This window comes from Pipistrellus hanaki (genome assembly GCF_964339955.1).
Source record: "Pipistrellus hanaki genome assembly, chromosome: 1".
Classification (NCBI taxonomy): domain Eukaryota; kingdom Metazoa; phylum Chordata; class Mammalia; order Chiroptera; family Vespertilionidae; genus Pipistrellus; species Pipistrellus hanaki.
The window spans coordinates 4,276,704-4,348,792 of NC_140503.1; positions in this window are offsets into that span (position 1 = coordinate 4,276,704).

The following is a 72,089-nucleotide window of genomic DNA, read 5'->3' on the forward strand; positions in this document are numbered from 1 at the left end:
TAACTTTCTCTGTGTTCCCATGTCTGGCACACACTACGCTCAATAAACATTTATTGGTGACGAGAGAAGGGGAGGGAATTGCAAACAAAACAGACCGATTTAAACTCAAAATCACCTTAGAAGGGCCCCACGTGGCAGGATTTGCTGGCCTCGGCCCTCCCAGGAGCCCCTGAAACTTCCTTCCGTTCGGAGTAGACCTCTTTGCTCCCATTCAGCCAATAACGAGTGTGAGTGGAGGTGGAATCTTCCAGAAGGAAGAAGCCGCGGAGGTTGTATCCTGCCGTTTATAAGTCTGGTGACCCGCTGCCCTGCTGTGCGTCACGGAGCCAACGTAAACGATCTGCTGGAAAAAAAATTAACAATCACTCTGTCGGTAGAACCTCTTACTTCCCGCTATGCGTGTCAGCATATTATGACTGGAAGCCGTCAGCTCCCAACGACTCCAGCTTTCCTTCCTCAGGCTCTCCACGCTGCTTGCGAGAACTACAGGCTGGCGGTGATTCTGCAGCGAGGTTAATTTAACTCTTTCTCCCCTTGTTACATATATACACGCCAACGCCCGTGCTTCCATGAACTCCTCGCACACACGGACCTGCCTCCCTCAGTAAACGGGGGAAAATCCTCGGTGGTACGTACTTTCCCTCCCAAAGCCACTGTCCATTTCACGGGACGTAATGTGATTCGACAGCTGACAGATTGGATGCGAGATTATTTTCACTTGGCAGAGTGCATCAAGCAGAGATTACGTAAAGAACGTTGGCACCAGGTTTTAAGACAGCCAACTACATCGCGTACCCTTCCTGGGGTAAACAACCTCGCCGCCGAGTGGAACTTGTGGCATTGCCCTGGAAATGGGGATTTGGTGACATGTTATTCTATTCATAAGTGGGCATGAATAGAATAGCATGTTGCAGTCATCATGTGTGCTTGCCTGGGACCCTGCAGCACATAGGAGCTATCGATCCCGCAGGGACTACACGTGTTTCTGAGACACGGCGGGGCGGGCAGGGAGACCGAGTTCCCCTTGACATTGTGAGTAGATCAGTGGTGAAATGTATGCCGCCCGCGCCCTGCAAATCTCGAATAAAAGCTCCGGGGAGGCTGGGGCGTCCGCACGGAATGACTCACCCTTTCCCCGGTAAAAAGCCTTTCGCGGGAGACTGACCGGAGAATTTTAAATCTCTCATTAGCTGTGAGTCCTTGCTCAGTGTCCCTAAATGGGATTAAGCCCTCGCAGCTCAGGCTTCCTGAAAGGCCTGCCCCTTCCACCCGCTCCGTGAGGCGCTGAGACGGCGGCTCAGGCTGTGCTTTCAGGGGAAAAGGGTGGGTTTGCCCCAATCCCTGTCCCAGACGCTGGCGTCTCATCCCTAGGGGTCAGCTTCTATGCCATGATGACTTATTTCATCTCTGTGTGGGAAGATCTGGCTCGGGGACAAGCACATCTGAGTGGACCTGGTGGCCACGCTGGAACCTCCATGCCAGGAGCGGCCTCTGGTTCCGGAGGAGACTGGGCACAAGCCCCTGCCCTATTCCAGGGGCTACTTCCCATCCCTGGGGAAGCAGGGCTGGGGGGGTTTGGTGCTGGCACTCTGGGCCCGACTTCAGACACTCGGGGTGGTTAACACAATCATCCCGCCCATTCCCCTCCCTCTCTTCCTCACCTTCTTTGTTCTTTCTTTCTTTCCATTTACAAGCATTTATGGGGGTAAATATTTTAGGCGTCTTGAACATCTTCCCTGTGGAAGTTTAACTCTTCTTTCATTTAGCAAACTTGCTACTGGTTGCTGCAACCACCATTGGTGTATCCGACTGGGGTGCTGGGAGCGGCCCCGGTGTGTCCCCTTGCATCTCTCCAGCTTAACCCGGAGAAAACAATAGCTCTTCACAGCGTCAATGTTCTGCTCTCCATTCCCGGGCCAGTGGGTAGATCTAACTGAGTTGGCCATTTTCAGAAGGGTTTACTTTGAGTTGTTTATTTAAGCTGTGCCCATTTTGTGGGGGGAGATGTTTGTGTTTGGGGTTCATTGGTTCGGTTCTTTCTGTCTAAAGGCTATGTATATTGTTTCTGATATTGCTAGTGAACATTCCTTTGCCTTTTAATTTTGTTGGTGATGGTATTTGAGAGAGAAATTTTTTAAAGTTTTGCACAGTCAAGTGTTCTTAGAATTTTTGTGAAGGATTTTGCCATGACCTTTATGCTTAAGGAGTCTTTTTGCTCACCTAGAATTTTACTGTCTGTGTATGTTTTCTAGAAGGCCTTCTGTTTCATTGTTATTTTTAATTTGAATTTAAATGCAATCTACTTGGCATGAGTTAAAATTTTCTTTGTAAAGCCTGTCACTTTCTAACTTCACCTACTAGATCATTAATCGCTTTACAACTGGATTTTTAATACTGTGTTATTTTTATATGTGAATTCACACACATGTGCACTCACCTACACAAGCCATTTCACAATTAGCCATTCTGGCCAAATGCTTTCAATTGTTAGTATTATGGTTTTAGTAGGGGCCCAGTGCACGAATTTGTGCACCTCGAAAGGAACTGTGGGCTGTGAGGCTGTGGTGGGCACAGGGGTGGGTCTTAGCCTATCCTCTGCCCTTTCCTTGTTCCTGATCCAAAAAAAATGAGTACTTTGATTGAAATTGTATTTAATGTTTACATTAATTTGGAAATAATGGGCTGATTTCTCTTTTCTCTTTCAAAGCAGTGGGGGCTAGGATTTTGGAGCAAACTTTGGAGAGTGGTGAAGAATTTCAATGCAGGATTGGAGGCTGCAGCCATGTGAATAATGGACAACTGGGGCAAGAGATGCCTAAACAGAAGTTTTAAGAAGTTGTGTAATAATAAAACTGCTTTGGCATTTTTAAGGGACAGTAGTAAAGATGTTGATTCCTCCTACACCCCAGCACCCAATTCTCTCTAGGATGTTGTGTTTCACCTGAATGTGACTTCTGCTAAGATGGCTCCCACGGTAACCCAACTTTGTCCTGGGTTGTTTATCTGGCATCTGGTTAATTTATCCAACTGGATTAAAGCTATGGACCTTTTCTTTCAGTTAATTATGTAAGATATCCCAGCTACATTATCTGATGATTTATAAAATGGGTGATTATGAATGATGAATGAGCACATGTCTTCCTCTTTATGACTTGTATAACTTGTCTTTATTTTTCCCACCTCAAGATACTGCTGGAATATGCAGAACAATGCTATGCGTGACTGGTTGGAGCTGGTGTTCCTGCATTGCCCTCGATGTGAATGGGGAGAGTGGGGATGCAGGCATTGCATGTTATATTGGCTGCTGTTTAGGATATATAGTCTTTACAATATTAAGACAGTATCCCTCTAGTGTCTGAATGTTTCAACAGATTTTTTTTTCCCCCTTAAGAAATGGGTGTCGAATTTACAGAACTTATTTTGGCATCTGTAAAGTTCATATTATGCATATAATTTCTTCCAATGTTGGCATTTTTATTCATGGGCTACATTAGATTAATAGGCAGGGACACATGAAGCCTTCTTTATATCCTTAGCGAAACATCTAGAATTGCCTTACTGTGCACTTGGATTAATTGAGCCACTATTGGATATAGGTACTGCCTGTGGTCTCATAGTAATTTAGATGCCCAGTTTTTGTTTTTGTGCCATCCATTGTCAGCTTTTGTTGTGAGTGGGAAGCAACTTTATAATATGAATGAAGAATTTTTCCATTATTTTGTATGCTCTGGATAAAATTATATGTAACAATAATTATCTATTTCTTGATGTTATTAAGAACTAGCAAAATTACTTGGCCTAGAGGTCATTTGGGAAGATAATTATGTTAAAAATTCTTTTTCCATGTTTCCCCTAAAGCTATGGGTTTATTAAAGTTTTCAAATTCTTCCTGGATTAATTTTTGTTACTTCAATTTTTCAGAAAATCCTGTATCTCAGAATATTTTCAGTTGTCTTTTATTGGGGCTGTATATTCTATTTTTTAAAAATAATTTTTAAGACTCATCTGAGATAATATATAATTTATCATATCTAATTTTGCATATCCTAATATGCTAATTATTCTGGACAGTGGAAAGACCTTCTGGAATAGCCTTCTGGATGACCTTCTGGAATGACCAGTGGGTGGGGACATGAGGCCAAGCCTCTTGCAAAAATTTCATTCATTGGGCCTCTTGCTTGTTTAATAAATTTGATTTAATAATGGCCTATTTTATTTTTCTAAATCCAAGTTCTTATAATTATTTGTTAATTCTATTATGTCAATATATAATTAATTAAATTTTGATTTTACTCAATATATTTCTTAGCCTCTTTTACCCTTATATTTATTTTGTTTTTCTTAAAATAGCTTATTTTTAAGTTACATACTTTGTTCAAAACAACTTTTTAATTTTTTAATTCTAATTGTTTTTACTATACTTACTGAAAGGATTTGGGCTAAACTGCATGTGTTTAGTGTTCAGTGGTTATTATTCACACTCAAACACTCTTTGTCCTAAACCACAGTCTCTCTGTCCTTGAAGTATTTATTTTGATTAATTGCTCAGTCATTTCCAGTATATCTTCAGATCATATTTTCCAGGGGGAGTAGAGTGGTGGTCTTTCTTGCATGGCTGAATAGCTTTCTTTGTCCTTCACACATGATCACTTGGCTGGGTATAAAATTACTGAGTCACGTTATTGTCTTCTCAAAACTCATTGGAAACTCTCACTTGCCTCTTGCTATGAAATATTTTGAAGTCGGACAATAGCCACATTTCAATTTTCTTTTGTAAGTACCTTGTTCACTCTGCCATCAGCTCCTGCACCAAGTTTGTAGGAAAAATTTCTCTAGAGATTCAAAATTCCTTTTGTATATGATTCTTTAGAGAACAATTGGTTGGAATAACGTGAGTCTTTTTGAAAAGAAAAACTCAGATAGTTTCAACTCTGAAGTTTTCTGTAGATATTTTCTCAGCCTTTCAGCTCTGCGAATCCTGGCCATGTCCTTTGAAATGTCAGCTTTTCGAGTAATGGGTCTTTGCTCTCTCTATGCTCCATATCTTCATTTCCCCTCGCATGATTGGTGTCTCTTTGCCTTCCCTCTTTCTATGAGGGATCCACAAACTTTGCTGTGAAAGACTAAAAGGAAAGTATTTCAGTTATGCGGGCCATTTCCTCTCTGTAGCAACCGCTCAACTCTGCTTAGGAACCACAAACACTACCATATATTGATACATCGGGAGGGGCAGGGGGAGCAAATGAGCAGGGCTGTGCTCCTTCCAATAAAACAAGCTCCAAGCCGGACTTCACCGTGGCTGAGGTCTGCTGCCCTCCCCTCCAAATTCCTGGATGGACTCTTTAATCTGTTTTCTGTTTACTGATTCAATTTTCTGCCGTGTGGAACCTGATCTTTGGCTCCTTCCGTGAAGCATGGCCTCATGAATAAGTGTGCTGCATCAGGAGGGCTGACTTTCAATCTCAGCTCTTCCATTTTCTAGTTTTCCGAGTTGGGCAAGGTATGTAACGGCGGCGAGTGCCTACGTCCTCTAGTCTGTCAGCGGGCATGACAAAGAGTCCACGTGGAGAGTCCTCCGAAGCAGCGGCTGAGCTAATAGATGTCGTGCGCATAGAACCATGTCTGGGACATCGTAAACCTTGGGTAAGTATCAGCTCGTATTGATTTTTTCATCATCTTTTTTTCAGATCTCTTTTCAGATCTCAGGCTACATCTGAACTGCTCTGATAGAAAGCATGTACTGCTCGTGTTTAGTGCTTTCTGTATTGTACGGGACTTTAAAGAGAGCACACATCAGATGCGTTCTGAACTTCCCCGAGTTTCCTGTAATAAATGCTTTTCTCAGGTATGCCTTTCATCTCGTGTTCGTAGCCCTGGTTCCCATTGTTCGCACTTCATCTGGGCATAGCTTGCTTGGTTTCATGTTCGCTGTTACTTGAGTAAGGATTGAGCTTCCTCCCCCGATGGTTCCTGCTGTTTCTAGCATAATCCTTTTGGACCTTAACCCAAAGGCCCCACTGACATGCCAAGCCTGTTGCAAAATTTTGGGTAAAGAGCAGGCAAAGGATCTACCCAGCTTCTGTTGGCCCCATTTGGATTTGCCCTGCTCCCTCTTCCGGTCTTTCTGGCTAAGATGTTGTCCTGGGATGACCTGAGAAATCTAAGACTCGTCTTATATTGATGGAGGCAGAATTACCTTCGTTAAAGTCTGTCTTCCCCGAGTCTGTCCTGGATTCCCTGAGCTTCTGCTTTCTCCTGATCTCAGCATGCTCTCTCTTTGTCCCTTTGTCTCCTATGCCTGTGCATCATTGGTGGTGGTGGTGAGGGAAGTGGGGGGTTAGCTTTTCTAACGGATTCAGGTGAGGAAGATACAAAGGGTTGGAAATCAGAGTGATGGGGTGGTCCTGAGCTCCCAGAACGTGCTCACAAGCGTAGGCCATCCCAGGTCTTCTGTTCAATGGCGGGGCCTCCCACATGCTGAGCAAGGGCTCTTCAGATGGTTTCACTGGTGTGTTTTCCTGTCCTCTGCTGGCCACGGGGCATTGTTCAGAGGGGAGACCTGAGTCACTGACCAACTCTTCTCAGTCACCTTTACCCTAGGAGTGGGCAGTGTGTCTTGGAGCTAAGGCTGTTTGCAGGGATGCCATGAACCTGTAGTTCGTATTTGCTCTTATTTTTGTCTTTCTTTATGCATCTTTCCCTAGCAGGCAGGGCTGGGCTTCATTGGGCAGAGCTCCACGGACACCTGGAAATCGCTCGAACGTGCTTCTTGAGGAGACACGAAGGCGGATGGAAGGAGCATGCGCTGCAGGATTAAACAGAAGTAGGTGAGAACGTGGAGGCTCTGGTCTTGCTGTGTGACTTTGGGCAGGCTAAAAGATGGATTCTTTTCCAGGATAAAAGCTGGGATGACAGTTTTATGAAGATTTAATGAAACATTGCGTGGGAAGGGCCCACGCAGATGCTCGTTAAAAATGCCCAGGATTGAGGCCGCTTCTGCCGTTTGCGCCTTTCCACAGACGGAGGGGCACTGCGTTCATGTCGTTGCTTTTTAATCTACAGACAGACGTTGTGCTGTGGATGAGGGTCATTTATTATATGAAATCATCCTTCGTGCACATGTAAAGGTCATTTGTTTAGCTAAGAACATTCCCCAAAATATATTAGAAAATGCATTGAAACAACGGGGAACTGCTTCTCTTTGCTCTCTTGACCATTAACCATGTTCATGTCACGTGGTCCCAACTAACATAAGAGGCCGTATTTATTTGTGTGCTTCTGGTTTGCTTTATTAAGTGCATAACATAACCTCATTCACTTAATAATTTGGAGCACAAGACTATGCTGGACTTTTTGGACTTGATCAAGGGGATGAATTTAAATACCAGAGTTGCATAATTCCTCTAAAATGACGTCACAAACCTATTTCTGAAAGTTCGGGCCTGAATGGATGAAACACAATTCTCACTTGAACTTGGACTCCACCGCTTAGGTGGCCGAGGGACGCTGGATGACTCCTTGACATCACTGACTTCTCAGTCCTCATTAAGTTCCACCACTCAGCCCAACTCCGAGGGCTGAGGAGGTAACACGGTCCTAGGTTAGTGCCTTGTCTGTAGCGGAGACTCGGTAGATGGTGACGACTCGCTAGTGTCATAGATTCTGTTGTTATAAGGCCACGGGCTTTGCAGAGAAAGAGGACCAGGCTTTTAAGTGTCCTTAGATGCCACCCAGGAGGAGAGAAAACATTGGTGCCCAGCCCTGGGGAACCCGAGGGAAGGCCAGGCCCTTCTGGGACAGGGGAAGTCATGACATTATCAACTGTCTCCCCGCCCCTCCCCCGCCCCCCCCCTCCCAGGAGGGCGCTGAGTTCTGCGGTGGGAGTCGGCTCTTCAGGTGATTCCCCATGACCTGCCCCTCCCGGCTGTCACGTGCCTGTGCAAGCTCCTCCTGCTGAGTGTGGGCTGGACCGGTGACTCACTCCCAGCAAAGACCACAGGGCAAAGGGGCTGGCATGTCACTTCGGGGATTAGGTCATTGGAGACTGACTTCTGTGACACTTGGACGCTGCCTCTTTCATCCCTCACCTCTTACTTGTGGGAACCCAACTGCCATGCTGGGGGCTGCGTGGCCGATCTGACGTGCCCCAGATCCAGCAAGGAGGGAGATGGCCTCCACACAACAGCTAGGGAAGAGCTGCGGTCTTCGGTCAGCAACCTCCAAGGACCTGGGCCCCACCAACAACCAAGGGAGGGAGCTTCTAGTGAGCCTCAGGGGATGGCAGAGGCTGCTGCCGGCCTGGCTACCTCCTGGAGAGACCGGAAGCAGAGAGTCCAAATAAGATGGGTCTCTTCTTGCCGTTAGAGACTGAGATAATGAGGACCGCTCCACGCCACTATGCTTGGGGCGATCGTTATGCAGCTACGAATAAGGAATACAAAGCATCTGTGGAACCACAAGTGACCCTTTTGTGCCAACGATAAGATCTGGGTAAAGGTGGCTTTGAGACCTTCCTGTGGGCAGAGGTGGGTCGGGCAAATGGTTAATGATGGCCAAAAAGAGGGTCTTGCTGAATGGAAGTTCTAGGGCCTGATTTTGGAGGGTTGGGCATGCAAACAACAGCAGATCGGTGTTGACTGATGTGGGGACCCCAGAGCTTTGTAACCTATTTTCACCTACAACTCCTCCCCTCTGGGACACAGTCGGGAAATCACGGATCTGGAGGAGCGAGCAGAGGCAGAGACACTCACCTGGGAAATGCTGCCTCTGACGGCACAGTGCTCTCAGGGCTGCCAAGGCCTGTCTCCGTCTGAGTTTTCTGGTCTCTTAGTTGGTACCCACCCTGCCTCCCCCCTTTAAAAAAAAAAAAAAAAAGAAATATATATATATATATATATATATATATATATATATATATATATATATAATTTTATTGATTTCAAAAAATAAAGGAGGAGAGAGAGAGATAGGAAGATCAATGATAGAGAGTCATTGATCAGAATCAAAATCTTTTGACCTGCCCAAAGTCACATAGCAAGATGAGAGCCTCCGTGTTCTCACCTACTTCTGTTTAATTCTGTAGTTCATGCTCTGTCCATCTGCCTTCGTGTCTCCTCAAGAAGCATATTCCAGTGATTTCCAGGAGCCCATGGAGCTCTGCCCGATGAAGCCCAGCCCTACCTGCCATCAGAGAGAGAATCCCGCATGCCTCCCACTGGGGAATCTGGCCTGTCCCCCGGGCACGTGCCTTGAACAGGAATCAAATCGTGACCTCTTGGTTCATAGATGCTCAACCACTGAGCCACACGAGCAGGGCTCCGTTGGTACTTTGAATGACAGACTGTCCCGGTGTTCTCTGCCCCCCAGGTCTACCCTTCCTCCTTTTTATTCTATGTCACGTGCTAAACTTGCTTCTCAGCTGGAAAGTAGCCTCAGGGGCCACATGGCGTAGTGGACAGAGAGGACCTTGGAGACTGACCAGCCTGGGATCGGGCCCTGGCCCTGGGGCTCATGGACTACAGTCTTGGGGAAATGGCTTAAACCTCAGAGCCCCAGAGCCCTCAGCGGGGCAGGGGCTGGCGATGAGTGCTTCCGGGTGGCTCTGAAAATTAAACATCACATGTGTGCAACTAGAGCCTGGGAGGTGCCCATTGCTCACTGCCATCAGCAGTGGGTGCCCCCCGTGCCCGATGATGTTGATCTGGTGTCTGAGGCCCGAAGCAGGTGCAGGGGGTCACTGCAGTGCCACTCTGGCTGATGAATGCAGATTCACCGGGGAAGTCAGCTAGGCAGACACAGGGAGGCCTCGCTGTGTGACAGCCAGAGGCAGGGTCCGGCTGCCCCAGGGCAGAGGGAGAGGCTGGACTGGAAGCAGGAGGGGCGGCCTCCTCCCACTGGGCCCTGGGAGCTTGGGGCGCAGCCCGCCTGCAGGGGAGGGGGCTCTACACACCCCGTGACTGTCAAGGGGCCTGGTCAGCCCGGGCTGCATATCTGCCCAGAACTAATAAGGGGACCTACACATGCCGCCTCCCCGTACTCTTCTGAGGGCACGCGGCACCTTCAGGAAGGGTAGGCAGGGGAAGAGAAGGAAAAACACCCTAAAGGAAAAGGGAGGGTTTATTTGGAAATGGCCCAGCATTTGGTTAAGACATGAATGGCAGCGGTGGGTCTTCACCGGCTTCTGCGGGGCGCTGTGTCCCCGGGCGGTGAGCCCCAGCCCCGAGCAGGGTGAGGAGCAGACTCGCGCTGGCACAGGGACAGTGACGGTGGCTAGCAGGCCTGGAAGCCAGCGTGGAGGAGGCAGTGTGCCAGCCAAGGGCAGCTGGTGCCTTTGACCGCCACGATCCAGGGAAAATAGGTCTTTACGGGAAAGGAGCATGTGCCCTCTCCTTGCGGGCAGGTTCCTGGGTCGTTGGGATGATGTGGAGGTCGCCGCTGCAGTGACAGGGCCAGGGATTCCTGTCGCTCCCGTGGCAGACAGTCACAGCCAGGAGCCGGGCACTGGCACGGAGAACGGTGTGTGATCGCCTGGAGCACCGTGTTCCGCTCCACCGGCCGCCTAACGAGACGGCGTGAGCGTGAGCACAGCATCCGTGTTCCAGGCCGCTCCGCAGGAGAGGCGGCCCCGAGCTGGCTGGCAAACATCACGCGGCATTAGGACGCATTAAGGAGATTAAAGACCTGCAGCTACCTGCTTCTCTCTCTGCCCCGTTTCCCCAAGGAGTTGTTCTCAAGGCACGGGGCAAATGGCAAAGAGGGAAGGGCACCATGGCACCAGGGCAAGCCACTCCCGCCAGCCTCCCTCCCCCACGCAGTCTGACTCCATACCCGCCAGGTGTAATGGGGGAAAGGGGGCGTTGAAAGATCCCCCCAGGGTGGGTGTGCACACACGTCCATCCGGAGTGTCCCAGCGAGGCTTCTTCGAAAGCGGGAACATGCGTGGAGCGCCGCCCCGGGCCCTGGAACCTGGGCGGATGGCAATGCCCCTTCTGGCCGGCGCAGTGACAAAGCCCACGGAGGGTGTCAGAGGCGCGTGCTCTGGTGTTTGGGATTTAAGCGAAATCTGTAATTTCCCCCCTGCATCTCCTCAGAGAAATTAGCTATTCTATTCGCTGCATAAATTTTCAGGTTTTGCTAGCACGACACTCAGGGTGTTGAATTTTTTATGACAAAAATGCTGTAATAATTGTCGAACAGATGTACGTGCTGGAGACCGGGCTCTGGCAGACCTCACGGAACCTCGATTAGCAATTTAACCCTGTGGGCCCCGTCCGTGGGGCAGGAGCGGTTTGGGCCGCTGGTTCCTGCCCTGTGGGCAGAGGCAGGTGCATGTTCTGGGCGGAGCGGGGTTCTGATGAGCTCCGTGCCTGCCAGCAAGGAGGGCCCAGGGCATTCTGGTCCCCCCATTGCCAGCCACTGACTTGTCCGGGAGGAGGAGGGGGGATGAATACACTAATTGACATGAAGGACACTTGTCATGGGTGCAGTGGCTTGAGCCTCAGAGAAGACCACCAACATGGCATCCCCCGGCGCACGGAGGTGACAGCCTCCTGCTCTGGGCTCGCCTGGCACAGGCCAGGCCAGGCCCATTTACACCTTAAAGCACAGTCGTGTGGGGATCTCCCTCCACAGGAGACAGCCAAGGGGCCTTGCCAGGACTTGGTCCAGCCCGTGATGAAAGCCTGTAGAATGCCTCTGAATCAAAAGGCAACTCAAAAGAAGATGGCTGGCCGCGAGAGAAGGCACGGGATAGTCGTCATCGGCAGGGCCACCATGTGGCTGCCAGGAGGCTGCCACCGAGACCGTCACCCCCAAGCACGGAGCACTGCCCTTGCTGTGGGCGGGGTCGGAGGAGTAGGAGGGGTACTGCCTATATCGCTTAGCAGAATAATCTATACTTAATAGCCTTGGGCCGTCACTACCCAACAGACGACCAGATACCTGGGTCCGGGTGGCGGTGGTGGCAGTGGGAGTCAGGCCTGGGTCCATCACCAGTTAGAAGGCACCTCAGGGTGAGGACCATCTCCTCAGCCAGAACTCAAGATGGACGCCTGGCCTGGCCGGGCCCCTCCTCAGAGCAGCCCCTTTCCTCCATGTACACTGCAGAGGACAGACAGGTGCCTAAGAGCCTGGGGCCATGGTGCCCCGTCCCTGCCCTGCTCCCCTGGCCTCCTTCACCTGTGACCCCACAAGAGGGTGTGCACGAGAGCCCTTCCCCTGCCACCTCTCACCCCTATTCCCGCCATCCCTCAGCACACAGGCATATCGGCTTTCACATGTGCCCTGCTCACTTTCTCTCACCCCTTCCAGGGCCCCTGCTCTGGACGGGGCCTTTGGAAGCCAGGGCTCTGGGGTTTTACAGCAGAGCTGGGGTGGGAAAGGGTGAACAGCACTGAAGAGGGCTGATACGGCCCCACCCAGGCCACCGCCAGGACCCAGGTGTTCCGTTATCTGTGGGGTCGTGACGGCCCTAATATATGATTAGCATATATTATTCTGCTGAGTGATATAGGCGGTACCCCTTCCTGCTCAGCGGGCCCCGCCCACAGACAGGCAGAGGCAGGTGGAGGCTGGGGTGTCTCCGACGGCTGCTCTGTGTCTGCCCATGACGCCACCTTCAGCCCAGGGCCCCGCAGGCCCCAGGGCATTCAGCCCCCAAGCCCTGACAGTAACCTGGGGCCCCTGTCCACATGCATTTCAAACTTAAATGAACATGCGACCAGAACAGCGGGAGTGTCCCAGATACCAACTCTGATGTGTTTTCCTAAATACCACCTCCGGCCAGAAGTCGATTCTGCCTTCTGAGAGGTGTCTCCCGCTGGCCTGTGCCCTGAGCCCGGGCCCGGTCTGCGTGGTGGGAACCCGATCCTATCTCGCGGGTGAAAAATAAACGTTGAGGTCTAGGACGGCATTACCTGTCATCGAGGAGGTGACTACACAGAGGCTCTTTGCCAGAAGTGTGTCATTTGGCTAAAAAATACAACAGGTGGGTTGGATCATAGACACTCACTTTTTGTAAAAATCTCAAAAACAAAAACCAACCAGCAAGCATTTGAGCATGAGGCAGTCCATGTAACAAGCTGCCAACACGCAGTGTTTGAACTGCCTCTTCCCCCTGATCTGTGGAACACTCTCTGAGGTGTGACTGTGTCATGAGTCCTTCAGAGTAGAGAGGACAGGGATGTGGCCCCGCCTGGTGGGACACAAGCAGGATGCCCTCGGGTGAGAATCCGTCCAGGGGCTGTGTGGGCCTCAGCACCCCCAGGCGTGGGGCTTCTGCACCTCTCACAGCTCCGTGGCTGCCCCCGCCACGGCAGCTCGGCCAGCATAAAATGTGGGGCTTCTGCACCTCTGCACAGCTCCGTGGGCTGCGCGCTAAGTGCCTCATAAGCACGGGTTGTGCCGAGCGCCACAAAACAATTAGGTGGCTGCTGTTTAGAATTTATTGCATACTTAATTTCAGGGTAATCGTATGCCTCCCCTCATAAATTACATGCAGTGGGACTCTGACTCGCACTCCTGACATTCTCTCACTAGAGTTTGCTCTCTAACGGAATTCTCTCTGGTCGGGTCCAGGCCAGCTCTCCCTCCCGTGTCTACCCGCAGCCTGCTGGTTCCCTGTACGGACCTTGGGTTTTGCTTTTTTCTATGAGGTGCATCCGTCCGTGCCTGCATAACCATTTCTTCTCTTGCATCAAGGCACGCATGACTCAGAGCAGATATCCTCCATCTACAGTTATTCAGTTCAGAGTTTAAAGACTTTCCTCTCCAAATACATGTGACGGAGATGGCTTCCTTCCAAGGCTCTCTGTCCTGACTCATGACCCCCAGTCCTCGCTGGCCCTTATTTCATTGAATGCATTTCTATCACGAACCACCTCACGTTCTTGGTTGACCACGATGGGGCCCGAGTTAATAAAAATGCATCTATCTGTCTCTACCATTCATGCCACGGGCCAGGAAGTGTTGGGCACTAACTACATCTCTGTTTGATGCGTGGAGTGTCTTTGAGGTAGATGCCCTTACTTTTCTCTCTATTGTCCTGTCCCCCACCTTTATTCCTGCCCATGGGACCCTACTTCACAATGGCACCGGAGTACGTGGTTTCAGACTCAGTTTCCTGGGCTGCCAAACACCAGGGCGGTGGCTCACCCAGTTTGTCTACTTCTGTCAGAACACAGTAGGTGCTTCATTCAGCCTCTCTGTTGGCTGTTCTCAGGTCAAGCGGCCACTCTGGCTCAAGCCATTGATGGATCTCACTAGTATGGTCTTAATACTCGGACCCTGTGATGGCAACCAGTTCTCATTCTTGATCTTGTTGAGATTTGATTCTGTACCAGGGCTTTATGTCGATTAGCTGACATGGCCAAGATTTCCAAGTGATAGCATCATTTCCTTGTCATCGCTGAAGAGAGAGGGCCGCAGGGATTAAGTATCTAATCCAGATGGACCAGGCTGCTAGGGAGCAGTGATGCCAGGCAGCTGGGTGGCTCTCCATTGGGTCTTCCTGAATCCTGATTCTGTGTTTTTTCTTCTTGTCACCATTGTCTTTTTAAATTTTATTTATTGTTTAATGTATTACACATAGTAGTACATATGTCTCCCTTTCCCCGCATTGACCTCCCCTCGACACATGCTCCTCCCACCCCCGGACCCCGCCAGTGTCTGTGTCCATTAGTTATCCTTACATGGATGCATACAAGTCCTTCGGTTAATCTCTTAACCCCCCCCCCCCCCTGCCTTCCCACTGTCGTTTGACAGTCTGTTCGATGCTTCTTTGTCTCTGTATCAATTTCTGTTCATCACTTTAAGATGTTCAATATATTCCATAAATGAGTGAGATCATGTGATAGTTATCTTTTTCCGACTGGCTTATTTCGCTTAGCATAATGCTCTCCAGTTCCATCCATGCTGTTGCAAATGGTACCGTTTCTAGGCATATATCCCAAGAAAGCAGAAACACCAATCAGAAAGGGTCTATGTCACCATTGTCTTGATAGCATCCCTTGGGCTGGACCTGATTGGACGAGCAGGAAGTGTCTATGCAAATAAGATAGAGGATGGGAGAACAAACCAGGTTAGCCAGTCCACCCGAGACAAAGGCCCGGGGGTGGAGGAGGAAAGAGAGGGTGCAGAGTGGGTTGGGCCACATTGTCCAGAGCTTAGGAGTCTGGCCCACAACCCTGCGAATGGATTCTCAATCCTGAGGACCGAGCGAGCAAGGGGCAGCTTCTCCTGGACCCTTCAGTCCACACCCACGATCCCTTTGCCACTGGTAGACCCAGGCAGGAGGAGGGAGCATGGCCATCGGCAGGCTCTGCGGGACGAGAGCGTGTGCCCTTGGTCACAGATGAGCACTGAGCTCGCAGCTCCCCACGGGGGCTGCACGGCCTTTACACGCCCGGCGAAAGAGCTCTCGCAAGAGGCTTTCTGCGCCGCACCTGACACTCGAAGAGTTGCTGATGCAACAATTATTTGCACTATTTATATTCAAATGCTCCTTTAAAAAATGCAGCATCCCCATGTACCGATAGTAACGGTGTGCAAATCAGGAAACTTATCTCCTTTTTATAGGCCCAAATCAAATCACGCTTTACATTTTTCTCACTTGCAGAATATTTGATGGCGGTCTCTAAGTGACTTGTGTTTATGAAAAAGGTGAATTTTAAGAACAAATTTTAAAACCGCATAAGCAGGTTAATGGGTGTTTTTAGAAGCGGCCGGGACCCGCCGGTAGGCATGCATATTAAACGGGTCGCCTCGTTGCCATGTGTGAGCGCTAAGCCTGCGCGTGACCACGGTTCAGGTTACTGTGTGTGACCCTGTGGACGACAGGACAGTGGAATAAAGGTTTTTAAAAAGCCCACGTTGGGAGACATCCTGCTTTTCCATCAGGAGAACCGATAACTTGTTTCCTGACCTGTAATCAGATCTGATTGAGTTCTCAATATCTTGCAATTCACAGATTCTGTCCCCCGTTTACGTACACGTTTGTCGTTGTCACATGGTTTTCGGTGTCCTTAATGAGCTGCTAACAAGCTGTCAATTACCTATGCAAATGAGGGGCCGCCATTGGGAGGCGGCTGTATGTGGAGGGAGGGAGAGCTACCTTCGGCTGCTCTGAAATCCATCATTTTCGCTTTAATAGCTGTCTTTACCCATGTGGCTCTTGTCATGTCTGGGTCTTTTTTCACTGCGATACCTACCACATCAGAAAGGCCCTCTGGGAACGGTGACGGTGCTTAGAAAGGAGCTTGCCTCAATCTTTCATATCTCTCAACTTGGCTTCCATGCGGCCTGGGATGCCAGCTTCCTTTTTCATCTCGGAGTTCCTAGGCACACTCCGCCCTCTGGAGCAGAGAAGCTCATGGCTGCTCCCGTGCAGATGGGAAGGGTCTCCTGCCCGTTCTGGGCTCCCGCTCCAGGGAACTGGTCGGAATTCTTTGCCCATGTTTTCTCTGCAGAAAAACTCCCTTTTCTTTTTCTTTCTTTCTTTTTTTAAAATATATATTTTATTGATTTTTTACAGAGAGGAAGGGAGAAAGATAGAGAGCTAGAAACGTCGATGAGAGAGAAACATTGACCAGCTGCCTCTTGCACACCCCCTACCGGGGATGTGCCTGCAACCAATGTACATGCCCTTGACCGGAATCGAACCTGGGACCTTTCAGTCCGCAGACCGATGCTCTACCTCTGAGCCAAACCGGTTTCGGCAAAACTCCCTTTTCTTTTCCACTGCTGGGCTAGGCCTAGGCACAGGTACACAGACCATAAGCAAAGTCAAGCTCGATGCATAGGAAAGCTGATGAACTCAACCAAGTTTTGCTGAGCCCCTTGTTCCAGGCACCGTGGACCCAGAGAGAACAAAACCAAGGTCACTGCCTCATGGAACTGACATTCCGGCGGGAAGACAGGCCATCAGCAATAATCACACTAACTAAGGAGGCAGCGGCAGGGCTTGGGAAGGCACTGATGATACAGAAACACACAGAAAACAGAGGTGGGGGAGAAATGGAGTGGTTGGAGGAGGAGGTAGTTGTAATCTAAATAGAATGCTCAGCTGAGGCCCCATTGAGTAGGTTGCATCTGAGCAAATCCTAGAAAGGAGTGAAGCTGTCAATCATGAGGATGCCCGGGGGAAAATGTCCCAGCAGAGCCAACGTCAAGTGCGAAGAGCCTGAGACAGAAGCAGGTTCTGGAGCCGTGTGGTGTGGGGACGTGGGGTCTGAGGGAATGTGAGCCAGAGGGAGATGGGCAGATCACGTGGGCTTCTATTCATTTCTGTAGATTCTTTTACATTTTGAAAATGAATTGTATGTTAATCAACACCGACTTTATAATCAGTGTGTATACATTTTTTGGGGAACAACCTGTATGGATTGCTGTCAGAAAGGCCTTGGCAAGTCATAAGTACTCAATAAGAGTTGGCTGTGACTACTGTTAGTAAAGGTAAAGGGTGTCATAGACTTAGCAATTCTCCTGCAAATAAAACCAAAGAAAGTGTGCTTAATGAGACAGATGTAAAAAATGTTCACAGTAGCACCGTGGTTACATTAAAAAAATGGAGACAACCTGAAAGCTCATTTTCTGGATGAGACTATGCACATGATGTCGGTTACATGGAATATTATAGAGCAGTGCAAGTATATGTTACATGTGCAGGGGTCTTCAAACTACGGACCGTGGGCCACATGCGGCCTGCAGAGGAGTCTGATCCGGCCCGCCAGGTTTTTTGGGCAGTGAGTGCAGCCGAGGTGTTACAGTAGGAATTAGTAGTTCATATAGTCCGGCCCTCCAGCTCTCTGAGGGACCGTTATCTGGCCCCCACTTTAAAAAGTTTGAGGACCCCTGTAAGGAATAGATTTCAAAATCAACATGGAGTCAAACAAGTACATTTCAGGATATGTACATTATTCACTCAGTCTGTAGAAAGATATCAGTTTGTTTGAAGTATAGGAAAAAAACTTGGGCTCTCACATATATATTTTGAAAAAAGGGAGAAGCAGTTTAATAGCCTCTTCAGATAATTTTGGATATTCTTCTTTGTTACTATACCAAAAGCCAGTAATTGTTAGTTTCTCAAAGCTTTGTTGTATTGTGAAATCAGAAGGCATATCAATAAGCTTTTCATTAATTGTTATGTGAAAATCCATTCTCTATTTTGAACTTTGAGTGAAATTATTCATAGACCCATATATAATTTGGCAATGTTATACACCGTTTTCTTTTTTTAAAATGTAGGTTAACTATGTTATGCAAATCTTGTCAATATTGATAACTTTAATTTTAAAGTATTTTTTTAAAAAAATCACATTAATCATATCACCAGCAATCTCATCAGAAGAGGTTGTAAGGATGGAGGAGCCATCAAGCTTATGGTACTAGAGAGAAGTTGCCTAAAATTCAAATAGCTTCATTTGAATTCTGATATTGTCATTTCTTGGAAAAAACAGGCTCATTTTATGTGGCATCAGGAGAAATGCCTGATAAATACGCAAGTCTGAATAACCAACATTTTTCTGTCAGTTGTTCTAAGGAAAAGTATTGTTGCATGAATAAAGTGGCTAGTTTAGCTGGCAACTCAAGCAATCACAGGCATGTGCAACAGAAATGTTCTAAGGGTACTTCCCATTGTTGTACATGGAATGTGAAAAGGAAGTGCCAATAGGAGTCAAGAAATAGCAAATTTGTTATTTTCCTTGCTTCTTTGTGGATATTCTTAAGGCATATGAAGGGCACTGTTCTTTTTAAAAAAAATATTTTTATCCATTTGTTTTTTTAAGAGACATCGGAAGAAAGAGGGAGAGAGAAAGAAACATCCATGTGAAAAAGGAACATCAGCGGGTTGCCTTCTATATGCCGCCTACCTGGAATAAAGCCCGCAACCTGGGCAGGTGCCCTGACTGGAATCGAACCAGCAACCTTTTGGTACAAGGAACAATGCCCAGTCAACTGAGCCACACTGGCCAGGGCAAGGACATTGTTCTTTTTAACTTCAGGTGCATGAAGAATACAATGAAAAAGAGTTGGTGCCACTGCCTTGATTCATGCGAAGCCTCCAGCAGTTTCACCCTGCATGGTTTCTGCTCCATCACCACACATGCCAACAGAGTCCAACAGAGGTGATGCTGTTTTGGAAACACGATGGAAATAGTTTTGACCCTGTAGACACCTTGACAGCCTCTTGGCTGCAGACCAGTCTTTGTCGGCTGGTGCTCTAGCTCAAGGCCAGACAAGCTGGTTGGCTGAGTGGTGGGTCTGCCTGCTGTGCTCATGCCCCTTCTCAGAGAACTGCTCCAGTTCCAGAAGTGCGGGTAGCAGGTGGTGTTTCTCTGCTCCCTCCAGCCCTGGCCAACACTTCTTCAAGAAAAGGTGAGCACTTGGTTTTATTAGAAAGCATCTAACCCACTGGCAAGGGAGGTGGTCCTTCTTTTGGGAGCGTTTGAGAAAGCCACAGAGATGTCCCCAGTTAGGCAGTAGTGGCATGGGGCATGGGGGCAAGGGGCATATTGATTAGCAGCCATCTTTGTCCACTAAATGTGAAGTAAAGGAAGCAGGAGAATGAAGTAATGTGGAAAGGAGTAGGGATGAGAGCCCATGAAATGTCATAGAGAGGAGAGGGAAAGAGAGAGAGAGAGAAAGAGAGAGAGAGAGAGAGAGAGAGAGAGAGAGAGAGAGAGAGAGATAAAAATATAGAGATTAGAAAAAGACAGAGAGAGATATAAAGGGACCGTGAGAGACAAACAGAGATAGAGGGGAAACAGGATAGGAATCAAGAGAGAAAGAGACACACACACAGAGAGAGAGAGAGAGAGAGAGAGAGAGAGAGAGAGAGAGAGAGAGAGAATTGATGTCCAAGAAGGTCTCTTTTACTTGTGTTAATTTGATTATATATTTTCTAACAATGGAGAACATGACAAAGGCTGGAGGGGAGATTCAGAATGAAGAGGGAATTAACCCCTAGAGGTCTTTAATTATGAGAATGCACCAAGAATCTTAAAAGCCGCAGTAGAAAGACAGTCACTGGAAACACACACACACACACACACACACACACACACACACACACACACACGTCAGGACTTTTGGAAGACGAGGGAAGTATAGGTCCATCTTCCTTTTCATCCGTTTTTAAGAGGACATTTACCTTTAAAAATAGGTGTCAAGGTCAGAGTCCCAGCTTACACCCCTGACCCAGGGCCACCGTACCCCGAATGCTCTGGGATGCGGGCTGGATCCGGGGACCAGGACTCACATAGACTCCCCACCATGCCCTCTTTAGATTCTTTCAGAAACAATCCCACCAGATTGCCTGTAATTGCCCTGTGGCATCTCCGTGGTCAGGATGCCATTTCTGGCTTTATTTTCTGTTTTCTGTTTGTACATCAGCTAATCTTTTTTTTTTTTCCCCCATCTGCAGACTCTAGGGGGTAAATTTTGGGCATGAGGCGCGGAGCATTCGCCGTGGGCCGCTCATTACTGCTAATGGGAACGACAGCACTCAGTTCCAGGGCCCGGGCACGTTTAGCTTCCGATGGCAGTGGTGTGCGGGCAGCTTTTTAATTGTATTTACAATAAGGCTGACAGGCACACAGCGGCGGCTCCCAGGAAGATGGCACTTTAGAAAATGGGCAGAACCAGACTATCCCCGAGCCCCAGCCGATGCAGCAGAGTTGGAGAGAGGGGCAGTGGGAGCCTCTGCATCTTTTTTTTTTTTTTTTAAATTGTGGTTACATGCACATTACATCCAATGACATATTAAAAAAATATGTATTTTATTGATTTTTTACAGAGAGGAAGGGAGAGAGATAGAGAGCTAAAAACGTCGATGAGAGAGAAACATCGACCAGCTGCCTCTTGCACACCCCCTACTGGGGACGTGCCCGCAACCAATGTACATGCCCTTGACTGAAATCGAACCTGGAACCTTTCAGTCCACAGACCGACGCTCTACCACTGAGCCAAACCGGCTTTGGCAATGACGGTTTTTAAATACACAGTCCCCTGGCAGTGAGAACATTCATACGATTGTGCCACCTTCACCACCATTCATCGCCAGGTCATTTTCTTCAGCCCCAACCTGGAAACTCTGTGGCCATTAAACACTAACCACCCGGTGCCCCTCCCCCAGGCCCTGGCCACCTCCGTTCTGCTTCCTGTGTCTATGAATCTGACTGCTCTGGGCACCGGATATAAGTCTATGAATCTCTCTCACTGGGCACCCAGGAATCTGACAATATTTATCCTTCTGTGGCTGACTTATTTCACTTAGCATACCATCCTCAAGGTTTATCTATGCAGAATGAGTAGATAAGGGTGAATGATATTTCATTGCATGCATAGGCTGTGATTTATTTATCCACTCTTTTATCAATGGGCACGTGGTTTGCTTCTACCTTTTCGCTGTTACTAATAATGCTGTACCAATATCTGTCTGAGTCACTGTTTTCAGTTGCTGTGTGTTACATTCCCAGGAGTGGAATTGCTGGATTGTACACTAATTCTACTTTTTTTTAAAAATTCTATTTTTTTATTAAATTATTATCTGTGTACATATTTTACCATTGCCCGCCCCTCTACTTTTTTTTTTTCCGAGGAAACGCCATACTGTACTTATTCCCACCAGCAATGCGTGAGCATTCTGATTTCTCCACTGCCTTGCCACCATTGGCTACTTTTTTGTTTGTTTGTTTATTGTTGTTGTTTAGTTTTTTTTTTTGTTTGTTTGTTTTTTTTAATAAGTGTGAAGTTTCTCTGCATCTTGACCAACACCAGGAAGGTCATGTCTTCTTTCATTCCTTAAGTTTTCTCTCCTAGTTGAACTTCCCTCAATTTAAAAAAAAAATGTATTTTATTGATTTTTTACAGAGAGGGTTAGAGAGTTAGAAAGATTGATGAGAGAGAAACCTTGATTAGCTGCCTCTTGCACATCCCCTACTGGGGATGTACCCACAACCAAGGTACATGTCCTTGACCGAAATCGAACCTGGGACCTTTCAGTCTGCAGGCCGACGCTCTACCACTGAGCCAAACCAGTTAGGGATGAACTTTCCTCGACTTTTAAATTTCAGAAAACACTCCTTAGGACAAGGACTGCTCAGGTGTCCCCACCCGGAGCTCCGGCAATGCCCTCTGTATGTCCGAGCGTAATACCTGTTGTCTCATTGCTACTTGGTGGTGCCATGCTCATCTCCCTCCTTGGCCTCTGTGCCCTGTGCCCAGCCTCTGGCCCCCAGACCTACCCAGGGCTGGGCATTCGGGAGGCACTCAATGAATATGTATCAGATGGGTGAACTCTGTGCTAGGTGACAGATGAATCTTTAAATAGGAAGAACAAAGGAAGGTTTATTACGAGGATGATTGCATCAGCATGCAGAGCATGTGGGAGCAGAATAACGCGACCGTAAACACGGAGATGGGGAAAAGTAAATTGACTAAATTATTAGTGTCACTTTGATTTCAGAAAGTGCTGCTTCTTTACACATAAGCAGTTACAAATGTAGCCGATAAATGTTAATATTCATAACATGCTCATCTTTCAATGAGGGGATTAGGGAAACACGGAATAATAATAATGGTGATGGCCACTGTCACCTGGGCTCATTCATTTCAGATCTCACCGCAGAGCGGGGCTCTTTAAGACGGAGGCCCCGACACCCCGTTTCAGAGTGACCCTCGACAAGGCTGGTGAAGATAGGGATGGCTGGCCTTTCCTGATCACTGATCATTTAGAATAAGGTGACCAGACGTCCCGCTTTTGTTAAAAATCGGGACTGTCCCGCTGAAAGCGGGACGTCTGGTCACCTTAATTTAGAAGGCACTTGGGAAACTGCAGATTGTCTGCGGGCCCAGGGGAACTACCACCTGCACCCGATAAACGTGGGGGAAGCATGTGAGTGAGGAAGGTGAGCTACACAATGTTTGACGGCTCCAGGTTTTAGTTCCACTCTTGGCAGTTCAAGCCACGGCCATTTTTCTTCTTTCTTTCTTTTGTTGCTTTTTAGTTTATTCTCTGGTCATTTGCAATCGTTTTTTAATCCTCATCCAAGGATTTTTCCCATTGATTTTTAGAAAAAGTGGGAGAGAGAGGGAAAGACAGGGAGAAATATCGATGTGAGAGAAACACATCGATTGGTTGCCTCCTGCACATGCCGTGATCAAGGTGTAAGCTGGGGAGGAGCCTGCAACCGAGGTACCTGCTCTTGACTGGAATTGAACCCAGGCCTTCATCAGTCTGCAGGGTCAAGGTCAGTAGCGAGCTTGGGTATAAAAGTGAGACACGTGCTCAGAAATGAGACAAGATCATTCAGCTAGATCGTAGCAGTAAGAGATGCTCAAAGCGCTGGCTCCCACTGACTCTGGCTGTGAGGCAGTGCAGGGTGGACTCCCTATGGGGTGGGGCTGTGTCCTGCAGGGCACAGCAGGTGCAGGGTAGGGCCAGGGACTTGGAGGGGCCCACAGAGGTGTGTTCATTTCTTCTTGGATCAGAAGAAAAACATCCACAAAGTAAGAACAAATTATAGTAAAGAATTTTGCTACCTGGACTACATTCCTTTGTATGCCAACCCAAGTGTAAAATAGAATTTCTAATACTTTTATGGTGGAAGGGATGCACCAAGGCAAACATGTGTCAGGCCCACAAAGTCAGGACGCAGCCCTGCCTCCAAAATTCCTAATCAGAGCTTCCCTTCTTCATAGACGGCTTCCCATGGCTCACAGGAATAAATTCCTTCATGAGCAAGCTCCACACAAGATCCAACAGGAGAAATGACTATGCTTCTATGTTATTAAGCCTCTCGGGGCAAGCAGCAGCTTGCTTAATTTCGATTGGCTCAGGAATCAGATGCAGCTGGGGCCAGGTGCTTGAGTGATGATGTTTAGAATGTGTCTCCCCCCATAAGCGCCATTGACCTTGGCGTTGATCTTGTTCTCTGACAGTCACATGGTAGAGACAGGCCAACCGGCAGCTCAGAGCTTCCCTCCCAGGAGCTGGCACTCTGTGCTCCTGCGCATGTCCCAGGAATTGGCACCTGCAGGATTCCAGGCACCGGGCTGGGCTTATATGTGGATAACCTCATGAAACCTTTAATTTCGACCCAAGATAAGATCTAGTCTTCCTCCTTTTAGTTTTCTTTTTTTTAAAGATTGTTTTTATTAATTTGAGAGAGAGAGAGAAGAAGAAAGAGGGAGAAAGAGAGCAACATCAATGTGAGAGCGAAACATTGATCAATTGTTTCCTGCACACTCCGCACCTACGTATGTGCCTGGAACTGGAATTAAAACAGCGACTCTTTGGGTGGCTGAGCCACACTGGCCAGGGCTAGTCTTACTCCTTTTAGAGGCAAAGACATTGAACCTCCAGGAAATTGACTGGAAGGCGGTTTGGAGTTTATCTGACTTGCATGGAGCCCTCTGCCTATGCAAGAGCAGTTAAACTCTCCAATTGGCACTGGGCGCTCTGGGATGTAACTACAGCAGTCTCTTCGGCCTTGGGGTCCAGTCTTCCCTCCTGCCTCACCAGACCTCCGTGGGTTCAAGTTCTCATTTGCAATCGTTCTCAGGCTCTGGGAATCTGCGTGAGTCGTCCCTGTCTCAGACTGCTTTCCATCATGTCTCTGCTACAGGGACCCAGGCCCCCCGGCTCCAAGCTTCCGGCACATGGGGGGAGTCTGTCCCTTCAGTGGTCCCCATATTGGCTCTCCTTTTTCCCCTGACCCTGGGCACGTTCTCCGGTACCATGACACCATCACATAGATGCGATCTCTCCTACTCAAGAGGAAACTTCTGGAAAGCTGAGCTCGGAGTGTCTTCACCTCCATGTCAACTCACCCTGTCCCATTCACAGAATCTGCCATCCAGATGGTGCTCATCAACCATTAGCCCACGAATTAATAACGTGACTCACCGGGTCCCCAAATTACATGAGCGCAATGGGCTGCCACGCGGGCAGACGCATGCGTGCAGGGTGCCGACAAGGGCAGCACGTGAACGAACGGAGGCTAATAGGACGTGAAATGTGCCGAGGGCACCGAGCTCTTCTACCCCGGCAAACTTTCAGTTTTAAAAATATGATCTATTTCAACTATGCCGTCTCCTGCCATTTCCCGTAAGAAGAGATGACGGCACAGACAGGTGAAAAGACCTGCCCCGGTTGTTATCAACATCTGAGCCTCCACTTATGCCAGGCGCCTCCTGCCTCACCCCAGTCTTCACCATAACCGGGCCTGACAGATGCGAAAAGGCAAGGGCAGGAGGATAAAGGCCATTGTCACAGTGTCGCTAGAAAGGGACCACGCCAGGATCTGAATCCAGAGTTGGCCAGAGGAGAAATTCATACTCTTTTTTTAAACTGAACCGCACTGTCAGATGTACATTTGGGACCAGAAGTGGCACCTCTCCACCCGGAGTTCAGAGCCTTTGAAAGTGCTTGACTCTGAAGCCCTAAAGGGAAAGCCCTATCTATTCACTCATCTTCTGTGGCATCTCTGCCCATCACCGTGGGCCATGCAGGGCCTCAAGTGTTCCTCTCATGGGTGAAGGTTATCTTTGGTATAAAAAGAAAGAAAAATCTTTATTATAAAGAAATAAATGCTAATGGTAAAGCAATGCGAATGCAGAATCAGGAAAGAGAGGGGATGGAGTCAGTTCGTGCTGAAGGGGAAGGCAGCATAGAATCTCTAACCAAGGATCCCTCACCAGTCCTCTCCACTTGGCCTCAGCTGCTTGCCCCAGTTCCCCATTTGCTTTGCATAAAATATTTTTGCTGTCCCCTGGGACAGAGCAAAGCGGTTTGGGCAGAGATGGTAGGAGGTGGGATCGGTAAGTGTGAAATTGTCAAGGTCAGCTGAATTTCTACTTTCCTGTGAACCAGCCTAAGGTAGTGCCTCATGTTTTTCTGGACCATCGTGTTATTTTGATGATTATTTTATTACACTCATCACCATTTGGATCAACTTCATCCTTTGTTTGCTTGCTACTTGGTTGTCTGTCTCCCCTTTAGAAGGTGTGCAAACCCATACTTCTCAGCTACCATGTTCATACCACCGCCAACTCCTAGAACATCCCTTGGCATATGGTAGGTAGTGAGAGAATGAATGAACCATTCATTGTCAAGTGAATAAACAGAATCAAAGTCATCACTAGAATCCTCAGTCTAGAATGTCTAGACAGCACTCTGGTTTGTTCTGGCTCCTATTTTCAAATAGATCTTATTTGACATGGCTGCTGGGAGCTTGACCCTAAAAAATGACCAGTTCTCCAAGGACAACGTAGAATAATATCCAGGCTAAGGAGTGACCATAAAAGAAAAATATACCAGCATTGCATCTCATGATGGCCATGGCTTTGAAAGTCTCGCTGGAAAGTTTGGAATGTGCCATCCAGAGATCAGATGGGACTTTATAAGAGTGGCAGCTGAACATTGACTTATAGATGATTGAAAGTGGATACCTGCATCTCTGATGGGATCCCAGTCGAGGCTGAACTCCTCTTTAAGTCATTGGAAATTGGCATAACAATCAATGATTTGCACTGAGTATAAATCTCTCTGTCAGATCACTAGAAGTGATCAATAGACCTGCCTTTTTGATGTCTGCAGGAAAATGGCGTGCATGCTTAATCAATGGGGAAAGTCTCCGACTCTCATCAGCAAACTTGATTCTTTGGCAATTTGCAAATTGGGATGATAGACACAGACTCCCCAACGTGGACAGCTTCCTCTTAAGAAATCCTCCCTGGCCACTCACTCATCCGGGAGGCTTCTTGGTTTCCAATGGCAGCGCCTTACGGTATAGAAGAAATGGCCCGGTGTGTATGACACAGAATAGGTCGTTTTCCTTTCATTTACTTGCAATCATGTAAAGAGAGAGAGCAAAGAGAAAAGAGCACTCCGCAAACACCTTCCCGTTCATCAGTTACCTTATGTAATCACTGGAGCCCAAAAGCAAAATTGAGCTGCTATGGCTGCCTCTTAGAACCCACAATCAGAGCATGTGTTTTTCTGATGAGCTCAATATTCAATGCATCCAGATGCTTCCTTAGGCTAATTAGGACCAGATAGGCCTGGGGAAATAAAGGGGTTGGTTGGGGTAAAATGGGAGCAGAGCCTTGCTTCTGAGCTGCCTTGGTGGCACCTTGGCATGGGGAGAGGTCCCTGGCATGAGGAGTGGCCCATCGATGGTTGACCAGTTGGTTTCACTTGTCAGCCAGCAGGACAGAGGTTTATTCTGCCTCTGGTTATCCTCAGTTGCTTTGCAACCATGACCACAATCTACATTTCTTTTTTAAAAATATTTTTTTTATTGATTTCAGAGAGGAAGAGAGAGATAGAGAGAGAAACATCAATGATGAGAGATAATCATTGACCAGCTGCCTCCTACATTCCTCACACTGGGGATCGAGGCTGCAATCCGGGCATATGTCCTGCCTGACTGGGAATTGAACTATGACCTTTCATATGTTGACCCTCAACCACTGAGCTATGCCGGCTGGACCACAATCTACATTTCTTACCCTGGTCCTCCCAGATCCATCTACTAGGAGACAGGGTCTCAGTATGCCATCCCTACCACTTACCAGCTGAGTGACTTTAGCAAATAACGGTGATGATGATGACTGCAACAGCAATGACAACAGTACCAGTGGCTAACACATATCAAGCACTCACGGCATGCATGGCATTGTCTAAGTGTATTCCATGTGTTTACCTATTTATACTGTCAGTGTCTCAGTTACTAATAATGCCTCCATTTCTTGTATAAGGGAACTGCAGCATGTACAAGTCAGTTACCCAGTTCAATGCCACACAGCCAGTTAAGACATGGGGCCAGGGCCAAGATTCTGGCTCTAGAGCCCAAGCTCATCACCAGCAAGCCAATCCTCTTCCTGGACCCCAGGAGGGTCTTCAGGAGGCCCGAGTGAGTGTAGATGCCAGTGTTTTCCCGGTAAATGACACCAATAGAAATGAGTAGGGTCACGCCTTTGGACTGACTGAGAGTATATGTTCCCTGCCCCAACTTCTACCCTAACTCTGGAAACCTGGTTTTAAAGCATGTCTTCTGATGGATGGGCCAATCATTCTGATGTGCTAAGGAGAATATTGCCATCATAACCTTTCAGCAAACTGGCCCTTGGCTGAGATGATTAGATGCTTGCTCAAGGTAGTCACATGTGGCAGTGACATCCAGTCTGGCATGAACAGATCCAAAACTGCATTCATGTCCTTGGCTATATTTTTCCCGTATTGCCTTACATTTCTCAGTGATTATTCTGCCATCATGACCTTTTTTGCAATTTGATTTTTCTACCTATGGATTATGTCCTTTCCGTCACTGTGTCCCCAACACTCAGACTTGTCCCTAGAAAATACTGGGATGATCCTTCTGTTGGGTTTGAATTTTCCGTATTTAATGTTATGTCTTCCTTATTTAAGTCAGTATTTTGAAGTTCTGATCAGGTATTTTTCTTTTTTCTCACCTGTCAGTTAGCTACCCTCCGTCATAAGTTTTGCAGATGGCCAGAGCCAGACTCCATGACATGATGATTGATATGCTGTAGACTGTGTTAGTCAGGATGAGCTAGGTTGTGCTGTTGTTACAAACGTGCCCTAAATTTGACAGATGTACAAAAGGCTTACTTCATGTTATCACCACATAGAGTGGCTCCATATATTCTCATCATGGAATCCTGGATGAAACACTAACCACCACTCAATGTGCTGGTTTTATGGAAAAGAGTTCTGAAGGATCTGGTACCGGCAATTGAAAAGGAAATGTGTAACTTTCATTCAAATTATGGGTCAAAATTAATCACTCAGCCCCACGCAAAGTCAAGAAAATTAGGTAGTGCAATCCAGAAAGTGTTGGGAAAGACAGCCGGATGTGTCTGGAAGGCAGCTCTAAAGACTTCCACATGGTCCTCAAGAAGTCAACCAAGTCTAAACTACAAGAAAGAAACTCATTAAACCAGAATATAAGAGAAAAAGTGATGAGTGCTTTTAATGTTAAAAATCACGAAGTAAAATGAGAAAAAGAGAATTAACCTTTTTGCACATCTTCAAGTATGGTTCTCTATCGACCTCTCAACAGTCTTATAAGACGATATTATTAGCTCCACTTTTCACACCACAGAAACGTTAGATAACTTAAGGTTTATGCAAGGCCTGTTGGGACAAAGTCACTCTCTGCTTTCTTTCTGACGTGGGCGAGTGGAGGGACTGACCTTTATCTTATCCCCAAGAGCGCAAGGACAGAGTGTGGCAAAAAATAGATTCTCAGTACATGATGATTGAAAGAAAGAGCCATTTGAAGGATTGCTTCCTGTTCCAAGAACCAGGTAGACCCACCATTTGTGTTTAGGTTGGGTCCACAAGTGCTAGCAGGTAAACAAGAACTCCCCCACCAACTGTGGCCAATGCTCTTCAGGGTGGTGCTTTCTCTCTTTCTCTCTCTCTGTCTCTGTCTCCCCCCTAATCCTCTCTCTTTCTGCCTCTCTCTCCTCCAACTTAGGAACCCATTCTCATACCTATTTGGGAAGAAGGCAAACCTAAAACAATAAGATAAAAGGATCTTAAAAAATTTTTTCTTTTCTATATCATCCTTTTTCTTCTTTTTTTCAAAATACTTTTCAGTTTTTTATTTTTCATTTTTTTTGGAATTTTGGAAGAGAGAATATATAGACTACTTTGTATATGGATCTGAAAGAGAGAATATATAGACTACTTTGTATATGGATCAGAAAAGAATTTTTCATTACAAATCTGAAATGTTGGTTTTCCCTCCTTCTTCAGAATGACCTTTTTATGTTACCAAGCAGCACAGCACTCTGAATTCCACCATGGACCTGTGAACATTAAAGACAGTTATTGTAGAAATAATCGGAGTAAGTCTAAAATGCACTTACTCTATTGGCAGGGCAATGCCTTTTTTGGAGAAGTCCGGGATTTATCATTCAGGGAAGCAGGAACTAGAAGTGGAATCTGCATCCATCCATTGTTAGTCAGGATGAGCTAGGTTGTGCTGTTGTAACAGACCATCCAGAAATACCTCTGAGCACAATTTTAGTGAAGACTTCTTGACCTCAGCATAGTTACAAAGCATTCATTGTTATCTTATTGGATCCTCACTCAACTGCATGAGACTGAAAAGAGACAGGGAATCCTGCTTCCACCATCACCCGGGAAGGAGATGAGGCTGAGGGATGGAAAAGGACTTTTCTACAGTGAGCAGCTGCTCATGCAGGTCTGTCTTGCTTGAGGTTCACCTCGGTGCCCAGTCCTCGTGTGCACCAGTCACATAGTCGAGCTACTCAGAAACAGACCAACTCCCTACTTGTAGATAAGGGGGAACTGTGGTCCATGGAGCGGGTAACTCACCCTGTTTATACTTTCAAGTCCCTTGGACGCAGGCTTTGATTCAGACAGACTGAATTACATCTTATCTCTGCCATGACTGATGCACATAAGGCTTAATGTCTGTCCTCATTGACATGTGGGAAGGTTCTGTGTGTGCCTGTGTTCTTCATGCCTACACAAGGGAGGAATGAGCTGATAGATGGAGAGCCTGCCTCATCGGTGATGTTTAATCATTTATTGTGTAGTTATTATTAATCTACTTCACTCTCTACCATGATGATTTTTTGATGCTGTGGTGAGTTGCTTTGGAGAGATTTTTTGTTTGAAGCTAATGAGAGTTGAAAAGTGAGAGGTTGGCCTTGGCCAACATAAGGCAGAGGCGTGGCTGAGTCAAGGCAATTTGCATTCCTTGACCTTTATGTCTAGGTCAGGAGAGCTCTGCATTCAAGGAGGACATAGTCCTCTGACCGCTGTGCGGCTGGTGAAAGTGATTTGTCATTAGCTCATAGACCATAGTAGAAAGCCTGTCTAACTGTTCTTCCAAGGTGATGAAAGTTATTCTACCAGAGTATCTGCCCCATCCCGCTGGAGAAAAAGCACAGCCCACAGCTCTACTCAGAGAAAATCCATCGCCCAGTGTTTTGATCCCTGAGGATGGCCACAGATGACGCCTAAGTCTGAGGACCCATAGGGGAGCACGGTGGAGAGGCAAGTGTGTGGCCCAGGGAGGCCTCCAGCCAGCTCCACCACGTGCCAGCAGGGAATCTGGGATGTCACGCCCCTCTCCTGGCTCCTGAACCCAATGAGTGACAGCGAGAAGGACACCTGCAGCCCTGCTCCCACCACTCGCTATGCTTGTGCCACTTGACTTCTGTGGGCCCAAGTCTCCTGATCTAGAGGATAGCCATGCCAGGCCCCAAGGAGGCTATGGACAAGGTCACGTGCTGGAGCATAGGTAGAGCTCAGGAACAAATCCCTGTGATGGGACTCTGTTCATTTTAACGACGATAACGACGTCCGGGTGCTGTGGGGGTTGGCGGGCTGGGTTTGGCAGTGATGATGGGGGTAGCGATCGCAGTGAAGAGGGCCTGTCACACATGCACAGCCCGAGCGAAAATGACGGGAGATTAATAGGAAATAATGGGATGGGGAGTGGAGCATTTACGCGGCATTCCTCATGAGAGAGCCTCCCAGCCAGTGAGGTGCAATTAGCCGCCCAAGCCCGGGTGCGTCGGCAGGAAATGAGCCCGGCTCACGGTGGGTTTATTTTTACACCCGGGCCCGCCCTCTGTTCCCGGCCTAGTTAGCACTTTGGAAGCCCCAGCTGACTCGGCACTGCCTGTGAGCTCTGATGCGCTGCGCTCCGCTCCTGCACAGCCCTGATGTCGAACACGCGAGGCAGACAGCTGCCCCAGGCGTTCTCTGTAGAAGCTCTCATGTCTCCACACACCTCAGCTTCCCACCACCAGGCCGAGCCTCTTCCCTCCGTCAGCGAGCGCCGTGGTAGGTGCACACGCTGTGCAGTGCCCTGGAAATGTCCTAACAGACAGGTCGGGGCAGAGCGGGCAGGCCCTGGGTGCACATGGGGCACCTGCCCATTAGCCTCCTCTTCCAGGTAAGCGCATGAAATATCATTAAACCTCTCTTACAGCATCTATTGCATCTCGGACCACAGGACCCTGAGCCATCACCTCAAAGGAAATCACCGTGGTTTTCTGCGTGGCCGCCCCAGATGCCCAGACGTTCACGTGCTCCACACGCCTTGCTTTCTCTCCTTCCTGAAGACGGACTGCATCTGTTCCTCCGAATACAATAATTATTTTATTGCCTATGTTTCTATCTGGGCACACATTCCATTTCCCAATGTACATAATCATCTCCACCTTTAATAAATGAGAGGGAGCCCGCCTGGCTGGGAGAATGAACATCTCAATACCTTCAGACACGCCATGACACCGTATCAATATTTAAACTCATTTTATGCATGTATTCCAGGTTGTCCAACTTCATTAGGGCCATTCATCAAGCCTCTAGCTGGAGTGTATTCCCATTGGACTTGTAGGCCTGGGGGCCTACCAAACAGAAATTTAAACTAACTTGCCTTTTTAATTCACATTATTCTCAAATATTCTCTTTTCCAACTCCCTGCCATGACTAAGGCATTTAGACTGGGCCATGATTCGGTACATGTCAACACTTAACTGACACAATCCCCATTAGTATGTCAGAATATGTGAGCCCCAGTAAAATACGGTATCCATTCCTCCCTCTTTGTTGATGAATTGCCCTCCAGTTCTTGCCTGCACTTGGCAATAATTTGAGTTTATTGCTCAATGTTTCCGTTAAATATTTACAAACATTTTAAACTATGTATAAATGAAATCTTCAATGTTTTGCAAATCTCATCCTCTCCCTTCACTCCGACATAATAAATCTCTTGATGTATTTTTTATAATTCCGAACATTGGATTCTGGGAATGGGGATAGTCTTGCAAATCAGATCAGCCCCTCTCCCCGCCATGTCTGCCGATCCGGCCAGGTTTCTTTCCTGAGATGAGCGCTGGCTAGCTGACGCTGAAATGCACTCTGCAAAGCCAATAAACTATTAAGTCCATGCTGAGGAAATGGCAATAAAACCTTCTCCAACAGGGCAGCGAGCTGGAGAAGGTTGGAGAGGAATATCCCTCCATGGTGCCACCTCACCAGGCAAAGCCAGTGAAATGCACAGTCACATGTTGGGGGCAGCCAGGTGTCGCTGAGTGATGTGGCCAAGTGGCCCTGTAGGAAAGCGGGTCATTGTATTAGCCTCCTAAGGCCACCGGCACAAACTATCAGGGAACGGGGGCTCCAGCAACATGTGCATTATTTGTAGTTCTGGAGGCTGGACGTCCAAGGTCAACTTGTCAGCAGGGTTGGTTTCCCAAGGCCAATCGATCTCCTTGGTTTGCAGATGGCTGCTTTCTCATGTGTCCTCACAGCGCCCTTCCTCTCTGCGCCCACTCTCCTGCCTCTCCGTGTGCCAGACACACACTCCATTGGACAGGGCCTGCTCTCAAAAGCCTTATGTTAAGAGTTTTTGTTGACTTTCTTTTTTTCTTTGCTCAGAAAACATTGATGTGAGAACACAGCATTCATCGTCTGCCTCCTACATGCCCCGCAGGGATGGAGCTGGAAACCTGGGCATGTGCCCTGACTGGGGATTGAACTAGCAACCTTTCGGAGCACTGGATGATGCCCAACCCCCTGAGCCACATGGGCCAGGGCTAAAAAAAATGCCTCATCTTAGCAATCGCCTCTTTAAAGGCTGTATCTTTAAATGCAGTCGCATTCTTGGTTGGGTAAGTCTTCAGAGTCGGGAAAATCCCTCCTCCTCCCCTCCAGGTCATCAGGCACGGGCATGCTGCCTCTCTCTGAGTGAGCACTGAAACAATGCTCTCTGAGGTTCCTGGATGTTCTGCAGCAAGCACAGCTTCTTTCTCTGAGTTCCTGCTTCCTCGGGGTCAAGTGGGAATAAAGGCCACTTACACTGCAGAGTTGATTGGAGGTTAAGGCAGTGGTTGGCAAACCACAGCTCTTGAGCCACATGCGGCTCGCAAGCTGAGGTTTGCCGCTCTGTTGACTAATGAGTTTGCCGACCTCTGTCATATACCACCCTTTACCTCTTTGCACACAATATGCCACAATTGCCTAATCCTCACAGCTTCCAACCACACGGTCACATTTAGTCCAGTAAGGGACCTAACAAGTGAGAAGCTGGCTGTCTGACATAGGCATTCAATGCATGTCAGCAAATCAGAATTGAGTGGCATTTTAGGGGGGCACACTGAAAGTTGGGGTTAAAAATGCACCCTGCTTGCAGTGCTGGGAGGAGAACTGACTCACAGTCTTGTACAGGCAGGAACTGAGTATCGCCTTTTCTCTGTCTCCCCACCCCCCCACCCGCCCCACTCAAGGACTTTGAGGGGCTATCATTTCATGTTGGGAGATTGTGTTTTCACATCCATGATGTGTTCAGTGGGGTAAGAGAGCATGATTTGAGTTACTTCCAAAATGAAGTGCTTCTGTAGGAAAAAAACTTGCAGCGCTCCTATCAAATGGTTCTATGCTGTGCGTGCCCAAACCCTCCGCGCTTTCCGATTCAGCACTTCACAGCTTTAAGAGCCCTTCACTTGGGAACCCAGTGGGATGTTCTGGACACATGCACTCTGGGCCTGTTTAGACTCCCTTGATTGCCCACAGCCCTGGCCTGCCCCTGCAGAGCTGGCATCGGACCGGCCTCGGCAGCATCTGTGCCCACAGCGGTGCCCCTGCGCTGGGCGCTCCAGACCCACCCCGGCGCAGCATTCTGGTTCTGGTTTTGCTCGGAGGTCTGGGTCCCACGCAGAAGGGCCTGATGAGGTCAGGGCATGTCAGCTTTATTTCCACAGGGCACACCCCACGGCGTTCCTGCAGAGCCGAATGGCCTGCTGTGGGGAAGACAAAGTCCCACAGCCATTACAGTGCTCCCTGGCGCCAGGTGGGAGCACTACCCCTGTGTGGTCTGTAGTCACACAGGGTGCAGGCTGAGGCTCAGAGAGCTGAGGAAATGCTCTCACAGACAGCAAGGAGCAGTCCTGGGCCTGGAAACCCAGGCTCCATGCCTCTGTGCCCTCTCCACGGCTGGCAGGCGATGTGGGGGAAGTGCCGCCTGGGGAATTCGAAATGGAGCTCGGCCTTCCGCCAAGCCTTCCGACTGGAGGCCCAGAGTTGCTTGTGCTCACAGGAAATTGGTACCATTTGCTGATAAAAAGAATATTCTTGGATTGCTCCAATGTCAGTTTCAATGTCGTTTTCATTCACGGAGAACACACAGCTTTCAAATATAAGCCATTAGTTCCTGGAGCAAGTCCTGCCAAGAGGCAGAGCCGCAGGTGGAGATGGAGGGACCGAGGCGTTGGGATAGCATGTGGCTGATCCGGGCACCGAGGGAGGCTGCTGCCTGCTCAGGGATCTGTCCTCCAGGTCTCACTGGTCCCAGCCTCCCTGACCCCACATCCTAAATTAGACACCTGACCTACTCTCTCAGACTGCCCTATTTTCCTCTCCTCTCTTTTCTTTCTGACTTGCAAATATCATGCTCTGTACGGCACACACTCATTTCAGGGACTTAGTTTCATATCTAAAACACCCATTTGCTCTTCCCTAGAGGGTGAGGTTGGCATCTGTTTTGTGGGAGAGTAAATGCAGGGTCTAGTACAGAACCTGGGACATGGCAGAAACTCAACAAATATGATTTGAATGAATGAATGAGAACAAATCTATTTTACGACTCAGGGGAACTGGAGAGGGAACCTGTTTTTGGACCTACAGTCCAGGACTTGAATTAGTATTAAATTGTTTCCCCTCTTTCCTGGGTGAGCATGAGTCAGTCTCTCGATCCTTCGGGCATTGATTTTTCTCATGTCCAAAGTGGATAATAACACCTATTTCCAGGGTTCTGTGAAGATGCAAAGAGACAGTGTCTGTAGCTGTGGACATAGCTACCAGTTTGCTGACTCTGCTCAGGGATCTGTCCTCCAGGTCTCACTGTTTCCTGAGTCCAGACCTTGGGAGGGAAGGGGCTAAGGCAAAGACAAGCCTTTTTTTTGGTGGTTGGTGATGAGACAGTGGCCTTTGGAGAAATAAACACAGTGGCTGAGTTTACTCGGGCGATGTTCCAATGGGACCCTTCACCACGTCCGCCCTCTCCCCATGGGGGTAGCAGCCACTCATGGGTCAGTCATTGGTAGACACAGATAAAGACATAACTCTAGTGACAAGAGATTCAAAACAAAGATTAAGTAAAATCGAGTCAAAACAGGACAAGGTCAGTATGGACCTCAGCCAACCAGTGCTGTATATAGCAGCTCATGCTCTCCGCCGTCTACGCCTTGCTTTTCTTGGCATGAGCTACCTCTGAACAACCTACAGCATTGTCGTCTTCCTGCTGGTCTGGTACTAGGGTTAGCATGAGATGTCAGCCCCCTCCAGTGAACCCAACACCAGCAGGGCATGTAATTAAGGAAGAAGTGAAGGGCCCACACAAATTCATGCAAGCATCATGAGAATCACTCAAGGCAGTGATGACTCTGTGTGAGTCACAGAATGGTGGTGTGCCATTTTCAGAGGGGTAGATATCAGGAAAAGTTGGCACAGCTTTATCCTTTGTCTTCTTCACATTGCTTTTAGCACATCTCTGTTAACCCTGTGACCTCTGTGAGGCGGAAAAAGAGCAAAGTCAACCCAGCAACGTTGTGGGTCCGTGAGGAGCTCTCACCCCAAGGACCAGTTTGGGATGCAGATATCAGCAGTGAAGGTCAAGAGCTGGGCCCTTGTGTGTTTCTATCTCTACCTCCTTCCACACCCTCAGAGAATGGAGGGAGGGAGCAAACCTCTTCGAGGAGGACAGCCACGCCTGGAGACATGGACAGAGAGCTACTCTAATGCTTTGGGGCGATGAAGTCAATGGGGGTGGCCACCCCTAGACTTTGTTATCAGAAGTCATTATGCTGGACACAAGCCTTACCAGGGGTCCTCAAACTTTTTAAAGTGGGGGCCAGATCACGGTCCCTCAGAGAGCTGGAGGGCCGGACTATATGAACTACTAATTCCTACTGTAACACCTTGGCTGCGCTCACTGCCCAAAAAACCTGGCGGGCAGGATCAGACTCCTCTGCGGGCCGCATGTGGCCCGTGGGCCGTAGTTTGAAGACCCCTGCTATCCTTTGGGGTGGATAAGAGTCAGGACATGGGGTGCATGACTATGGCAGATGGACTCTAAACCTAACATCCAAGGGTATTGGGGCCTTGATGCAGAAACAAGTGGTTACAGTGTTAATGAGATGGAGAAACTAGGTACACAATACATAAAGAATTTAAGAGGTAGAGGGAAAAAGCACAATGAATATTTTTAGAATAAATTAGTAAGGCAGATTATTGAAGAAATCTCTGAGAAAGAAACAAGCATGGATAACGAGTTAAAAAGTATAAATGTTAAAGTAAATTGTTGGAGCCCCATCAATTGCTGGTGTTCTTTTCCTAGCCTTACAAAAGGTTCAGCTTTCTGGAGAAAGGGGCTGCACAGAGATGATTAAGAAGGAGTCCGTGGACGAAAGATAGTTTTGAGAGGCATTGGGGGTCAGAGGAGCTTCCAGCTGAAGGAACTAGAAGATTCCCTTCCTTGACCAAGGACCCTTGCTTTTATTAAACCACAATTTGTCCCAAGGCAAGGTGGAAATATACACTTCAAAGGGTAAGGTATCAAAGGGTTTTCAGAGATTGTCAGATTTGTGAATAGCCTATAGCTGTTCAGGTGTTTGGCCAACAGGAGGCAATAAAATGCTCTGAGCTGGCTGGCAGTTAACAATCATCCTATTCAGGTTTGGGGGAAGTGTTTTGTAGCCATTTCCAACAGGTGAACTACGTGTGACTCAACCCTGTTGAGCTCCCCAAGCTTCATCAACCTTTTGGTAAAACTCTTGTAATTATTAGATGCTGGAATTGGTTCTTGGCATAAATGGAGGCCAGGGGCACACATGTCAATATCAATATAAGGGGCAGTCATGGAAAGAAAAAATAGAGGAGAGAAAATGCTAAAAAACAGTAATGACATAATGAAAGACAGAAAAAGATTTATATTAAAGGCTCTTATGGAATGACAGAATAAGTGTCAAAATATAATATTTTTAAAGAACATTATTATATCTAAAATCTCCAAAGAAAAGTCTAAAAAAGCAACAAGCTCATGGAGAGGAAGAGAACATGTACAAAAACCATGGTCAGAGTAAAATTGTCTTTCCCAACAGCAAACCTAAATTGGGAAGGAAATGGAGAATTATTTTTGAAATGTTGAGTAAAAATAGCTTAAAAATATCTTTACATTTTATACCCAGCAAAACTGTCTTTTAATATCAAGAGAGAAAAGCGCTATTCTTAAGCAAACAAGGCCTCAGAACATTTACTACCTGAGCCAGAAGGAGGATGCATTGAGAAAAATGGATATAAGAGTAAGTATGTAACTTTGCACACTTTATTCTGTGTGCACATGCATGTGTATGTGTGTATGTATTTAAAGCAGTACCCAAAAAGAACCAGGTAAAAAGATATCTCATTCTAATAAACAGTTAAAATTTGACATATTACAGCCTAATACGAACATGTTTGCTAGGCTGAGAACCGGGAAGGGGTTTAGGAAAAGTGTTTGAGTCACAAAAACCACCCACCTACTTTTTATTCTGAGGAAAGGTATACTGTTCTTCGTTCTCTCTGATTTGCCCACCGTGCCAAAGCCCGATTTCTAATTTTGGATTCCCTATTTTATGGCTGTGTGACCTTGCAACATTTTTCAGACTCTCTGATTCTTGATGTTTCATCCCCGGGTCCTGGGTGATAAACCCCGCCATGCATGATAGCTTATGTGTGATGTTTAGATGTCAGGTGTGACCTGCACTGTACATTGCCCCGACACTGCACAGGTGCCCACAGGTAGGCAAGAGCATTTTTATGCGTGAACATGTAGCTTATGCTTGACCCAGATTCCCCCCCTGCCCCCCGACCTCGTCCAAGTGGGTAACTGTAAGGCTTTCTTATCTTCCGGGACTAGGGAAGTGGAAAGGGATGGCAAGAGGCAAGTCAGCCCTAAAAGTCACGTTTCTTCTGCCTGTTTGCATTTTACAAATACAATCTCGAAGACTTCGCAAACCGTTGCTTTTCCAACCCAATACACGTGTGTCTATGGCTCCAGAGACCCGGCTCCTGCAGGGCCACCCATGTCCCGGTTTGTTCCGGGGAGTGAAGCATGAGCGCGGACACATGTTCATTAGGGCATCTTAATTGAAAACAAAAATCACCATGGATACAACGAGCAGGATTTGAAAAGAGGAAAGCACTCGGGTCCGTTTGCACTTGGGTTTTGTTGGATTTCATTGTGTTTTCCATGCTCCAGAAGCAGGGCGCCCCAGCCCCAGGATAAGAAATAACGGCCCGAGGCTTGTCCTTCTGGATCCCCTTCCCCCGTGGCGGGGTGAGTCTGTCTGCACAGCTCAGATGGGTCTGGAGGGACACACTGTTCTCGGGCCCCACCCAGAATGGGTTGGGGTGCTGCACGTGAGTGACTTGGATCCCCCAAACAGCCACTCTAGGGGTGCCCCGGAAGATGGTCTTCGGGAACAACATCTCCCCTGTGGCTCCTTCCTTTTACTGCACTTGTTCAAGTGACAGGGTTTCACGTTCCCGGCGTTCGTCTGGGGGCGGTCCTAGAAGAAGTCTTTATTTTCATCAGAGCAGAGAGCCTTCCGACGGCTGCCATGCCATTCCGCTGGGGTTCTGGGATGACAGGGCGACCCCGCCATGCCATCCAGGACTTCCGTGGGAGAGGTGTGTAGTGGGTCCCCTTTCTTTCGGCCCCTCTCTTCCCCTTTATTCTTTGATTAAAGTCTTTTCTCTTACTTATCTCCCCCATTAAGATGTCTCCGTGTCACTTAGGGTGTTAATTGAGAGGAGGTTTAAGCTCATCAAAGCAATTATAAGCGATAGTTAAAAATTTCTATATATGGCCTGCACTGGAATGGGCCCGGTGGGGTGCCGTTTTTTCCTTTATCCAACTGACATTGGTAATAATAGATGAAATTATTACTAAATCGCAGCTGCAGAGATGATATCATGATTTCTGTGTGTGCAATCTTTGATGAAAAATTAATTTTTGAGAGGGGCAATTTACAGTGATTCAAATAGTGTTATCCTGAAGTCCTTGCCAGTAATTATCAGCAATCCTGTTGGAAGGGAGCGTTCTGCAGCTGCGTTAGAGACACCTACCGCCCTGCACCTCCCCCGGGGGCAGTCATCCTGAGTGGACTTCCTTGTTACGGCACCAGGACCATTAGAGGGGAGCCTTGATCTCTGACAGGGACCTCTGTTCTTTGAGACCCAAACCCTGTTCTGTGTGTGCAGCCCCTCCCCCACGCCGGCTTAACCACCTCTAGACTGTGGGCCTGGGTCCCAGGTCCCCGTGGGTCTTCACTTCTTTCTTTCTTTCTTTCTTTCTTTCTTTCTTTCTTTCTTTCTTTCTTTCTTTCTTTCTTTCTTTCTTTCTTTCTTTCTTTCTTTCTTTCCTTCCTTCCTTCCTTCCTTCCTTCCTTCCTTCCTTCCTTCCTTCCTCCTTCTTTCCTTCCTTCCTTCCTTCCTTCCTTCCTTCCTTCCTTCCTTTCTTTCTTTCTTTCTTTCTTTCTTTCTTTCTTTTTAAAAAAATATATTTTATTGAATTTTTACCGAGAGGAAGAGAGAGGGATAGAAACATTGATGAGAGAAACATCAGTCAGCTGCCTCCTGCAAACCTGCCACTGGGGATGTGCCCGCATCCAAGGTGCATGCCCTTGACCAGAATCGAGCCTGGGACTCTTCAGTCTGCAGGCGGACGCTCTATCCACTGAGCCAAACCGGTTAGGGCACGAGTCTTCATTTCTTAACCACGTAAAAGTGCGCACGGTAGATCCCGGGCACATGCCTCTTCAGTGCTTACCGATGGGCTAGGCAAGATCAGGTTTAACCACAGAGCAGTGGCGGGCTCAGCTGCGGCTCATCTTCATCAGAGGCCTGGCTTTCTTCGAAATCCACTCTGTCATCGCAGCGGCGAGGGGATGCTGACGAGAGAACTGAAAATAGATGGTTCTTTGCGCCTCTCTACCTCCTTTCAGTGACAGGAGTGAGGAGGTGAGGGTCCGTGTGAGTGTGTGTGTGTGTGTGTGTGTGTGAGCGTGGGAGTGTCTGTATGTGTCCTACATATAAAGACCTGCAGGAGAGGCTAACAAAAGAAATGTAGGAACATTTAAGTTGAATAAAAAATATAAACAAGGGTCCGGGCCACTGGCATGCTCCTCTGAGTCTGAGTTTCTCTTTCCCATTGAGAGGGCGCTGATTTTTGACAAGACACACGGCACTGGGGGTCATGGAATTGCAGTTCCACTTTGTCATCCCCGCCCGCCCCGCAGTGTTTGGGCTGAAGGGGTGGGGAGCCGGTGGGGGAAAGGGATGAGTAAGGGGAAAGAGCGGGAGGAAGGGAAGGGAGGCGAGAGGTGGGAATGACATGCGGGCTCGGAAGTTGGCACTCGGGTCTGTTCATTAGCACGGAGCTCCAGCCTCCGCTTCTGCTGCGGGTGCAGTTTTATTCCCAGAGGCAGACCCCCTTCCGCGCTGCCACTGGGGAAGGGGGATTGGAGGTGGGGGGAAGGGGGGAGAGCAGGGAAGGAGGGAAGGTTCTGCAGAGAGAGTGGGGCGGGGTGTGGCGTGAGCACCTGGGACCGCGCAGCAGAGACGCATCAGATAAATCAGATGAGATCCCCGCCCGCCGCCTGGGGACCATTTCCCTCAGCAGCTCCAGCCTGAGGTCGCCCTGTTTCCACCTCACTGGCCAAGAGGAGGGGACGTGGGGAGGGAGAGGACTTGCCCGTGCAGGACACTGAAACTGGGGCAGCCAGGGAGCCGGGCTGCCTCTGTAGCCATGAAACCAGCCCTCTGCATCTCCTTTTGGGCCGGCTCCTGAGGATGCCCATGTGCCAAGTGCACTGCGGGCGCTAGCTCAGTGACTCCTGACCCTGATGGTCATGGCCAGCGGCACCCTGCCATACACGGGGACAGGGAGGCGAGGGGAGATCGGCAAATGGCCCAAAGCCGCTGGGGCCAAGGGGGCCCCCGTTCAAAGGCGGATCCGACGCTTGCCCCTCTCCACCTGCCCCACTGCCCGGACTCTCTCCCCCAGGTGGGAGAGGACGGGGTGCGGCCCCCTGAAGAGCGCAGAGTGAGCCTTGGGGGCCAGTGTGGATTCTCCCAGCTCTGCTGCTCCCCCACCCCCCACCATGTGATCTTGTAGTCTGGGTTTGGGGCTCAGGAGGACAGCTGAGGCCCGGGGTGTCCACCGGGAGATCGCAGCACCTGGCACCAGCCAGTGACCCTGGGAGGTGCACAGCCAATGCTGGAGGTGGGGGGAGTGACCTCACTTCCCGCCTGAGCCCCAGGAACACTCAGGCTCCTTCCTCTTGGCTAAGGTTTCCCATTCTGGAACCCACGGACTTTAGAGTCAGAAACTCAAACTGTCCATGCTGCTCAGGACCGGGCCCTCGTGTCGCCAGCCTCCTGCTGCGGGCGCCTTCCGCCGGGAGCCCCTTCTCCGCCGGGCGGCTTGTTCATCTCTACCCGTCCGCTCCCAGGCAGGCCTCACCGTCACCTGAGCCCCTGGCGGCAGGTCGGGCCTCCCATCCATGTGCTCACTCCTCCTGAGGGCCTGTCAGGGCTCAGGCGTGAAGGGTGCAGAGCTTGGGAGACAGTTCTTCCTCGGCATTGCTCCTGGCCCAGGGGAGAGGCACTGTCACGAATGATTGAATGACTGAATCCATGAGTAGTAAGGAAGGGATTAACCCTGATGGACTGAGGGGGCCATCGGCCATCTTCCCCTAAGGGACAGAGGGAGTGCTTTGGGCTGTGCGGGCCCTAAGACCTGTGGCAACTGCCCAGCCTGGCCACTGTAGCTTCAAAGCCGCCTCTGCCAGCAAATGAAAGGGCCTGTGTTTCAATAAAACTTTATTTGCAGAAGCAGGCAGTGCCTGGGCCCACAGACCACGGCCTGCCCACCCCCACCAGGGAGCCTAGACCTCACCCACTGTGCAGACCAGTCTGGCTGTGTGAGCTGCTTAAAGGGCCAGTCGCAGAGGGTGGATGGGCTCCGGACGGTCCTATCTGACTCAGGGCAGGCAGCCCTCCGTCCATTTACGTCTGGAAAGGAAATGATGGTGTGTGGGTGGAGGCAGAGGGGTTCACCTGGGCTCCTGTTTTCCCTGGAGCTCACAGGGCCCTGCGAGGACGTGCAGGAAGGCTCCTGCTGGCAGGGCTGGAGGGCGAGGCCGCGTGGGCAGAGCGAGCACGGAGCCAGGCCCGCTGGCAGCCCTGATCCGCCTCTCCGCCAGTGCCCCCGTGAGAGCACGCCAACACACTGCTCCGAGGACCTCACTGCCTCCCGCCCCGTCGGTTCCCAATGCACATGGCCTGTCCTGCCCCCGGCCTGAGTTAGAGCCTGAGTGGGAACCTGGGGAGGTGTGGTCAGAGCTCCCGGTGAAGGGGCCAGCCCTGCTCCTGAGAGCCGGGAAGGACATGTGATGGGACGAGAGCCGCAGCTGTCTCACCTGAGGCCGCCAGCGGCTCAGGGTGGCTGACTCACCTTCTAACTCTAGATGGGAAGTGTTCTCACAGACCCTGGGAACCTGGAGGAAGCGAGGCCGTAAGAGATAAGATGCCCCGGTGGGTCCGTGACTCAGAGAAGAAACACATTTTGAGAGCAGACCAAGGACAGGGCATGCTTTGATTTGGTGGCTGTGCCTGCACCCTGACCCAGCTCTGGGAGTATTTCTCGGGAGCGCTGACCATTCTCCGGTTCCAGGAACAGGCTGAGCTGCTGGGAGCATCACAGAGGATTAGCCACCTGAAACTCCTGAGGGTGGGACTGCAGACCCTCCCCTCCCCTGTCCCTGTTACACTTGCAGCTGTAGCTGCATGGAGCTATCTTCTCCCTCGTGTGTATATAGCCAGCCCACTGGCGAGGGCGGGGGGCAGAGCAGATCTTTGTGGGTGACGGACTGCTGCTCCATGCTGCTGGCATTCGTGGAATACACGCTCATATAGGGTCCAGCCCTGTCTCTGCTTAATTGGCTCAGCTGGACCCCATGGTTGTCCGGTTATATTCCTGGACACTCACCTCCACCAACCAGCTGGTTATTACCCCCAATGCAGGGCCCCAAATTCAGGTGAGGTCGGGCGCAGGGACTGGCTGTACCATGGGACCCAGATGGCGCTGGGGAAGGAGGACCTGGATGGTGGACACCAGTGCTCTAGGGGTAGAGGCGGGTGTCCAGGCGGCCTAGCAGCTGTAGGTCCTGTTGTTTCCAATTCACAGTCGAGCCCCATGTGGGTCAGAGAGGCGACATAGCACACTAGATGTCCTAGCCCCCAGGTCTGTGCCTGCCAGGCTAATGCACACCCAGGTGTAGGGTCCAATCATGTCCCTTCCAGGTGTGAGTGGCTTAGCCACCCTCCAACACTCTGTTCACAGGACACCTCCTTCTTGAAGCCCTCACGGATTGCCCCTGAGCGCACAGGCCTCTTCTCACCTGAGTGACTGGCTGACTTTATCTGCACCTCTCGGGTGTGTAGGTCACCATCCCTCTCAAACAGGCTGAGTGCCAGGAGCAGGGGCTTGTGGGCCCCTCCCAGCACCCACCAGAGCATGCGTGTCTGGAAGAGACTGGATTAAATCAGGAGACCAAGCAGACAATGGTCTCCTTGTCACCTCAGGTCCTCGAGAAGGGAACTCGTTTCTCTTGGAAGGAGACAGGGAGAATCCTCAGAGCAGAGCTTATTAGCAGGGGCCGTGGGCTTGAGTAATCAGCCCCGGTCAGATCCGGGCTCTGCAGCTGGGTGGTCTCTTAACCTCCCCGATCCTCTCTCCCCATTGGCCAGGAGGGACCACGCCCACTTCAGAGAATTCAGGTAAGCGATGAGGCCTGGACATCACTGCCACTTCCCCGGATTGTGGGCTTGTCTCGGCGCTCACGGGCCTCAGAGTGTGAGCTCCAGGAGAGCAGGAAATGTGCCCTTTTGTTCATTGCCACATCCCGGACCCTAGCACTGTCCCAGCATTAACGAGGGCTTGTCCGGAATCCAGGAATTAATGAGCTGTTGTTTGTATGTCCTGAAATCAGTGGCAGGCGGGGTGAGGCAAGGCTGGCATGTGCTCCACCCACCCAGCGCCCCGGGCAGGCTGAGTGGCCTGTCATTGCCCAGCTGTGCACCCCAGGCTCCCCCCTGACCCCCCCCCCTCTCCCCATCACAGAGGCAGCCCTGGGAGAGGGGTGACTGAGCTGGCACAGCTCCCTCCTCCCCACCCCGCTCCCTTGAGGCCTCCGCAGACTGTGAGAACCCAGCTAAGGGCCTGGCAGGGGGTGGCCTGCACCATCGCTGCCATCTCAGGCTGGCTCCCCGAGGGCAGGAGCTCTGCCAGCTCTCAGGTCAGACCTGCCCACACAGGCTGGCGCATCCATAGCTCGGGCTGGGCCCACCCTGCAGGGCCTCCCACCGGACATTGTGCCTGCCTCTTGTTTTGTTGGGCTTTGAAAGGGGCCACACAGTGAGCTGCTTCTGCACTGCGACCCCTCCCCACGCCTGGGGGCACGGTGGGGATGAGCTGATGCAGGCCTCCCCGGACTGGCGTGAGGTGGGGCCCAGATGGGACCGGAGCCCAAGAGGGCGGTTCACCTTAGCAGCCAGCATCCCGCCAGGGCAGCGTGACTCAGGCTGAGCCACCAGGGCGGCCGAGGGCAAGCTGGCGGCTGTTTATCACCGCGGCACCAGCTCGCCTCCTCCTCTCACACCCAGGAGTGGGCTCCTCGCTCTTGCCCTCTGTCAACTGTCTTCCCGGCTGGGACAGCACTGGGCCCACATGGGGAACAGCACTGGGCCTGCGCAGGGAAGAGTTGCAGGGGGATTCTGCAATTGTGTTCTAGGTTTGATTTTAAGGTCAGACACACCTGCGGGCCTGTCTCGAACAGACCAAGGATTGAGTCCAATCAAGGCCATGGTTTTTCTTTAAAAAAAAAAAAATTATTGATTTTTCTACAGAGAGAAATGGAAAGGGGTAGACAGTTAGAAACATCAATGAGAGAGAAACACCGACCAGCTGCCCCCTGCACCCCCCCCCCACTGGGGATGCACCCACAACCAAGGTAAATACCCCTGACCAGAATCAAAGCTGGGACTTTTCAGTCCGCAGACTGATGCTCTATCCACTGAGCCAAACCGGTTTTGGCAAGGCCACAGTTTTTCAAATGCTGCTTGACTTTACAAAGAACCAGCCACTGAGAATCCTTGGTCTGGGTTTGTGGGAGCAGGACTGCCAGCCTGGGTTCTGTGGACACTTGTGGCTGAGCCACTCTGTGGCAGGAGGCCGTTCTGTGCTATATGGTAGATGAGGCAACATCCCTGGTCCCCACCCCATAGACACCAGTAGCATCATCTTCCCGACAGTGACCACAAACAGGTCTGCAGAAGTCCCCTCTGGGCAAAGGAGCGCTGCTGGGAGGTATGGCCTGAACTCCCCAGGAAGATGCTGTCATTCTGCAGCCTGTGGGGCTGGGGAGGGGACTCCGTGGGATCGGGCAGTCTATCTCTCACATGGGAACAGACTTAAGAGACAGTGTGCGCTCTCCCCTCTAGCCACCCCTCCTGCCGTAGTTTCTGCGTGTCCCCTGCTCTGAGCGTTCCTCCTTGGTGTCCTCCGGCACCCTCGCCTGTTGACGTCCTACTCATTCATTCAAGTCCACTCCCATCCCAGGACTTAGCTGAGGGAGTTACAGGTCCTGGTGGATGGGCACCCCTGCCCTCCTTTCCTGCTGCCCTTAAGATGGCATCGGGGCATGGGTTCTGGTCTCCCCTGTGTCGGGTCAGTGATTTTCCTGTTGAGAGTCAGCGTTTCATAGTCATCAAGGGGATGAGCCATGCATGTGAGCTGCTCGGGGCGTGAGCCCCCCTCATCGGCATGTATGACACAGGAGACCCTGAGAACAGGGTTCCAACTCTCTAAGCCTCAGTTTACTCACGTGTAAAGCAGAAGCTAAGAAGAGATTCCAACTCCCCCTGTTTCAGCCAATTAAAGACCCGACATCTGGAGACTGTTGGGTTGGTACGAGCTACCACTGTTTTGTGGCTGCCTGAAACAGGAGCTGATGAGACCCTGGGGCCAGGGTTAGCTCTTGGTCTAGTGATTGGCCCCTAATAAATGTCCAATGATACATATGAAGTTGAACCGAGTTATGATTCCTTCTGAGGTTTGAACATATGCTTCTATATCCATAAATTGGCTATAAACTGGGCCAGAAAGATGAAGCTATAGCATCAATCTGAGAAATAACGAAAGGAGTCACTGTGCTTGCCAGAAATCTAAGATGGCCTTGAAATTCCCATACCCTGGTGGACACGCTCTGTAGAGCCAATATGAGCCAATTGGGAGAGCCCATTGGGTTGTTGTGATGTGTTTAGGATACATATCTGAAAAGGGAGAGAATGGAAGGTATCATCTCTAAAATGTGGGCAACTGAACCCAGGAATTGCTGGCAGCCATTGTTTCAACCTCAAGGAGATGGAAAGCACGAGAGCAGGAAGCCAATTTGCTGAGAGAATCAGAGGAAGGAGAGAATTCCTATGGCATTCTTATCCCTCATTCTGCTTGAATGCCCGGATCTCCTCTTTGGGGTGATTTGAACCACAAACCCCCTGTTTTGCTTCAGTAGTCTTGGTTGTGTTTCTGTTGCTTATGAATCAGAGACAATCTTGACTACGAAGGAAAAATGTCTCAGCATCAAGTTAGTGCCACGCCTCAGACAGACTAGGCTCAACCTGATGCCCTGAGGCTCTATTTATCATCTGTGTGGTCTTGGGCAAGACACTCTACCTCTCTGGGCCTTATTTTCTCATTTTTAGAATGGGAAAATTAAGTTAATAAATTCCCTTCTGGATTTGGAAGATGTAGATTGGCTTTTTTCTCTTTTTTCCCCATAATCAGTACCCAGAAATTTTGCCTGAAAGCCAATGTATTAAGCTCATACTGTATATTTATAGTTGCATATTTTTGAAATTCTTAAATTCCATGAACTGCATTGGAGATATATTATTACAGGATTTCCTTCCCTTGAAATGTATACTTCACGGGATGAGGATGTGGTATGAGCTAGGACAATCAATGCTCTTGCAGGAATCTTCACCCTAGAGGCCAAGAGGTCTTGCCTTTTGGGTCATGGAGCAGCCACCTTCCCTGACACGTGGAGAAAGTCTGGATTTGCTAGGAGAGAAGGGCTCTGAGCAGCAGCAAAAAAGAAGAAGGACCTCAACAAAGAGTTTGATGATGTGGAATATTGATGTGACTGAATCTAGCTTCATCCTGAACCAATAACATAAGAAATATATCTTCTTTCTTTCTCAAGCTACTTTATTTATTCTTTAAAATATATTTTTATTGATTTCAGAGAGCAAGGAAAAGGGAGAGAGATAGAAACATCAATGATGAGAAAGAATCATTGATTGGCTGCCTCATGTAAACCCCGCACTGGGGACTGAGCATGTGCCTTAGACCGGAATCGAACCTGGTACCTTTTAGTTCGTGGGCCAATGCTCTATCCACTGAACCAAACCCATGAGGGCCAAGCTACTTTATATAGGATGTTTGTAGCAAGGGCTTAAAAAGGGTCTCCTATTAGATAGCCAGGTGTTCTGATTTGCCCTGAGGTCTTATTGTTGTGCTTGTTTTCATAGTGTAGTTACTGATGTCATCTAAGTTGATTCTCAAGAGCATCCTGGTTGAATGATAAATTCCATGCTATTCAACTCGATAAACAGGAACCAATAAGAGAGTTCTGAATGGTTAAGAGAACCATAACATCCTGGGAAAAAGTTACAGTAAAAAGACTAGAGGAACCAAAAGATGCATTACAGAGAGGTGAACTACTGCTTTCCCAGTACTCAGAAGGAAGGAGAGGGTGGGTGGAGGGAAGATGGGTGCAGGGAGGTCACGAGAGAGAAGGATCCCAAAGAGGATGGACCCACAGCACTCCCCTCGCTCCCTGCCTTTAACGGACTTCCTGGGAGGACATGGTCCCTGCTCTGCCATCTCCCTGATGCCTGTTCTGTGTTGGTCCCTTCCTGGGGATTCTAAGTCCTGGAGAAACTCAGAGATGCGGTCCCTCGGGCATAAGCAGAGTACTTGTCACACCCAGTCTTCACCTTCCTGTCAGAAGTGGCCATGCTAGCTGAGTCTCTGAGGGGTGCAGCAAAGGTCCACTGGGACCTCCTCTTTGAGAGGTTTTCTGTTCATGACCTGCTTTACAGGAAAAGACAGGGTGGATCACTTGCCAGAACATTATTTTCCTTGGTGCCTTCCAATTGGCCTGCCTCCCCTCTTGGCAGGGGTCAAGGTGACCTTTGTATTCCTCCCAGTGGTGAATCTAACCTGGAACAAGAGTGATAAATACCAGCTTCATATTGGAAGTAAAGGGATCCAGACACAGTTCCCTCCTGAGCAGAGTGGCACCCGGATGACACCCGGAGAGGACTGTGCAAAGTCCTGAAACAAGCGAAGAAGGCTCCGGGACATCTGCAGGCTGCAGTGCTCCATGGGCGGGCGCCCAGCCTTGGGAAGGAATGCCTACTTGAGGATTTGGAATAAAGAAGTACTCAGAAATAGAAAGTGTTCTGGCAGAGTTGAAATGCTGTATCAGTGAAGAACGACTTCAGATGAATGGGCAGGATTCTCTTTTGTTCATATGCGTGCCCCAGCTCGGGCAAGGGGAGGGGGCAGGGGCTACCTGAGGCTTTAGAAGGCACTGATTTTCCTGACAAGTCTTTCCCCTACAAGTTAGAATTCAGAGACGAGCCGAACTGGAGCTCTATGCATATGACACAAGGATGCACATAGTAGAGACAATGGCAATGACCAGTAGGGACACTTTTGACAGTATTTAGGTCTGTGGCACATCGCCTGAAGCAATATGTAGACCAAATTATTTCCCGGCCCACATCATGTTGTAAATGCAGAACAGCTCCGAGAAGCCTGTCCAGACCCCAGATCCCGTGTCTGTCTCTGTCTCTATCTCAACTCCGTCTGTGTCATCTGAACACAACTGTGCCCCCAGACGTGCAGGCCCAACCTGGGCCAACCCCTGCTCGCTTCCTGAGCACCCACTCTGGTGGGTGGGATGTGGTGCCAGGCTCCGGGGCTCAGAGAGAAAGAGGCCCAGTTCTCCCCTCCACGTGTTTACGATCTCCTTTATGCTCAGTAGAGGGGTAAACGCACCGTCAGACTGGGAGAGCCCATTGGCATTGGCAAGGCACATTCACATCCAGCAATCCTGTAAAAATGTAAGAAGCTCCTCTTCCCATAGCACAGGTGGGAAACTCGACTCAGCAAGGCCCAAGGACAAGTTCAAGGACACCAGCCATGTGAACTCACATCCCCACCTTCTTCCTCTTCAGTTACTTTGAACCATTACAACTTTCTATTTAATGTTTCAAATGCTAGTAGGTGGGCAACCCCAAGAGTGGATAGGGTGATGAAGAATTTTTTTAAACAAGTTAACCCTTTCAATGTTTTGGACCCTGAAACACACAAGGACAAGGGGAATGGGAGTCTCTTTGCCTTGGGATTTAATACTATGACTTTGGACCCTTGGGAATATGTTAATTGGAATTTTCCTCTTTTAAGCTTTCCAAGACCACTTTATTTATGTAAAAAATGTCTTTATTGATTTCAGAGAGGAAGGGAGAAGGAGAGAGACAAAACATCAATAATGAGAGAGAATCATCGATCGGCTGACTCCTGCATGTCCCACACTGGGGATGGAGCCCACAACCCAGGCATGTGCCCTGACTGGGAATCAAATTGTGATTTCCTGGTTCATAGGTCAATGTTCAACCATTGAGCCATGCTGGCTGGACTCTAAGACCATTTTAGAGGGCCAATATCTTGGTTTAGTTTTCCCTTCCTCCCTTCTTGCTTTCCTCCATTTACTTTTTCATTCAAATTCCTGCTGAATGAGTAAGTGAAAGGATGGGCTGGTGGTTTGGGGCAGAGGAAGCACACACTGTCCTCACGGGGCTCACAGGCTTGTGGGGAGACAGGCATCATTTTGAGAGGCGGTGTGAGAAGCACCTGCTGGGGCTGTGCAAACTGCCGAGAGAGAAGAGACCGTCCCCTCCCAGGCCGTGGAGGGCTTCCCAGAAGGAGCAGTGAGCGCGGCTGGAAGGCCCTACCTGGACGAGGTGGAATACACACCGGCAGGTGAGGCTGCCGAAGAGTGCTGTCAGGGAATGAGCAGCTCTGGGGATTGGTAAGCACGCTGGCTGGGATGGATACAGGAAGCAGTCAAGCCAGTGACGTCTAGTAACCGAGGCCATGCTGGCTGCTGGGACGTGCAGAGGGGCCCATCCTCCGTATCTGGGGGTCACTGAAGCTATTTGGTGGGCAGCCCAGCTCTTCCAGTGAGCGGGCACACTCAGCCTGAACGTCTCTGCTGCTCTGTCCTCTCCACCACTCCAGCCCTGGGCCTTTTTGCTTTCCCAGAAGGCTGTTGCATTGGCTACCCTTCCAGGACAGGGCCTCTCTCCTCAGTCCCCTCTTCCCAGAGACTCTCCCTCCATCTCCTGGCTCCTCTCATAGCTCCATCTGCCTGTTACTCAAAGAATCAGAACTTGTGCCTGGGCTCTAGCATCAGCCTCACACAGACCCTCACACACACACACTCATATACACCCTCACACATACACTCATGTACACCCTCACACAAACACTTATACACACCTTCACACACACACTCGTACTCACACCCTCACACATAAACACACTCATACACACACCCTCACACACACTCATACTGACACATTCACACTCACACACTAATACACACACCCTTAGATACACATACTCACACACACACTCACACACACTCATACATTCACTCACAGTTATACACAACGCTCACATATTCACATACACTCCCACTCACACACACACACTCACTCACACCTCACTCACGCTCACATCTCTACACCCAGGTAGGGAGGTGGATATTTGAGCCCCCGGCTAGCACAGGATGCACACTGTTTCCCATTCCACTTTTGGTACGGAGTCATCCTTCCGTAAGGGCTTCCCCACCAGTAGACACAGAGCCGCCCATTGAACAGCTGCAGAGCCTGCCATTGGATGGCGATGCCAAACCTCATGTAACCAGAATTCTCTGGATGGGGATTATTTCACTTCCAATCTCATGGAGGACAAGATCGTGACAAATGCTGTGGGTAGTTGTGCTGTTCACTTGTATTTAAGAACCTCTCGCACACCATCTAATACCAATATTCTCACTTGTCTTTCTGAGTTTCCCATAATCCTTTCACCTCCAGGGTCCCCACCCCAAAACTCTACCTTCCACAGTCAGTCATCAAGCCTCCTGTAAACGTCACCTCTTTGCCCACACTTCCCTGGTCTTTAGAATAAGGACAATGTAGAACCCACTGATGGTGGTGGCTGAGAAGACTAAACAGGTTAATGTTGGAAGAAATCCTAGGTCTGCGCCTTCGTGTGGGAAGACCGGGCAGGTGCTCACCACGCCCCAGGGAAGGCTCCCTGCCAGGATGCTGAAAGGCTGGGAACCGTTACTTATTACCTTGGAATATGATTCTCTTAGAAAAATAATCAGCGAACCTGCACTCCCGGTGGGAGTGGGGGGTGGGGACATGGGTCTCCTCTCAGTGTTTGGCAGGAGAGGTCTATGGGCGGGGCCTCACATGGGGACTCGGAAGCAGAGCTTCTGTGTTGACATGATTATTGAAATCACTCCTCCGAGATCCGGGTGGTTGGGATTCAGGAGGCAAAGCTGCCACTGCGCTCCCCCTGCCCGAGCCCGGATGACGGAAGCCACAGCTTCCTTCTCCCCAAGGAGGGGATGGCAGAGGTGCCAAGTCTGCGGGATGTGAGCCCCCCGCGCCTCAGACTCCTGAGTTTCCGGAGAGGGAGCTGGGAAATTCTGGGATCCTGTTCAGAGCTTTTGCGATGTGCTCAGAGATGCTACTAAATGTTTTATAGCTTTTTGGCCATGATACAGCCACACTTACCTCTGATTTGAGAGCAGCTCAGAATTTCATTAGGCCTCGCCTCGCTTCCGGATGCCCCTGCCTCCCCACATGCTTCTTTCCAGATTAGGAAAGAGCTGTCTGTGACTATTTCCCAGCCCAGCGGGGGCGGATTCTCGCCCCTCTCTCACCCAGGTGTGCCGGGGATACATACATTTTCCTCAGGAAATCAGACATTTCATATTTAAAAAAGGCTCCTCTGAACCACACCGCAGGACTTTGACCAGCCCACAGACCATCAGGTATCAACACTGAGCCCAGGTATCCAGATGTTATAAAGTACCCATTTGATGTAGCTGTTATTTGCCATCAAAGGCTGCTATCTCATAACACAGAGCCAAATCCTGTGGCAAACTTTGCTTTGCTTCAATCAGATAAGTGTGAATCCTGGAGAACGTCAATTATCTAGCCTCCCCCCTCTCCCTCCACCACCTCCAGTTCTGGGGAGAGGGCTCATTTCCCTGAGAATGTCGGTCTTCTGAAGAGACCCAGACTGTCAGTCAGCTCACAGGGAAGGGAGACCATGGCTCCCTCCCTGGGTCAGACCTCCCTTCCCTCTCCCACTCAGCGGATGTAGGCACTCAACCTGGAGGACACACGCTGACCAATGGCTCTTCTGCGCAAGGGCGACCAGCCCCTCTGCTGGGTGATGGGGTACAAAAACGAGTAGGGCCTGGTCCCATCTGGAGCTTCCAGGCATGTGTGGTACACAGACCAAGGTGATAACAGGCTGCCTGCGGGGAGAGTTTAAATGAAGAGATCTGAGAAAGCTTCCCAGAAGGCTGGTGCTGAAAGTGAGGTGTGATGGGTCATTATGTGTTCCCTAGGCAGACAAGAGGGAGAGGGAGAAGGACAGTGTGATCCAAGGCATGGAGGAATGGGACTCAACAGTGGGCTTAGTGAACTCATGCTCAGCAGTGCTAGACCACAGGACACTGGGGTTAGTGGGGGTGGCATCTCCTTTTTCCATCAATGGGTTCTCTCCTCTTTCCATCAATGGGTTCTCTCCTCTTTCATCAATGGCTTCTCTCCTCTTTCATCAATGGCTTCTCTCCTTTTTCATCAATGGCTTCTCTCCTCTTTCAACAATAGGTTCCTCCTCAATGGAAGACCATGAGGAGCATCAATACCTCGATGGCCAGGCCAGAATCATCCCTGGCTTCTCACATTAAAGGATCTGGGAGCTCCTTTAGTCAGACCTTCCTGCTTCAGCCCATGTCTAGCCCCTCAAATCCCCTGGGAGGAATAAGCAACCTCCTTTTTGCTCTCTGTGCCTTAGCCTTGTTCTCAGTCTATCTGCTCAACCATATTGGAGTAACTTGTCTAAAAAAGGACCTTCCATGGATCCTACATGTCAAAGCAATGCATCTGAGATGTGGTTTTGTATCAGAATCACTTGGGGTGGGAGACGGGGGAAAACTTCAGTTAAATGCAGTCTTCCTAGCCGGCTACAGACCTACAGGACCAGGGTTTGGAGTTGGGGCTCAGTGAGCTGGGTGATTGATTGGAATTTAAAAAGCACAAAAATGATATAAACTGCAAAAAAATTCTCTCTTACCTGTGTTTCCCAGTCATTCATTTTCTTTACTCCAAGGAGCATCCTCATATTTATTGTATATACAAATGTATAGTTATAAGCAATTTTAACACAATGGCAACACGAACACCCTTCCGCATCTTGCCTTTGTCACCTAGCCATCCATTCTGAGACTGTTTTCATCAGTATATTACATTTGCCCCATTTTCACAGCTGCACTGTATGCCCTTGTATGGGCCTAAACTATATTTAACCACATCTTTTCGGTGGATTTTGGTTTGTTTCCAATTCTGAGAAGGCAGCATTTATAACAAGCTTCTTAGGTCATCTTGATGCCCACTCCATGCTGCATACAGACCGAATCCTTAATATGGATCACCCATCATCTCCATGGGTTCATTTCCCACCGCATTCCCACACCCATCTCTGGGACAATTCAGAATTTCTCGGACAGGGTGGCCTATGCTATGTGGTTTCACGCCTCGTGCCTTTGCTTGCAATTCTCCCTATATTTTCGGTTCCTTTCATCCTCATCCTCAACCCCAGTTCTTGGCTTTCCACTTGCATGTGCTGACTGTCAATTATCGTTCATCTCCTGCCCTAATCTCATCCTTCAGTTGCCCTGGTGTGCAGATGACCACTGATCATGTCTCAGAAGCAAAGGAAACATAAATGTTGCCAAATGCAGAATTAAAAGGTCACAACCATGGACAATGATGTGTGTTTCTACATGTCCTTCCACACTTACATCATGTGTGTTTCTACATGTCTTTCCACGCTGGACATCATAGAATTGGTCCACCCAAGGTGGTTTCACTTCCAGGAATAAAATCAGTGTGGCAGGAATGATCAGGACCTACTTTGACAAAAACATTTCGTATTTGTCCTTCCTGCTCTGACTTTTTCTAGGTTCTATTTCTCTTGCTAACAAAGATGCCTCCAGCATGAATCGTTCTTCATCTCAGATGCTAGTTTTAATATTGACCTTCAGTGACCCAGGGAGTGGAAACCATGGAAAATCATGTGTGTTTCTACATGTCCTTCCACACTTACATGTCCAGCTCCCCTTTCCCATCTGGCTCTGAGTTTGCTATAAAAAGACTTAGAAAAGCCATCAATTCCCACCTTGCTACCCACCTCCCCAATTCAGGTTCCCCTCCGTAAATGACCCCTCTCAACTCCATATGCCCTTGCTTAGACCAGGCCGTTTGGGGATATTGACTTTGGCTTCTTCATCACCAGGACTTCATCATAAGGGTGGGCTTGCAACAGTAATAGCCAATCAGTGTACCTTGCCTGACTCCATCCACCTGATTGGTTTAAAGATGAAAACATGATCCAATTCCTCTTCATGGAAGACATCATCTGATTGGCACATTGAAAGTCAGGTGTCCACCTCTGGGCCAATCAACTGTTGGCAGGATGGTTAAAAACAAGGATGCCAGAGGGCCCTTCCCTGTGGAGGCCGGGGGGCTGGGAAGCTCTCAGTGAAAGGGGGTTTGTTCTCAGCTGAGCCAACTTACCCTATAAAGTTGCATATATAGGCTCAGCTCAACATTTTAATTTTGGAAGAAAAGAATCTTTTGCACACTCATGAGTCTTTATGGCAGTGTGTTAAAATTGAAAGTGTTCAGCAGTGTTCAGTCCAATCACCTCATTTAGCAAAGCAGAAATCGAGGCCTCTAGCCATGCCTGCCAGGGAGTTAGCTGCACTGTGGTGCTGGGGGCCAGGTCTCCTGACTCCAACTCCAGCCCAGGGCTCCATGCATTACCCCAGGCTTCCTCTCTACGTTGGGTTTGTGGTTTCCTAAAAGGGAGGTGGAGAGGGAGCATTAACTTGAAACATAAGAAGGATGCCTCAGCCTTCCAATCCATCACGGAGTGAGGCAGCTTGCTGGACCCAGCGGATGGTCTTGAGCTCTTCTTGGACCTGTCTGTGTCCGACCAGCTGGTGCTCCCTCACCCCGAGCCTTGTTCCCAGACACTTTCATTACAGACTCTGCCCACTGCGACACATTGGCGCCATGCCATTCCTTGTGTACATGCCAAAGTGCTCTTATAAAACCATTAAGAGAAACCTTTCCTAAGGGGAGTGGTGTTGAAAATGAATTCCTGAGGGCTAGCATGCCTGGGAGGTGGGTTTGATCCCGAGTGGGAACCCCTGAAAACCTGCAAATGGATGGTCATCAAAGGGAACCCCAATTAACTCCACCTTGCCCGGTAGAGCCCGTCCTTCACACTCGATCACCACCACCACCACCACCACCACCACCACCACCCCAACAACAACTGTGACAGTTCTGTAACCACAGCAACACCAAAGGGTAAGATGGTCAAGCAAAGGAGTAGAGGTCCTCTCACCTGCTGGGGGAACACATGACTAGTCTCTCCATTTCTTGTGGTGTCTCTGGTGCTCAGAGTACATGGAGGAAGTTGTCAATGGCCTTGCCTTCTTTGGAGTCACTTGTGGTCAAGACCCTATCTTCCCCAGTATTAAAGGCTGTGGGAATGGAGAGGACACTGCCGTCCCTTTGATGAGAAACTTAAGTTCAAGGCCTTGGATGAGAAATAGCATTGTTTGGAACATAACAAAAAGCTCAGGCCACGCATCTTGGCTATGTTCACGATGAAACTAGAATATGCAAACATAAATAATGCTTCTCTCTGAGTAAGCATCATGATTATGATTTTTAAAAATCTGTACCTTTATTGTATTCCTGCTTTCCTGCACATCTTCATAATAAGTCCCTGTCTGCAAAGATGACTGGCTGGTGTCTCTATTCCTTGAATTACTCAGACTAACAGACTTCTAGGAACCTGACCTTGAATGGCCACTCTCTCTCAGTGGTGTTCTGATTAGTGCTTAACAATGGGCTTTCAAAGAAGTTCTCTGATTGATAAGAGTCTCCTGATTTCCCTGGTGTAAATCACTGAATGAGGATTTGGGAAGAAATGGGCAGTGTCACATATAAATAACCACCAGGGCATAGATAATAGTAAAATACAGTAGAATAGTTAACAGAAGTGCAAGTTTGCAGTATGTATTACCTTTATTTTTAATACAATTAATTTGAATATACATTTATATAATTTAATTTTCAATAATATCTGTGTTTAATGACTGGATCATACAATTTATAAGAATCTGATATTTGGCTCTCCTGAGCCAGATCACAGCATGCCTCAGTTTTCTCATCTGTAAGATGGGGGTAGTGTTGGTGGCCGTCACATGGCGTTTTTACTGATGAGAGGTGATGAGAGGAGTGGAGGTGTGTAGGATGCTTAAAAGAGCACCTGGCCATAGAAAGTGCTCAACCACGACTGTTGTCATCGGTTCCTTCCTCTACAGATGCAGCCACACAGCTCTCAGTGGCCATGACAGTCCTTGCGTGGGGCTTTGTTCCCTCACCTGAGGCCAGAGTGCTTTCAATCAACTCACAGCATTTCTGAGGTGCTCCTTGGCCGCCCATTGCGAGGTCATTGCAGAGGACTGTGCATGGAGGGAAGTACACAGACATTCAACTCAGGCTCTGCTGCATTTGAAACCTGGTCTTTGGCTTTTCCTTTAGCTTAGGAGTGTCGAACTCAATCAGAGAAGGGGCCAAAATCTAAAATCCAGCCTAAATCGCGGGCCGAATGGTTTACTGAACAGTCATAAACTGACAATGTCATAAACTGACAGCGGAGTGCAGTGATGACAGCGCGGTGTGGGCCACATTGCAAGGCCTGGCGGGTTGGATTTGGCCCGCGGGCCTTGTGTTTGACACATGTGCTTAGCTTATGGAACCTTGGGTTTCTCATCTATAAAATAGGCTTTGGTAAAAATTAAGAAGAAGCAAAGGGGTAATGTGCGCAGAGCATCGTGACAAAGTCAGTGCTCAGTGAATGTCAAGGGTATTCTGCCTTCTGGACCTGTTATTAATCACTCAGCAACTGAGATGCCCTCTTTTGAAGGCAAGCTGGACTACACCCATGTCTATGCCAGGTGAGCGACACAGGCCTACCTACTGTGTCTACGGCACCCCAGATAACACAAACACTCAGACTACTGTTTCAAGCTGAATTTGCAAGCTGACACTACACTATTCTCTTTATATACATATATGTGTGTGTGTGTGTGTGTGTGTGTGTTTACGTGTGTGTGTTTGCTCCCTACTTGACTATCTGAATTGTTTTATACACAGACCAATTCTTTGATAGACATAGTGTTTCCAACTAATTGCACCTTGCAGGCTCACGGCAGTCCCCATTTGAAGCATTTGGAACTATTCCTCCTATTTCATTTATATTAATGAGGAGAGCAGTCTGTGCACCATTATCAGTTAAAAATCATGACTTGCCTTATTAATAAATACCACATTGATGCATGACCTTGTACTGGCCTGGCCCTCATTAGGCAAGTTGCATGGAAAGGGAGGTGGGTGTATGCATGTCCTGTAAGTCTCATTGCTCCTTTCTTTTCAGTTTTATCTGCTCTTTGCAACTCCAACAGACAACATACCTTGAGATTTTGATATTCTCTAACCCCGTGGTCAGCAAACTGCAGCTCGTGAGCCACATGTGGCTCTTTGGCCCCTTGAGTGTGGCTCTTCCACAAAATACCACGGCCTGGGCGAGTCTATGTTGAAGAAGTGGAGTTAGAAGAAGTTTAAGTTTAAAAAATTTGGCTCTCAAAAGAAATGTCAATCGTTGTACTGTTGATATTTGGCTCTGTTGACTAATGAGTTTGCCGACCGCTGCTCTAACCTAATCCTACTTAATATGTAGGTACATTTCATTTCTACCTGTCTTCCTCCCTGCCCCTCCCTTTTGTCCTCCCTCCTTTCCTATTCCCTTCACTGAGCCAGGGACAGAGTTACAGGAATTTTTACCTGGAGGAGATTTACCTCTGACTTTTACCTGGAGGAGATTTGTGGTCTGTAAGGGCTGCCACTACTCTGGGCTCAGTGTGCTCACACCACTCAGCACTTCCAGCCCAAACACAGCAGACTCACCCTGCCTTCAGCCCCTTCCATCTTCTGGGTGCTCTCTGCCCCTGCCCCTGCCCCTGCCCCTGCCCCTGCCCCTGGCTGGCCTGCCTTGTCTTCCAGGTCTCAGGTCAAAAGTCTTCTCTTCATGGAGGCAGACCTTCCTGACGATTCCAGTTAAACCAGCTCCCCCTCAGTATCCTGTGGTCTCCCCTCACCTCCTGCTTTCCTCCCAGCCCCTACAGCATCTGAAGTCCTGGTTCTTTTCTCCATTTGATCTTTTTTACTCTTTTATTCCATATACATGTGATTTACTTCTGGGCTTTCAATTCTCTTCCATTGGTCTGTGTGTCTGTGTTTTTGCCAGTACCATGCTGTTTTGAGTATGGACACTTTGTAGTATAATTTGAAGAAGGGTGATACCTCCACCTCCATTCTTTTTTCTCAGGGTTGCTTTTGCTTTTTTTTTTTTTTTTTTCTTTCTTTTGTGGTTCCATACAAATCAGATGATTCTTTTTCTATGTCTTCAAATACTATCTTTGAGAGTTGGATGGGGATTGATGGGGTCTGTACATCTCCTTGGGTAACATGGACACCTTGTTCTCCAGCACTTTTCCTTCTCATTCTCTCCTCTACTAGGAACATAAGCTTCTGGAGGCAAAGAACCCTGTCAGTCTTCCTTACTTGCCCCAAGCAGGTGCCCAGTAACTTTCATAGACCATGGCTAGTGGGGCAGTCACGCGGGGTCATCTGGCACCAGTCTGCTAGGGCTGCCATCACAGCCCACCTGGGTAACTGCCATTTATTTTCCCAAGATTCAGCTCAGCTGTTGATCCAGGGCTGGGATGGCAGCCTGAACCCCAGCCCAAGCCTGCGGGCCCACCTGTCACACACATGGGTCCCCGCATGGGCTCCTGGCACAGTGCTGACCACGTCCCATTGACATCACCTCTTCGCCTTCCTAAACTAGGACCGACACTCCAGCGGCTGGGACTCTCTGGATCACCAGTACTCTTAGTGCCACCCCCTGGATTGGAAACAGTCCCCTCCACAGAGCTTTCTGTGCCTCTGAAGGATTTATCATGGCGCCTCTGGAAAGAGTGATGGGACTTGCATTCACTGATAGGGTTATTTGGAATTTATTTACAGTGAGATGGTATTTGGGATTTCCTTCTCTAATTTCCCTACAGACTGGGAACTCTTTAAGATCATAAGCTTCACCTTGTATTTCTGTATTTTCTGGAGTAACTTGGTAGGCATTCAATAGGAGTCCACTCTGTGGACAATTGAAATTGGAGTTAGTTCTGAATCTGAATGTAGTTTTCAGGTGTATGGGTTAGTGTTCTCCAGAGAAAAAATTCCAACAGGAAGATCTATCAATCATCTGTCTATCTATCTATCTATCTATCTATCTATCTATCTATCATCTATCATCTATCTATCTGTCATCTATCTACCATCTTTCTCTCTCTCTCTCTCTCTCTCTCTCTCTCTCTCTCTCTCTCTCTCTCTCTCTCTCTCCTCTCTCTCACTTATCTACCTGGATATTAAGCTAAGCAATTGGCACATGTGAATATGGAGGATTGGTAAACGCCATATCTGCAAGGTTGGCTGGCAGGCTGCAGCCCCAAGGCCTAGCTTCACTTTGAGTGTAGAGACTGCTGGCAGAATTTCTTCTTGCTCTGGGAAGGTCAGTCTTTATTCTAGTAAGTTCTGCAGCTGATTGGATAGGGCCCACCCACATTATGGAGGGGAATATACTTCACTCACTATTCACATGTTATTCTCATCCCAAAAAAAGTTTGAGCAAATTTCTGGACAAGGGGGTCCACCCAATCAATGAATAAAATTAACCTTGGCACCAAGGCAGACCCTCTCCTTGTCTCAGTTTCTAAAAGACCAATGTATGTGGACAGCCTTGCTGCTGGTGTGAACTGAGTGACTCCAGTTGTCTGGAGACTCAACCAAGCTTACCCAAACTGTAGGTGTCCTCCACCCGCGGGTGTGGGAGGCGCCATCTGTAAACAGCTTTGCCTGTTGTTCCCTTTTTGTGGATAAGCTGAAGGGTTCAGTCTCTGGATACCCATCTGGCAACCTTTCCAAGAACTAAATTTGCTTACCATTTCAAACAAAGCCTGTGAGACACGCCGCTTCACTCCGCCGCCGCGCTCCCTCTCCTAAGTACACTGTTAAATAATGGATTCGAGAAATGAATGGTCGGCTCCGAGGGCGAGCCGGTCAGGAAATGTGTGTGGGCAGCTGGAATGTGAGACAAATCATTAAGCAGATCTCCCTCTGGTTCGGGCTTGTTTGTTTGGGTTATGTCTCCCCCTCTCCCTGACTTCTCCCTTCCTCACCCCTCCCCTGACTTCGGGGTTTGCTGGGGTTGGACAGAAGACACCAGAGAACCCAGGTGTGTGGTATGCTCTTCCCCAGACCCCCGGCGGGAAGGGTGAGAAGGAAGTGGCACAGATGGGCTCAGGATGCAAATGCCTTTTCTTCAGTCGTGTGAGAGAGAGAATACATTTATAGGAATTGATTAAACACCATCCCATGCAACACTTTCTACACAAACACTGCAGAGAGTCCCGGGCCTTGTCAGAGCATGTGAGATCATGCTCTTCCTCCCAGGCCCTATCAACACGTGTGAGGGATGACAATGGGAAAGCCGCTGAGGATCTTGGGTACTTGCGTGCCTTCGTGGTCGCTGATGTCCTATCGGAGAGACGTGGAGTAGGGGGCAGGACTGCTCATTGCTACTCACATCCCTTCTCATCCTCTTCCGGTGGGAGGAAGCCCTGATTTCACTGGGGTCGGGAGGGAGACGGGACGATGGGCCCAGCTTTAGCATGAACACATGAATAATAATCAAGCTTCCTTTTCCCAGTTTCATGTTTGTCTGGGGAGGTCATGTCACAGTTCCATCCAAGGGGACCAAGTGGCTGCCCCTGTGTATGGCTTGGTGACTATTTCTTAAGGAGTTGATTCAATTGGCATGTGCACATGTTGCTCCTGTGCTTGCCTCTTCTTGCTACGTGGAAAGTGATGTTACCCTTGATCAGTGGATGGACTTGAGACCTTATCCATGTGCACATTTATGGCACACATGCATTCAGATATGTAAGCACGCGTACGTTCATCCCATGAACACATCCTCATTTACACATGGGCCTGTAAACCTACACATACGTACACATGCACACCAACACCCAGAGGGTGCAGGGGGACAGGGGCCTGGCTGAGAGGGTCAGTGGGTGAGGGGCAGGCTGGGTGAAGGGTAGGAATAGTGGTGAAGGGTATGGAATTGTGTGTGTGTGATAGAGATCGCATTTGCATAGGTGAGTGAGAGTGCGTGTGGGTGAGTGTGTGCATGTGTGTAAATGCCCAGGTGTGTGAGTGTGTGAGTGTGTGTGTGTGAGAATGAGGGATTGCATATGCATGTGTGAGAGGGCATATAGATGAGTGTGTGCATGTGTGTAAGTGCCCAGGTGTGTGAGTGTGTGCTATTTGAATGTGTGTGTATGAGAGTGTAGTGTGACTGTGTATGTGCATGGGTGGGAGTGTGAGTGCACATGTGAGTATGGGGGTGAGATGTGGGGGGACCTGGGCAGAGGTGGGCTTTGGTGCATGGGGTGGGTGGGAGTGGAGCTGGGGGAGTGTCAGCGCTCCTCAGAGGACACTGATTCCTCTGGCACAGGGTTGGGCGAGTCTGCCCAGGAACGCGCTGTCCAGTTGAGGGGTCTTGTGCTGTTGGGCCCGAGGGAAGGGCGTCATGGACAAAGTCCAGAGGGAAACCTGTGCTGCTGAAGAGGGCACAGCTCCCCCACTCTCTCATGTTTAACTTTCTGAGCGTGTTCGCCCACATGTCTCTGACACTCAGGGCCAGAGAGTCCTCAGTGGTCATCTTGGCCGGGGGTGGGGGGGGTGGGGGGTGGGGGGGGCATTTTCCCTCAGATGCCAGTGACTATGAGCCAGCCTGTCTCGGACCTTGTCAACCTCCCTTGAGCCTGGAGGGGGCAGCGGGTGCTGAGGAAACAGAAAGGCCACGTCACCAAGGCCACGGGCAAGCCGCATGGCCCAGAGCCAAGCCCGGACGCCTGAGACCCACATCTCGGCCAGCAGCCGCACCGCTGAGTAGGCCTTCCTCAGACACCTTGCCTTATGTATGTTTTGAATTCGCACATATTTTTCTCTGCAAAACGGATATGGGATATTAAAATACATACTGTCTCTTTAAAAATTATAATTTTAACTTCTTCCTTCTTGCTTGCTGGGAACAGGAGGGCATGGGAGTTTTCATTACCGTGGGACCATCTATCTTGTTATATTATTTCCTCAGCCGAGGTGAGCTCATTTAAAAATTTAAATTTCTCTGATCTCCTTTTCAAATAAACTGTGATAAGATAAACCTCACATTTTAATAAAAAAACAAACTCAATTTCTTTTATAGTTTATCATTTTCTGGCATCCAGAGAAATGAGGAGGCTTCGGGGCCCTGGGGGGCTAGGTGGCCACCAGCCTCATTCAGACTCAGGATCTTCCAAGTTCAAGTGGAGGCCCCGGGCAAGTCTGTACAAGGGGACTTTCTCAACTACTGGAGAATCCAAATAAAGTCATCATCATCACCAGCACCGTTATCATCACCATCATCTGCCACCATCACTGCCAGCACCACTGTCCTCACCATCATCATCATCACCATCACCATCACCATCACCATCACCATCACTGCCAGCACCATCGTCCTGCACATTCCTGTCTCTTAGGAGGGAAGCTGGAAGAACAGAAGGAAATAACTGGCCCAGGAAGACAAGGCAGAAGCCAGAGCTGGTCTTCCAAGCCAGCCTCGTGGCAGTGACCCCCCGCACTGTCCTCTCTCTCCTCCGTCCTTCCTTTTGGGGACAGTGTCCTGTCTTTTCCTGGTTTCTTCCCAACCCCCGGCCACTCCAGCTTCCTGTGGAGACCAGAGCGAGGCCAGTCCTGCTCTTGCTGGTGCCGTGGCCACTGCAGCGGCCGAAGGCCCCTCAAAGATGCTCTGGGCTCTCATGGACAACTTTTTGAACCATTAGAAAGTTATTCGCTCACAAATAACCCCAGCACATCTGTTCAGTGCTACAGAGATGCCCCGGCAGAGTGCTGGCCATGCCCCGGTGACATCTCCCGCTCCCGGTCCCCTTCCTGAACTAGGACCGGCCCTGTCCCGGGTGCCGCGGGAGGGAGGGCTGTAGGCCTGGCTGGGGCTCTCCGGTCACCAGGCGCTCTTAGCGCCCCCGCCTGGACTGGGACCCAGTCTCCTCAGCTTCTGTGCCTCTGAAGGATTTATCACAGCGCCTCTGGAAAGAGCGATGGGACCTGCATTCCCTGACAGGGTTATTATTGGAATTCATTTATTAAAAAAAAAACTTCCTATATTTTATTATCCCAAACACGGCATTCCAAGACATTTTTTTATGCCAGGCCTGACAAATGGATAGCTTTCACCAGATTTTTTCCCCCCTTTTAATTATTTGCATTCATTATCTGTTTCAAAGACATTTTAACATTGGGCATCCGGCTGATGGCTTAAACAGACATTATTAATGGGAATATTAGAAAAATTAAACGGAGAACTTTCAATGTAAATTGAATGAAATGCTCAACCACCCGGCCAAATGGAACGGCTGCGTATGTTCCGAGCCCGGAAGGTGAAGGACTCGGGCGGCCACAGCGGGGAGGAGACCAGAAGTGAGGGGGGGACCAGGAGGCTGTCCCAGGGCTGACTTTCAGGAGCTGTGTGGCCTCGGGCCCGTCCCCTGACCTCTCTGAGGCTAGGTTTCTTCATGGCGATGTTGACGGGGCCTGAATGAGGCCAGAGCTCAGAAGCCTTTCTCTCTGTCGGTCAGATAGCAGCCCTGAGGGCCACCCCATCTTTGTCACCCAGCTCGCTTCTCCCCCTGCAGCATAAGATAAAGGAGTGTGTCTGTATTTCTAAAAAAATTTCACAAAACGCGGTGCCAGGCCCCATGTAGCCTGCTGACCTTGGTCTAGGACAGTACTTGGCAAACTGTGGTTTGTGAGCCACATGTGGCTCTTTGGCCCCTCTTCCACAAAGTACCACATGTACAGTGCGATGGAAACTTCGTGGCCCATGTGCAGAAGGCGGTTTTTGTCTCTCAAAAGAAATGTCAATCTTGTACTGTTGATATTTGGCTCTGGTGACTGATGAGTTTGCCGACCACTGGTCTAGGAGCCTGGCCACCAGCCAGGCAGGCCGAGCGGACAGGACGGAGCCAGCCATGCCAAGCCAGCAGCCGTGAGGCCCCTGTACCTCCCGAGGGTCTGGTACACAGAGGTTCCCAGCTCAGGGGCTCACGGCTCATCCCCTGGAAAAGCTTCCCTTTGAACCCAGGAAACTGGCACAGATGCCTTATGCAGGGACAAGCGTGCACAGAGTTCAAGGACGGGTGTGGGCTGCTGGATGCAGCTCGGCTTAGAGGCCCGCCTTCAGAGCCTCCGTCTGCCTCCCACTCGCGCTGCCTTGACTTGGGATCATGAGAGCCACACTTCAGCGTCCTCATTTGCAAATTGCAACTGGAAAGGCTCATTTCAGGAGGTTACGCGGGGTTTGACGAGCTCGTGTCACTTATAAGAGTGTCATTTAGCGCTCGCTCTCCCTTCAGAGCCTCCCGGTGTCTCCTCCCACCTCCTCTTCCCTTCCCAGTAAGCACATGCTCCCCAAAATAACATGACAGCAAACGACCAGCCCACTAAGGCATTGAGTCTCCACACCGTGGGAAAGCATCTTCTGGAAGGAGAGGGCGGCTTGGGGGACTTTTGGCTTGATGTCTGCACCCACGTTTCTCTGGTCACAGACTGGGAAGCCACCCCAAGGATCCTGGGAAGGGAGGGGCAGTCGCCATGTAAACAGGCAGCCGCTGCTCTGGCCAGTGTGGCTCAGCGGGTGGGCCACAGTCAGTTTGATTCCCAGTCAGAGCACATGCCCAGGTTTTAGGTTTAATTCCCGGTCAGGCAGTGTGCAAAAGTCGGCCAGATTTCTTTCTTTCTTTCTTTCTTTCTTTCTTTCTTTCTTTCTTTCTTTCTTTCTTTCTTTCTTTCTTTCTTTCTTTCTTTCCTTCCTCCCTCCCTCCCTCCCTCCCTCCTTCCCTCCCTCCCTCCCTTCCTTCCTTCCTTTCATATATTTTTATTGATTTTAGAGAGGAAGGGAGAGAAACACCACTGATGAGAGAGAAGCATTGATCGGCTGCCTCCTGCACGCCCCCCTCCCCCCCCTGCGGAGATCGAGCCCACAATCCGCCCATATGCCCTTGACTAGAATCAAACCTGGGACCCTTCAGTCCACAGGCCAATGCTCTATCTACTGAGCCAAACCGGCTAGGGTCAAACTTTCTTTTATTAAATATTATTGTCAGTATTAAACAAATCTCCTTCCAATCCTCCCTCCTCCCGAGGACTTCCTGACACTATTGTCTGTGTCCATGGGTTATGCTAGATGCCTTTGTAACCTTGAGTTTTGAACAGGAGGAAGTTGGCAGGAAAAGAGGAAAGGAGCTCCTCGGATGGGAGCAGGATCCCTTGAGCTCAGGTCTGTGGACGAGGTGGTGCGAGAGGCCCCCAGCTGATGCCGCTGGGACAGCGGCTGAGCTGACAGGCCCAGAGGCAGGCGGTCGGGGCCCTGGCCCGGTTTCCGCTCCTTACCAGCTGCGTGGACACGCCGAGGGATTGCCGGGTCTAATGGGGAGAGTGACCCCTCAAAGGGCTGCTGACACACTGCACGTCTGGTCTGCAGGCACAAAGCTCCTGGGAATAGGAAGTGGCCTATACGCGTAAACATCGCCCATCATTTGGCCAGAATGTAACCAAAACGTACGAAGTGTTGGGCCAGGAGGTTGAAGAGTGATTGGATTGCACTAGAAAGCCAGGGAGGGGCAGTGTTTCTAGGTAGACAGAGGCCCTTGAGTTTCTGAAATATACGTGTTTACTAAGAGTTGGGCATGCAGCCTCTATGAGTTTCATATGTAAAGCGCAGGAGGCACCAACATAGTCCAAGTCTCTCTCAGGAACTGGTGTGTGCATCTGACATGCCACCGCCCTGACCCCCTGGCCCCCCTCCCACCCATGCAGGTGCCCTTCCCGGCACCTCCGAAGACTCCAGCTTCCGCTTCTGATCCCGCCCTCCGGAGACCCACTCCCTGGCCAGGCGCACCCACTGGTAGGAGGTTCGTCCTGACATTGAGCGGAGGTCTGTCTCCTGCAACCTCTTCGCCATTCCCGGTTTTCCGTCTGGAGTCCAGAGAGTGAGTCAGTGCCCTCACCCTCACAGAAACAAAACAGAAAACAAAATAAACATAAACAAACACAGGTGCAGGTGGCACCTCGCTCTGGGCTGTTTGGGAGTGCATCCTCCGGCCAAGGTTAAGGGCGAGGCTGAGGTAGACCCCTTCTCACCGGCTGCTCTTGGGGCCCATGGTGGCCAAGGCCCCTGTGGCCTCTCTCTGCGGCCTCTGGTTGGGTTCTGCAGAGGCCTCACAACTTCACGGGGGGAAAGGGTTCTTTACTGTGTCCCCCAGGGGCCCCCAGACCTGCAGGTGATCTCTCTGTGCCATAGTCTACGGGAAACTTGGTGCTGATGCTGTTCTCTGCTTATTGCTGCTCCTCTATCCTCAGACCGCCTCCGTCGTGGGTGGCCATGTCTTCGCAGATACACGCTACTCTCAGGTCACAGGAAACCGGCCGAAGAGCTACGTAATTGTCTTCGTTTGAACAGTTTTCAGACTCACCCGCCCTGGTCTCATGAATGTCTAATCTAGACAGGCCTTGATAAATTGGCCCGAGCGAAATTGTCCCATAATCCAATTCAGCCACGGCGAGATCGTCGCCACGTGAGCCTTATCTCATCGAGATCCGTGACCTTTGAAATAATCACGTTGCCCTCACCCTGCCTCTCTGAGCTCTTCTGAGGCCGAGGAGCCTCCCACCCCACACGGTGGTCCTTCCTCAACGGGATCGGAAGTCGCCCAACGTCTCCGGCATCTGTGTGGCTTGAGCACTGCTTTCCAGGATGGCCTTTGAATTATTTTATTTATCGTTATTATTTTTTATTTGTTGTCTAAAGTTCCCATTTTGAAATTTTAAAGGCTCACATGTCCTAAAAGCCAAAACAAAATATTTATTTTTAACATCTTATTTGGAATGTGCTACCGCTATAGCACCTGTTCATAAGAAATAAAATGTTTTTGTAACTTTCCACGTGGAAAATGGAAGTGTCCGTCTGACCCTCTCGCAGTTACTTAATCAGACGTTGTGCCTTCTAGTGCATTTGGTAAATTATATATGAAAGGAATTATTCTTCTGTTAGAGCAAACATGTCAAACTCACAGCCCACAAGGAATATTTTTGCGGCCCAACCATTATAACGGTATGTAAGAAACATTTTAATAAAAATATAATAACGTAATTTTCACAATGTCCTGTTATACATAATTACTAATAACGAACTACAACATTCGCTAATGACTGATTATGATAATCGTATTGTATTCTTTCTCTTACTCACCTTATGCGCAGGCGCACCATTTCCCTCCACTAAAACCAGCAGCGGGTATTTTAGCAGCCAATGGCCACGTCATTGGTCTTGGACTGACTTGTTCGTTGTATGCAACAGGGAATATTTCACTTTCGGAGAACAAGAAAAATAGGTTTATTTGCATTAGGCTTATTAACTTGTGCAGTTATTCAGTGTCTGGTAAATTAATGTTCAAGAAGAAATACTAATTTTTATTAACATGTTCTATTTTATGTTAATGATGACTCATTTTTTTCAGCCCTTTGTGTTCAGCATGTCTCTATGGAAATAAACCTACATTTTTATGAAAATGGAAGCTTTCGTGTTTTTTTCCCGGCCCACATACACTTAAACCGTGTTTATTTGGCCCGTGTTAGCCTTTGAGTCTGATATGCTTGTGTTAAAGGGAAAGCGACAGGGACCCGAGGGATGGGGAATGGACCAGTTCCACCAGCGAGGTCTGCAGAGGGCGGGATGGATGGTCTGTGGGCTGGGAGGAGCCTGCAGTCTCTCCCATGAGGTTACTTTCCAGAGGAGAAAAGAGTCATGGACTGCCTGAAACCAATCATTGTCTCACATGGAAACAATCAAAAGGCTGGTCCACCTTGAAGCTCTGAAAAGCCAGAGTCAACCACTCCCTATCTAACTGAGACCATGGTAACTGAGGTAAACTACATTTCTTCTCGTCTCTCTTTAATTTGTGTGTGGCCCTTTTTCAGAACCCGAACCCTGAACTGGAACCCTTAACCACTCGGGACATGAAGTGGGTTTCTCTAATGTTCCTCTTCTCTCCTGCCTCCTGCCCCGCCTCTGCCTGGGTTCCAGGGACTCACAAGTTGCACTGGCCCTGAGGGGACCCGTGCACTGAGGTCCCCAGCCAGCAGGAGAGCCAGAGCTGCAGAGGGGAGGGCACAGCCTCGGGGAGCCTGGCTAGGACAGCGGGAAAGCCACTCACGTCCTCTCCAGCGGGGAACTTCGCTTTCAGCTTTATTTACCTGAGAGCGGATTGCAGCCTGAAGAGGCCTGGATGGCGTTTGAGGCGAAGCACCCAAGATATAAGCAATTTCCAACAAGAGTGCTACCCATTTGTCTTTATAACAATTTGTGTGGAACAGCTTTTATGCAAATGACACTAAAGTGGCACCTTTTTTTCTAAATTGGACATTTTTATGGTTATAATTTTCTTCTGTAATAACAGCAAAAAGAAGATGGCTGTCCCAGTGGAGTTGAACATTTCATCTCGGAGCGCCGTCTTGTGAGGTTGGAATGACAAGTTCCCTTCGTCGACACAAAGAATGACAGGAGAGTGTGCTCCGTCTTCCTCTGCAGAGGCCGCTGAACTGCAGGTGCCGCCGTCCCCCACCGGCAACCCTCGGCAGTCACCACGCGGTTTGCAGAAGCCAAAAAGATCGCCTGCTCTCTCTAAAGGACGTGGTGAGGTTTCGGTTCGAACACGTTGCTGGATCTTTTGCATTCATCCCCGCTGTTCCCCAAGTCAGACAGGTGACTTTACAGACAATAGGGTTTGTTGACTGCAGTACAATGGGATTTATATACAGTGTGCTAGGCAGGCATCCCGAGATGCTCATAGAATGAGCCACGTTATTGTTGCTTAATCGACCGAAAATTTTTTGCAGAGACAATGGAAGAAGGCGTGCATTTCAAACAATGACTTAAATTTATCCAAGGACTCAGCTAAACAATATGTATAATTGCTGGCAATGGAAGCCACTGGGGTGGGCAGAGCTAGAAGGTCGTGGATAAGAGGGCTGGGGATGTGAGAGAAAGACTCAGCAAGGACAAAGGCTGAGCCCTGAATGACCTTGGGGGAATCAATCTTTTCTCTCTTCTCTTCTCTTCTCTTCTCTTCTCTTCTCTTCTCTTCTCTTCTCTTCTCTTCCCTTCTCTTCTCTTCTCTCTTCTCCCTTCCCTTCCCTTCCCTTCCCTTCCCTTCCCTTCCCTTCCCTTCCCTTCCCTTCCCTTCCCTTCCCTTCCCTTCCCTTCCCTTCTCTCTCTCTCTCTCTCTCTCTCTCTCTCTCTCTCTCTCTCTCTCTCTCTCTCTCTCTCTCTCCTCTCTCTCTCCTTCTGATTCCTCCTCAGTAAGACATGTTCTCTCCTGACAGATTTTTATATCCTTGTTCTAAGTCAGCACTTCACAGGGCTGCTTTAATATGTTTAGAGTTACGTGTGCTGGAATTAGCTCCAGATTTTTGAGGAATTTGGAGAAAGGGAGAGGAGAAATTGAGAGACAAGAAAGGAAACCAAAGCAATTGGGTTGTGAGAACTGTATCTATGTCACCGTAAAAAAAAAAAGTCTGGAATTTGGCTTTGTTATATCTAGTCTTGAACTAAGAATCTAGAACTTTCTAGGGAGGTGACCTTCAGAAACTAACTTGCCCTTTCTAAGCTCTAGTCTACCCATTTGAAAACTGAGGCTCTTGGGTTCCTCAGGAAGACCCATGAGGCCATGGGCATGCAGTACGCTCACATTTATAAAGCGCTGTTTATGTGGTTAATAATATGATCAAGGCTGCTCTTCTCACCACTGATGCCCGGAACCTCCTGCTTGCCAGGTTGTTAGTGCCATCCGGCTTAGGGCTGGGCTGCAATGTATGGCCTGAGAAAATCCACACCTCCGCCACGTCACCAGTGAAAGCACACACGACTTCCCTGGCTCGGGTCCTGGGCTCACACAATCTTTGTTCAGCTGCCACATGTGTACAGCTCGGCCATGCTCAGTCCTGGAAAGGCCCAGGGGCTCTGCCACCAGCAGGTTTCATCCCTACTCACCCTGACCTCCGGCTTTGGAAGTGCAGGGATGGATGGAAGAGAAGTTTTACCCTTAGAGAGGGAGCTGTCTCCAGAGCTCTTGTGGGTGAGACACTGGGCTATTTTTTCTTTCTTCCGTAACCATTTGTGCAATATGTGAACATAGACTGTATATCT